The following is a 69,078-nucleotide window of genomic DNA, read 5'->3' on the forward strand; positions in this document are numbered from 1 at the left end:
GGAGGCAGAGGTTGCAGTGAGCTGAGATCATGCCACTGCACTCTAGCCTGGGCGACAGAGCGAGACTCCATCTCAAAAAAAAAAAAAAAAAAAGAATTCTGTACAGACATATAGTTATAATTAAGCATTAGGGCATTAGGCTGGGCCTGGTGGCTCAAGCCTGTAATCTTAACACTTTGGGAGGCCGAGGCAGGTGGATCACCTGAGGTCAGGAGTTCGAGACCACCCTGACCAACATGGTGAAACCCCGTCTTTACTAAAAATACAAAAAATTAGCTGGGCGTGGTGGTGCATGCCTGTAATCCCAGCTACTAAGCAGGCTGATGCAGGAGAATCGCTTGAACCTGGGAGGTGGAGGTTACAGTGAGTCAAGACTGCACCACTGCACTCCAGCCTGGGCAAAAAGAGCGAAACTCCATCTCAGAAAAATAAAAAAAATTAAAATTAAAATGAAGCATCAATCTGGCTGCACTCTGACCTGCTTCCTCGTAACAGAAAAGCACATTGCACTAGACACTGACCATTTGCACCACATAGATACGATCTCTGACGTTAGAAGCAAAATACTTCTGTTTAAGAATTGCTTAAGCAGGCCAGGCTCATTCCTGTAATGCCAACATTTTGGGAGGCCCTGGCAGGAGGATTGCTTAAACCCAGCTGTATGAGACCAGCTTGGGCAACATAGCCAGACCTGATCTCTACAAAAAATTTAAAAATTAGCCAGGCATGGTGGTGTACGCCTGTAGTCTCAGCTACTCAAGAGGCTGAGGTGGGAGGATCACCTGAACCCAGGAGGTCACAGCTGCAGCGAGCTGTGATTGTACCACTGCACTCCAGCCAGAGCAACAGAGCAAGACTCCGTCTCTAAAAAACAATAACAGGGCCGGGCGTGGTGGCCTGCAGCCATAATCCTAGCATTTTGGGAGGCCGAGGTGGGTGGATCGGATCACCTGAGGTCAGGAGTTGGAGACCAGCCTGGCCAACATGGGAAAACCCCGTCTCTACTTAAAATACAAAAATTAGCTGGGCATGGTGGCGGGCACCTGTAATCCCAGCTACTTGGGAGTCGCTTGAAACCGGGAGACAAAGGTTGCAGTAAGCCGAGATGGCGCCATTGTGCTCCAGCCTGGGTGACAGAGCAAGACTCTGACTCCAGAAAAAAAAAAAAAAAAAACGCCAGGGATGGTAGCTCACGCCTGTAATCCCAGCACTTTGGGAAGCTGAGGCAGGCAGATCACCTGAGGTCAGGAGTTCGAGACCAGCCTGGCCAACACGGTGAAACCCCCGCCCCCAACCAAAAATACAAAAATTAGCCGGGCGTGGTGGCAGGTGCCTGTAATCCCAGCTACTCCGGAGGCTGAGGCAGGAGAATCGCTTGAACCTGGGAGGCGGAGGTTGCAATGAGCTGAGATCATGCCGCTACCCTCCAGCCTGGGCGACAGAATGAAACTCTGTCTGAAACATACAAATCAACAAAAAAAGTTTTGGAGTGTGGTGCCTGTTGACTGGTTGAAGAGTGCAGGGTGAAGTTCTGGGATGGGGGAGGGAGAAGCTATGTTCTCATGCTCATCCCGCTCCTCTGTGGGGGCCTTCAAACTAGCTGGTGTCAGCTATTCTGCTGGAATTCAAGATCTACTCAAGCAATTCTCTTTTTTCTTTCTTTCTTTCCCAGGCTGGAGTGCAGTGGCGCAATCTTGGCTCACTGCAACCCCCGCCTCCCGGGTTCAAGAGATTCTCCTGCCTCAGCCTCCTCAGTAGCTGGGATTACAGGCATTTGCCACCATGCCTGGCTAATTTTTGTGTTTTTAGTAGAGGCGGGGTTTCATCATGTTGGCCAGACTGGTCTCAAACTCCTGACCTCAGGTGATCCACCCACCTCGGCTTCCCAAAGCGCTGGGATTATAGGCGTGAGTCACCGCGCCCAGCCGCAAGACACAGGGTCTTGCTCTGTTGCCCAGGCTGGAGTGCAGTGGGTGCAGTCTCGGTTCAGAGCAGGCTCAACTTCCCAGGCTCAAGTGATCCTCCCACCTCAGCCTCCCGAGCAACTGGGACAACAGGTGTGTGCCACCGTGCCTGGCTAATTTTTTATTTTTTATAGAAATGGTGGTCTCACTTTGTTGCCCAGGCTGGTCTTGGAGTCCCAGGCTCAAGCGATTGTCCTGCCTCGGCCTCCCAAAGTGCTGGCATTGCAGACATGAGCCACGGCACCCAGCAAGGTAGTTTGCTTGTGTAAAACAAAAACTCCAAAGTATTCGGAATGCAAATACCTTTTGTCTCAAACCTTCTAGACCTTGAGTTTCCAAGTCAACCAAACAACTCAAAAGCCAAGAACAAGGAGGAAATCTTGGCTTCCTCCCTTCCTGTCTGCTGTGACATCTGTGTCCTCCCTGAGAGGTCAAGGGAAACTGCTCCCTGCTGGCCGGGCTGGAGTGGCCAGGGCACAGCCAAAGGGAAGGACCCAGGGTGACCACACTCCAGGGAATTCCCTCCAACCCCACCCACGGGGGTTTCAAACAGGGAGAAATGGGCCACACCTGGTAGCTCACGCCTGTAATTCCAGCACTTTGGGAGGCTGAGGTGGGCGGATCACAAGGTCAGGAGTTCAAGACCCGCCTGGCCAAGATGGTGACACCCCATCTCTACTAAAAATACAAAAAAAATTACCCGGGCCTGGTGGCACACACCTGTAGTCCCAGCTACTCAGGAGGCTGAGGCAGAAGAATTGCTTGAACCTGGGAGGCCAAGGGTGCAGTGAGCTGAGATCATGCCACTGCACCCCAGCCTGGGCGATAGAGCGAGACTCCATCTCGAAAAAAAAAAAAAAGCAGGGGGAAACAGAATGGACCAGTGTCTGTGGCTCACCCCTGTAACCCCAGCACTTTAGGAGACTGAGGCAGGAGAATCGCTTGAGCCCAGGAGTTCAAAACCAGCCTGGGCAACACAGCAAGACCTTGTCTCTACAAAATACAAAAATGAGCTGGGTGTGCTGGGTGGCAGGCACCTGTGGTCCCACCTATTTGGAAGGCTGAGATGGGAGGACTGCTTGAGCCCAGGAGGTTGGGACTGCAGGGAGCCAAGATTGTGCCACTGCTCTCCAGCCTGAACAAGAGTGAGATCCTGTCTCAAAAAAAAAAAAAGACTCAGGCCTGTAATCCCAACACTTTGGCAGAACGAGGTGGGCAGATCCCCTGAAGTCAGGAGTTCGAGACCAGCCTGGCCAACAGGATGAAACCCCGTCTCTACTAAAAATACAAAAATTAGCCGAGCGTGGTGGCACGTGCCTGTAATACCAGCCACTCAGGAGGCTGAGGCAGGAGAATCGCTTGAACCCGGGAGGTGGAGGTTGCAATGAGCTGAGGTTGCACCATTGCACTCCTGCCTGGGCAACAGACTGAGACTCCATCTCAAAAAAAAAGAGTAGAAATGGAATGACTACTGAAAATGCTTCCGATTTCTACATGTACCCTGGAGGAATTTCTCTTTCCTAAGAGCCTCCAATCAGTGCTGTCCACTGGGACTTTCCCTGATGACAGAATGTTCTAGATCTTCACTGTCCAGTACGGTGACCCCCAGATGCCAGTGACGACTGAGCGCCTGACATGCGGGCAGTGTGCCCGAGGAATGGAATTTTAAATTGTATTTCATTTTAATTAATTTTAACTTAAATAGCCACATGTGCTTAGTGGATACCCTGTGAGACAACCCTGTGAGTCTTGGATAAAGCAACGTGCCCAGCTAAAAGTCTACAATCAGAGGGAGGGGAAAAAGCAAAGCCCATATTAGGAGGCTGGACCATAAATAAAACACACTTTAATTATGGGGCTGGGTGCAGTGGCTCACGCCTGTAATCCCAGCACTTTAAGAGGCCGAGGCGAGTGGATTACTTGAGGTCAGGAGTTTGACACCATCCTGGCCAACATGGTGAAACCCCATCTCTACTAAAAATACAAAATTAGCTGGAGGTGGTGGTGGGTGCCTGTCATCCAAGCTACTCAGGAGGCTGAGGCAGGAGAATCGCTTGAACCCAGGAGGCAGAGGTTGCAGTGAGCCAAGATCGTGCCATTGCACTCCAGCCTGGGCGACAGAGCAAGACTCTGTCACAAAAAAATAATAATAATAGCCAGGCGCGGTGGCTCACACCTGTAATCCCAGCACTTTGGGAGGCCAAGGCAGGCGGATCACAAGATCAGGAGTTTGAGACCAACCCAGCCAATATAGTGAAACTCCATCTCTACTAAAAATACAAAAATTAGCTGGGTGTGGTGGCAGGCGCCTGTAGTCCCAGCTACTTGGGAGGCTGAGGCAGGAGAATCGCTTGAACCCGGCAGGTGGAGGTTGCAGTGAGCTGAGATCGCACCACTGCACTCCAGCCTGAGGGACAGAGAGAGACTCTGTCTCAAAAAAAAAAAAAAATTTTTTTTAAATAATAATAATTATGGGACAGTGGAGGGTTCGTGGGTGGAACCTTTTCTGCAGCTCTTTCATGACAGCCCCTCCCTTTGTCCTCCATGGATCAGCTGCAAATCCCAAGTCATGTGTGCACATCACCACCTTTGGGGGCTACTTGTCCCAGCATTGAAACCCTCAGTTCCCCGCAGCCAGAGAGCACAGAACAGAAAACAGGGAAGAGTTTTTCTGGCTGGGTTTGGATCTGAAGTCAGCAGACCTATCGGGCGTTTGTGTCACATGGGGAGGTCAGAGGATGGGAGGCGTCTCTGTAGGAGAATCCTGACAGCATTCTCTGCATTTAGAACACGCAGGGTTTAGAGCTATCGTGGGAGGCTCCCACCACAGGAGCCACTGACGTTACAAGATTAGCTGCAATCCAAACCACATTTGGAGAAAAATAAAATAAGAAAGGGAGATACAAGCCTGGTGGCGGCACAGTGGCTCATGCCTGTAATCCCTAGTACTTTGGGAGGTGGAGGTGGGAGGATCACTTGGGGTCAGGAGTTCAAGACCAGCTGGGGCAACGTACTGAGACTCCCCTCCCCCTCGCCCTGTGTTTAAAAAAAAAAAAAGAGGAAAGAAAGGGAAATATAGAGAAGGGAAGGGAGGGTTGGGAGGTCTCTTCAATTAGATCCTTCCTTCCTTCCTTCCTTCTTTCCTTCCCTCCCTCCCTTCCTTTTTTTTTTGAGACGGAGTTTCACTCTTGTTGCCCAGGCTAGAGTGCAATGGCACGATCCTGGCTCACTGCAACCTCCACCTCCCGGGTTCAAGCGATTCTCCTGCGTCAGCCTCCCAAGTAGCTGGGATCACAGGCGTCTGCCACCACACTCAGCTGACTTTTGTGTTTTTAGTAGAGATGGGGTTTTGCCATGTTGGCCAGGCTGGTCATGAACTTTTTTTTTCTTTTGAGGCAGAGTACTCTGTCGCCCAGGGTGGAGTGCAATGGCGCCATCTCGGCTCATTGCAACCTCTGCCTCCCAGGTTCAAGTAGCTGAGATTACAGATGTGCCTCACCGTGCCGGGCTGATTTTTGTATTTTTAGTTGAGGTAGGGTTTCACCATGTTGGCCAGGCTGGTCTGGAACTCCTGACCTCAAGTGATCTCCTGCTTCAGCCTCTCAAAGTGCTGGGATTACAGGCATGAGCCACCACGCCTGGCCTGATGTGGTGATTTTTTTTTTTTTTCTGAGACAGAGTCTTGCTGTGTCACCCTGGCTGGAGTGCAGTGGCACGATCTCGACCCACTGCAACCTCCGCCTCCCAGGTTCAAGTGATTCTTCTGCCTCAGCCTCCAGAGTAGCTGGGACTACAGATGCCCACCACCATGCCTGGCTAATTTTTGTATTTTAGTAGAGCTGGGGTTTTCTTTTCTTTTTTTTTTTTTTGAGACAGAGTCTTGTTCTGTCACCCAGGCTGGAGTGCAGTGGCGCAATCTTGGCTCACTGCAAGCTCCGCCTCCCGGGTTCACGCCATTCTCCTGCCTCAGCCTCCTCAGTAGCTGGGATTACAGGGGCCCACCACCATACCTGGCTAATTTTTTTGTATTTTTTATTACGGATGGGGTTTCCCTCTGTTAGCCAGGATGGTCTCGATCTCCTGACCTCGTGATCCACCCGCCTCGGCCTCCCAAAGTGCTGGGATTACAGGTGTGACCCGGCCGAGCTGGGGTTTCACCATGTTGGCCAGGCTGGTCTCGAACTCCTGACCTCAGGTGATCCACCCACCTCTGCCTCCCAAAGTGCTGGGATTACAGGCATGCACCACCGCGCCTGGCCCAATATGGTGATTTCTAAGTAGGGAGCTGAGGGAGTAAGGAGCCAGCCGGTGGCTGTCTGAGGGAGACTGTCCCTGGCAGAGCAAACTGCTAATGCCAGTACCAGGTCCTGGGCCAAACAGAAAGAAACGGGCTCTCACTCCAGAACTGCAGCCTGACCACTATATATATAATATATATATATTATATATATATATTTTGAGATGGGGTCTTGCTCTGTTGCTCAGACTGGAGTGCAGTGACACGATCATAGCTCACTCCAGCTTCAACCTCCTGGGCTTATGCCATCCTCCTGCCTCAGCCTCCCCAGTAGCTGAGACTACAGGTGCATGACCACCACACTTGGCTAATTTTTAAATTTTTTGAAGAGACGGGGTGTCACTGTGTTGCCCAGGCTGGTCTCCAACTCCTGGCCTCAAGCAATCCTCCCACCTCAGCCTTCGAAAGTGCTGGGATCACAGGCGTGAGCCAAGGTGCCTTGGCCTCATATTTTGAATAGGCCAAAACAAAACTCCGGAATCCTCTTACCCCTATCCCCACGACCCCACATAGCAGGTTTCTCTCCCTCTGTAGCAACCCACTTACCTCTCAGAAATCATCCCAGGCCTGTTCGGAGTGCACGTAGCCCCGTTAGCCTCCCTGTCTGTTCCTGTAACCAGCCCAGCTGTGCCTGAGAGGTTCCACTATTCCCTCCGTCTGGAATACCCACCACTCTCTCCCACCCCGGGCTTGGATCCGGCAATACTGTATCAGCCTCAGGGCCTCTGCTGTCCCGCTTTCTGCTCTCAGAGCCTTTGTCACTGGGCTGGAAGAGCAGTTGGGAAAATTCGGTGATAAATGCATAGCCCGGGGCTAGGACCATCAAGGAGAACCAGTAAGTTGGCTCCAGAAAGAGGACTTGAAGCTTCGTTTGCACTGCACGTTATTTAATATTGAGGAAAATGTAATTAGCCCGTATCTAAGAATTGGGGTGAGAGCGCTAAAGATTGACCCCACCCACCTCCCACTCCTCACCTCCAGCCATAAGCCACTTCCGGACAAGGCTAAAAATGCGTAAAACAATGCAACTACTCGCCACCTATCCCTCCCCAAGTTCCAGCCTCTGAGCTTCAAGCCCCACGCCCTCCTAAATATCCCCGCCCCTGCTGGGACCCCACATTGCCTATAGCTCTGCAATTCCGCCCTTCCCGGCAGCGGGACCGAAAGGGTTAAGCGGAGGCTCCCGGCTCGCCGAGTGACAGCCTGGCCGGCGGCCGGGGAGAGCCGACCAATCAGGGAGGGCGTACGCGACCCACGTGCGTGAACGGCCTCGCGATTGGCCAGCGCCGCCAGAGGCCTGCCCCCCCCTCCCCCCCGAGCCCGAACCCACGTGCAGCTACTGCGCCTTCATTGATCTGCTTCGCGGTCCAGGTGGCGGCTGGGTGGGGCCTGGGCGGGACGGGGCGGGGACAAGGCGGGACGAGGCGGGGCCCGATGGGTCAAATCGCCTCCGGTCGGGGAAGGAGGGGTTTCCTCTTGGCCTGAACTTGGCTGACCTCCGCAGCTTCCGCCCGGTGAGGGACGTGAGTTGCCAGGCGTGTTCCTGGGGGTTGAGGGGACTCCAGGATTCCCGGCCGGGGAAGGGGCTGCAGGGACGTGGAAGAGAAGGACTGAGGCAAGGAAGCAGCTGGGTGCTGCAGCAGGGATGGAGGTGTAGAGAGGTCGTTTCTTCTGTCTGATGAATTCCGCCTAATGCACTTGGCTAACTCCTATTCGTCCTTCAATAACCCTTTTCTAGTGATCTCCCTGCGCTTTAGGAAATTGTCTCAAAACTAAGGTTGAGCTTTGGCGACCTTCCCTGGGCTCCCCCGTCCCTGACTGCCCCCAGCAGGGAGTGTGTGTGCACCATCCACCCCAACCTCCTAGGGTGAGGCCTGGGAGGCAGGGCTCAGTTCTTTCTGGGTCCTCGCCCCCATGAATCTGGGCAGCTGGAGGCATTGATAAAGTGAGGACAGGACCTAGTGAACGCATGGGGGAACCACAGGACTGGGTTCCTAGAGAGTTATCAAACTGGGAGGTGCAGGTGGGGTAACGGGTGGCTTCCCTCCCTGGCACTGCCTTATTTTCTGTCCCTCAAGACCTGCCGTCTCCTTGTTGTTTTAGACTCTGGCTAAAGTCTTGGAGGCTACTGCCTGAAGATGACCTCTAGGGACCAGCCCAGCCCCAAGGGCCCCCCAAAAAGCACTTCGGTGAGGAGGGCATGTGGTGGGATCAGCCCTCAAGGGAAACCCGGGCCCAGTGCGGTTCAGCCCCTTTCTCATCCTGTATCCACCTGTGACCTGGGCTGGCCCCGTCCAGGCCTCGCAGCTGAAGACAATACTGGTCACTGCTACACTCAAGACAGGTGCCAAGGAGCCGTTTTTTAAAAAAAATTAAGTGTAGGCTGGACATTGTGGCTCACAACTGTAATCTCAACATTTTGGGAGGCCAAGGCAGGAGGACCACTTGAGCCCAGCAGTTTGAAACCAGCCTGGACAACGTAGTGAGACCCTGTCTCTATAAAAAATAAAACTAGAAGAATCAGCTGGGCCTAGTGACGTGGGCCTGTAGTTGCAGCTACTCGGGAGGCTAAGGCAGAGGGTTCGCTTGAGCCCAAGGAGTTTGAGGCTGCAGTGAACTATGATGGTACCACTGCACTCCATCCTTGGTGACAGTGAGATCCCATCAAAAAAAAAATGTAGCTTCTAATCACATATGTGATAAAAACACAGGAACACATCATGTATTCGGTTAATGTTTTACAAGCAGTCCCCGCTCCCTGCACTTTGCATCCCAGAGATGACCATTTGTCAATTTAGGCTCTCGGGGCTGAGCAGACTTTTTTTTTTTGTAAAGGGGTCAGATGAGGGATATTTTGTTTTGAGACTTTATTTTATGACTTTATTATTTTTGAGATGGAGTCTCACAGTGTCACCTCGGCTGGAGTGCGATGGCGCAATCTCGGCTCACTGCAACCTCCACCTCCCGGGTTCAAGTGATTCTCTTGCCTCACCTCCCGAGTAGCTGGGACTACAGGCACCTGCCACCATGACCACCACATTTTTCTTGTATTTTTAGTACAGACGGGGTTTCACCATGTTGGCCAGGCTGGTCTCGAGCTCCTGACCTCGTGATCTGCCTGCTTCAGCCTCCCAAAGTGCTGGGATTATAGGCATAAGCCACTGCACCTGGCCAAGAGACTTTATTTTATTGAGTCTTGCTATTGTTGCCCAGGCTGGTGTGCAGTGGCACGATCTCGGCTCACTGCAACCTCTGCCTCCCAGGTTCAAGTGATTCTCCTGCCTCAGCCTCCCGAGCAGCTGGGATTACAGGTGCGCACCACCACGCCCAACTAATTTTTGTATTTTTAGTACAGACAGTGTTTTGCTGAGTTGCCCAGGGTTGTCTCAAACTCCTGACCTCAGGTGATCTGCTCACCTCGGCCTCCCAAAGTGCTGGGATTACAGGCATGAGCCACCTTGCCCGGCCTTTTATTTTAAAAAATATATTGTGCTTCTGTTTTCATCACAAGAATGTGGTGAATATTTTAGACTTTAGGCCAAAGTGCAAAATGGAAGATGCTCTTTACTGAAATAAGAGAGGCCGGGCGCGGTGGTTCACGCCTGTAATTCCAGCACTTCAGGAGGTCGAGGCGGGTAGATCATGAGGTCAGGATGAGACCAGCCTAGCCAAGATGGTGAAACCCCATCTCTACTAAAAATACAAAAATTAGCCGGGCGTGGTGGGGGGGCGCATGTAATCCCAGCTACTCGGGAGGCTGAGGCAGGAGGATCGCTTGAACCCGGGAGGCAGAGTTTGCAGTGAGCTGAGATCGTGCCACTGCACTCCAGCCTGGGCGACAGAGCAAGACTCGGTTTCCAAAAAAAGCAAAAACTTCAATTACTTTTGCACCAACCTAATACCTATGCCGCGGTTGAAATGGAGACCAGGGGTCTTGGGTGTTGGAGCATTGTAAGTTTTATGTAACCTTGCTTTGACCTTTCCAGCCTCGTCCTGGGATCTCGAACTCTGAGAGCTCTCCAACGCTGAATTATCAGGGCATTCTAAATCGGCTCAAGCAGTTCCCCAGGTGAGAGTAATTCCAGGGGCTGGAGGTCTCACGGTGGGAAGGAGCCCCACCTGGCCTCTCTTCCTGGGGTCCTAGTGAGTGGTCTAGAAGCTGCTGGCCCAAGAGACAGGCTCAGGAACAGGAAGCCATGTGGATACCCAGCATGGAGAACCCGGCAATACCCATTCCAGCTTTTGATTAAACAAAATTACAAACAAATATTAAAATTTTGATTTTTCTGTTTGACATGGATTTGTTGGCATTCAGTTTTATTGTTGAAAAATACTGCAATGGCTGGGTATGGTGGCTCGCACCTGTAATCCCAGCACTTTGGGAGGCAGAGGCGGGTGGATTGCTTGAGGTCAGGAGTTCGAGATCAGCCTGGCTAACATGGTGAAACTGCATCTCTACAAAAAATACAAAAATCAGCCAGGCTTGGTGGCAGGTGCCTGTAATCCCAGCTACTCGGGAAACTGAGGCAGGAGAATCTCTTGAACCCAGGAGGCGGAGGGTTGCAGTGAGTTGGGATTGCACCATTGCACTCCAGCCTAAGGCTACAGAGTGAGACTCCGTCTTAAAAAAAAAAAAAAAAAAAATACTGCATGGGCTGGATGCAGTGGCTTGCACCTGTAATCCCAGCACTTTGGGAGGCAGAGGCAGGAGGATCGCTTGAGCCCGGAGTTCAGTACCAACCTTGGCAACATAGCGAGATGTCATCTCTTAAAAAATAAACAAAAAAAAATCTAGCTGAGTGTGGTGGTGCACACCTGTAGTCCCAGCTACTCAGGAGACTGAGGCAGGAGGATCATCTGAGCCCAGGAATTGGAGGCTGCAGTGAGCCATGATTTGTACCACTGCACCCTAGCCCAGGCAACAGGGTGAGATTTTGTTTCAAAAAAAAAAAATATTGAAGAAAGTGGTGGGGTGCGGTGGCTCACACCTGTAATCCCAGCACTTTGGGAGGCCAAAGTGGGCGGATCACCTGGATTCAGGAGTTTGAGACCAGCCTGGCCACCATGGTGAAACACTGTCTCTATTAAAAATACAAAAAATTAGCTGGGCGTGGTGGCTCATGCCTGTAATCCCAGCTACTTGGGAGGCTGAGGCAGGAGAATCTCTTGAACCCAGGAGGCGGAGGTTGCAGTGCCACTTGCACTCCAGCCTGGGTGACAAGAGTGAGACTCTCTCAAAAAAAAAAAAAAAAAAAAAAAAAGAATATACTACATTAAAATCTTACTGAACTTCTTGACACTGCCTTAAATTTGGCTTTGAGAGCCAGTGCCTTCAGCTTCATTGAGACCCTCCCTAGGGGTTGAGGGTGGGGCTTGCTCTGGGGAAGGGGTCCTGAAGCCACAGGTCTTCCAGCCTGTCCTCCTTCCCCCTCAGGTTTTCTCCTCATTTTGCTACGGAGTTGGAGAGCATTTACTACTCGGTGAGCCAGACCCAGGCAGCCCCAACCAAGGAGGGCCCCACTGGGACAAGCCGAGGCCGTGGTTTCCCAGCCCTGCCTCCTGAGTGCCCTAGAGAGGTTCTTTTCCGCCAAGCACTGTGCCTCACGCCTGTAATCCCAGCACTTTGGGAAGGCGAGGCAGGTGGATCACCTGAGGTCAGGAGTTTGAGACCAGCCTGGTCAACATAGTAGAGACCCTGTCTCTACTAAAAATACAAAAATTAGCCAGGCATGGTGGCGGGTGCCTGTAATCCCAGCTACTCGGGAGGCTGAGGCAGGAGAATCGCTTGAGCCCAGGAGGCAGAGGTTACAGTGAACTGAGATCACACTGTACTCCAGCCCGGGGAACAGAGCAAAACTCCCTCTCAGAAAAAAACGTAAGGACCATACATCAGTGTAGTATGAAAGTAAAAGAGAAAACAAGGTGAAAACAAAAATTTTTTAAGGTGGGGGCGGGTGGGGGGAGTAGGGACCAGAGAGGTAGAGCAGCTTGCCCAGGGTCACACAGCATTCACACCCGGACCACCTCCCAATGGGATCTCTGTTTTCCCTTTGCAGCTGCACAAGATCCAGCAGGATGTGGCAGAACACCACAAGCAGGTGGGTGACCAGGAGCTCAGGGGTGCGGCTGTCCCTCCATGAAAGGCATGAGAAAGGACAGAGGGGGGGCCGGGCACAGTGGCTCACACCTGTAATCCCAGCACTTTGGGAGGCCGAGGTGGGCGGATCACTTGAGGTCAGGAGTTCGAGACCAGCCTGGTCAACATGGTGAAACCCCATGTCTACTAAAAATAAAAAAAAATTAGCCAGGTGTGGTGGCGGGAGACTGTAGTCCCAGCTACTTGGGAGGCTGAGGCAGGAGAATCGCTTGAACCCGGGAGGCGGAGATTGCAGTGAGGCAAGATTGTGGAACTGCACTCCAGCCTGGGCGACAGCGAGACTCTGTCTCAAAAAAAGCAGGGGATGGTGAAGACAGAGGACGAGGGGCAGGTCATGCAGAGCCTTGTGGGTGGTGGGAAGGACTTGGGCTTTAACCCCAAGGGAGGTGGGAGCCATGGAGGACTGCTGGCGGAGGAGGGACATGCCCTGACTTGGAATCCCCCGTGATATTAGCAGAGGCCCCATATCTTGGGGAGCATCTCCTGTCCTGTCTCTGAGCTGTTTCCAAGAGAGGGTCAGTCCTGCTGCTTCCGTTCCCTGGGCCCCTGGGCAACCTAGATGACCCTTTGCCGGTCAGTTGCTTTGGATAGAGAGAGTCTGTGATGGGGCAGGCACCCGGCTGTGTTCCTCTGCGTGTCTGAGTGTTCAATGAGGGGCCATATGACATGGAGCGAGGGGAGCTCTGCATGGGAGGGGGCGCCCAGGCTCCCACCTGCCAGCCCAGGGCGCCTGGCCCAAGCTGAAGTACGCCTTCCAGCCCTGCCTGTCCTCCCGCCACCTGGCCTTTTCTCCCAGGCGCTGGCAGGATTTTCCGCCTGTGCCAGATGTAACTGGCAGGGGCCCAGGGCCGTGTCTGCAACTTAGCAAGGCCTGGGAGGAGGGGGGCAGCGAAGGGAACAGGGTGAGGGGGGCCAGGAAGCAACCAAAACATGGTTATTCATTCAACAGATATTTATCCATCACCTCCTTGCCAAATACTGTTGTAGAAGCCAGGAAAATAGCAAAGAACAACGCAGAGCTTCCCACCCTTGGGGCGAGTGGAGCCTGGTAGATGGAGTGTTAGGGGATGAGGGCTGGGCAAGGCGGGGGTGGAAGAGAGCAGCCCCAAGGGGATTGGGGAGGCCAGAGTGGGTGAGGGTTGCAATTCAGGGTGGTCGGGGAAGGCATGCGAGAAAGTGACATCTGAGCAGAGGCTTAAAGGACATCAAAGAGGAAGTGTGGCTGTCTGGGATGGGAGGGATATTTCAGGCAGAGGGCATAGCCAGTGCGAAGGTCCTGAGGCAGGACGGTGCCTGTTGTGTTGGTCCTGAAGGCACTACGAGGAGGCCCGCATGGCTGGAGCAGAGTGAGGGGAGGGAGGGGGCAGGGCAGGCCACGCAGGGTCCTGCGAGCTTCAGAAAGACTTGGGCTCGAACCCCGAGGGAGGGAGGTGGGAGCCATGAAGGGCTGTGGACAGAGGGCGGGCTCTGGCTACTGTGGAGAGGACAGAGAAGGAGGGATGAGGGCAGAAGCCCAGGAACCAGTTAGGACAGTCCAGGTGTGGAATGTTGGTTGCTTAGTGATGAGAAGTAATTGAATAATTGTGGATGTGTTTTGGGAGGAACCTGACCGCAGCTGCTGAGCATCAGGATACGCAGGGGGTGAGGGCCCCAAAGCAAAGGAGCCACTTGGGTTGGAGCCAGACCCAGGAGGGTCCCTGCCCAGCCCCCACTGCAGGAGGCCCCAGGATCCCTGGTAGCCCAGCCTGGCCTGTGGTCCTGGGCAGTCCGCTTCCCCCACCCCTTGCTTCCAGTTCCGGGCTTTCCCAGCCGCCTCGCTGTGCTTTCAAAATCCCCATCAGCACAGCCCCCTCCTCTGCCAGCCCGCCTGCCACTCTCCCCCGGGAGGGCCTGCTAGCAGGCAGAAGGGAGCCACACTTTTCATGCTGAGCGCATTAAAGTGCCGGTAAATTGCGCATTAACGAGGCGGGGTGAATTGGAGAGGGCTCCCCTGGGCTTTGCTGCTGCTGGGCGGGCTCAGCTGGGAAATCCATCACTGGCTGCCCCAGGAGGCAGCCTGGAGTCCCCCCGCGGGGCTCCGATGGAGGGTCTCCCCTCCCAGCCCCTCCCTCCGCCGTCCTGCTAAGGAAACAGACAGGTAGCCTTTTTGTAGAAAAAAACTTAGAGATAGGATCACTCGCCTTGCTTTCTTTTTTTGTTGTTTTGACGGATCATGCTCCGTCTCCCAGTCTGGAGTGCAGTGGCAGGATCTCAGCTCACTGCAACCTCCATCTCCTGGGTTCAAGCGATTCTCCTGCCTCAGCCTCCCAAGTAGCTGGGATTACAGGTGTGTGCCACCATGCCTGGCTAACTTTTTATATTTTTAGTTAGAGACAGGGTTTTGCCATGTTGGCCGGGCTGGTCTGGAACTTCTGACCTCAGGTGATCCGACCGCCTCAGCCTCAAAGTGCTAGAATTACAGGTGTGAGCCATCGCACCTGGCCAATTTCTTTATACTTTGAACATGGCTACTAGACATTCCATATGAAAGACTATATGTATGATTCCAATTATACTTGTACTAGATGGTATTGATCTAGATTTTATTCTGTTTACTGGGAAACTACATTTCAATTTGGGATTGGCAGTGGTCAGACGGCTTGATTTTTGTTGCCGTTTGTTCGTTTTAAATAAAACACCAGACTGGGTGTGGTGGCTCATGCCTGTAATCCCAGCACTTTGGGAGGCTGAGGCAGGCAGATCACCTGAGGTCAGGAGTTCGAGACCAGCCTGGCCAACATGGAGAAACCCCATCTCTACTAAAAATACAAAATTAGCCAGGTATGGTGGCGGGTGCCTGTAATCCCAGCTACTTGGGAGCCTGAGGCAGGAGAATCGCTTGAACCTGGGAGGCGGAGAAAATTAGCTGGAGGTGGTAGTGGGTACCTGTCATCCAAGCTACTCAGGAGGCTGAGGCAGGAGAATTGCTTGAATCCAGGAGGCAGAGGTTACAGTGAGCAGAGATGGCGCCATTGCACTCCAGCCTGGGTGACAGAGCAAGACTGTCTCAAAAGAGAAAAAAAAAATTACCACTGACTTGTTTCTATCAATTCTTCCCAGCAGGTAACCCTCAGTTTCTTAGTATCTTTCCAAAGTTTAAGTGAATTAAAATGTCTTCCTCACCTAGGGAGACATAGGTATGCTGTTTTGCTGCTTGAAGCCTTTTTTTTTTTTTTTTTTTTAAGACAGAGTCTCGCTCTGTCACCCAGGCTGGAGTGCAGTGGCACAATCTCGGCTCACCGTAAGGTCTGCTTCCCGGGTTCACACCATTCTTCTGCCTCAGCCTCCCAAGTAGCTGGGACTACAGGCGCCTGCCACCACGCCCGGCTAATTTTTTTTTTTTTTTGTATTTTTAGTAGAGATGGAGTTTCACCATGTTAGCCAGGATGGTCTCGATTTCTCGACCTCGTGATCCGTCCGCCTCGGCCTCCTAAAGTGCTGGGATTACGGGCGTGAGCCACCGTGCCCGGCCTGCCTGAAGTCATTTGAAGCAAAGGGTGGTGGTGGTCAGGTTTTCTTTTTGAAATATCCCAAAAAGAGTAGCTGGGGCCAGGTGTGGTGGCTCACACCTGTAATCCCAGCACTTTGGGAGGCCAAGGCAGGAGAATCATCTGAGGTCAAGAGTTTAAGACCAGCCTGGCCGACATGGTGAAACTCTGTCTCCACTAAAAATACAAAAATCAGTCGGTGTAGTGGCACACACCTCTAATCCCAGCTACTTGGGAGGCTGAGGCAGGAGAATCGCTTGAACCCGGGAGGCGGAGGTTGCAGTGAGCCGAGATCGCGTCACTGCACTCCAGCCTGGACCACAGAGTGAGACTCTGTCTCAAAAAAAAAAAAAAAAAAAAAAAAAAATGATGTATGCCAGGTATGGTAGGCTGGATGCGGTGGCTAACACCTGTTATCCCAGCACTTTGGGAGGCAGAGGTGGGAGGATCGCTTGAGGCCAGGAATTCAAGACCAGCCTGGCCAACATAATGAGACTCCCATTTCTACAAAAGTGTTTAAATTAGCTGAGCATGGTGGTGCACACCTGTAACCCCAGCTACTCAGGAGGCTGAGATGGGAGGATCACTTGAGCCTGGGAGGTTGAGGGTGCAGTGAGCTGTAATCGCACCACTGCACTCCACCCTGGGTGTCAGAGTGAGATCTTATCTCCAAAAAAGTAGATGAAGGCTGGGGGTGGTGGCTTATGCCTATAATCCCAGCACTTTGGGAGGCTGAGGTGGGCAGATCACCTGAGGTCAGGAGTTCGAGACCAGCCTGGCCAACATGGTGAAACCCCATCTTTACTAAAAATACAAAAATTAGCTGGGTGTGGCGGTGGGCACCTGTAATCCCAGCTACTCAGGAGGCTGAGGCAGGAGAATCGCTTGAACCTGGGAGGCGGAGGTTGCAGTGAGCCAAGATTGTGCCACTGCACTCCAGCCTGGGCGACAGAATGACACTCTTGTCTCAAAAAAACAAGTAGATGCTAGACCTCCTTCTACAGGTGGGGATAATCATGCTGTAGGATGGCAAACCCTTAACTGCAACAATGTTTAACTGTTTTCGTGCCAACCTCCCTCTAGATAGGAAACTTCTTACAGATTGTGGAGAGCTGCAGCCAACTCCAGGGTTTCCAGTCTGAGGAGGTGGGTTTCTGGGTCTTCAAGGAGGGGAGGGGACAGGTTTGGGTGAAGGCTCATCCTCAAAGCTCTCACTGCCTCGTTCCTGCCGGGCCAGGTCTCACCTGCTGAAGCAGCCAGCCCTGGGACGCCCCGGCAGGCGGAGGACAAGACCCGGCAGGAGTCGAGCTTTGAGGACATGATGGCCACCAGGTCCTCTGACTGGCTCCGGCGGCCTTTGGGGGAGGACAATCAGCCAGAGACCCAGTTGTTCTGGGACAAGGAGCCTTGGTTTTGGCACGACACTCTGACCGAGCAACTCTGGCGGATTTTTGCCGGCGTCCACGATGAGAAGGCAAAGCCCAGAGACAGACGTGAGTGTCCCCGAGGGTGAGGGGGAAGGGGCGGCCACAGGCTGCATCTCAGGGGCCGTGCAGTGAACCCTGCTGTTCTCTCTCTGTCCCCCTCCTCCTCTCCGTTGTCATGGTGACAGAGCAGGCACCAGGCCTGGTGAGTAAACAACCTCAGCTCTACCCAGAGGGGTGGGCTTCCGGGCAGGAGGTTGGGCTCCCCTAGGTCAGGGCACTGGGGTTCCTGTGGGATTTGTCTTCCTTCCGTCCTGCCCCTCGGGTCCCCTGGGGGGGGACTTGGGTGATCCAGGAGGCTATACTGGAGTAGCCCAGGACCCACAGCCCAGGGTTTCCAGGACCCTATACCCTGACTCTCTCTCTGCAACTCTGCCTGGACTCACAGACGGGATCCCAGGCAGCTGACAAGCCCCGTGCACGCTGCCCAGGAATCCCTGAGGTCGTCTGGTCCTAACAGGCAGGTCAGCAGGCCTGATGAGACTTTTCCATTTTCCAGGGGCAGGAAAGCAAGGCACCAGGATCCTGTGACCCAGGAACAGACCCATGTCCCGAAGATGCCTCCAGTAAACCCAGCGGGCAGGGGCTGACCGACTCCAGGAGGGATGGGGTGGGGGGCATCCTGCGCTTAGGAGCCAATGCAAGCCAGTTAGTCCCTCTTGTCTCCCCGCTAGCCCCCAGGCCACCTGAGACCTCCTCCAGCCCCCCTGAGGGTTCCCAAGACAAGAACACAAGTTGGGGTGTGGTCCAGGTGAGACCCAGGCCTGAGCTGGTAGCCCAGTGTGAAGGCTGCTCAGGTGGGGTAGAGGAGGGGGGCACAGATGTGCGGGGAGGCTGGGGGCAGCTGTGATCTCCCTGCCTGCAGGAGCCTCCTGGAAGAGCCTCTCCGTTTCTACAGTCCATGTAAGTGTCGGCACTGTTTGCTTTTGGGCGGGGTGAGGGGCAGCGGGAATTCCTTCCCGTCTATACCTCTGTTCCCGACACATAGAAGGGAACAGAGGTGTAAGACTTTCTTCTCCTTTTCCCATCGCTACTCTGCCATCCTCTCCAACAGCAGCTGCAGAGTCTGGGTAGAAAAGTGCAGTGTTAGGCCGGGCGCGGTGGCTCACGCCTGTAATCCCAGCACTTTGGGAGGCCGAGGTGGGCGGATCACGAGGTCAGGAGATTGAGACCATCCTGGCTAACACAGTGAAACCCCGTCTCTACTAAAAATACAAAAAAAAATTAGCCAGGTGTGGTGGCGGGTGCCTGTAGTCCCAGCTACTTGGGAGGCTGAAGCAGGAGAATGGTGTAAACCCGGGAGGTGGAGGCTGCAGTGAGCTGAGATCGCGCCATTGCACTCCAGCCTGGGCGACAGAGCAAGACTCTGTCTCAAAAAAAAACAAAAACAAAAACAAAAAAAGTGCAGTGTTAGGTTCACAGGATCGCCGCCCCAACACTGGGCTCAAGGCATTTGGGGAAGACATTTTCATGGAAGGGGGTGGGGTGTAGCTGTGTTAGAACTGGATGCAGATTGTCCCAGCCTTGTGGAGTGACGCTGGGAGAACCCAGATGGGGCAAAGAAAGCTTTTCTGGGGAAGGGGCATAATAGCTAGGACCCTAAAGGATGAATAGGAGTTCTTCCTCCTGGGGCAAAGCAGTCTAGGAAGGAGGCAGAAGTATATGGAGGGCTGTGGCAAAGGGACAGTACTGGAAGGAATGTGAGCAGGACATTTGGGGAGTCTGAGGGTAAAACAAGGCCTGAGAGGGGGACTCAAAAATCTGAAAATGAAGCCCCTCTAGGCCTTGATGTGTGGCTCCCACTGGGCAAAGGGGCCCACAGGCAGGTCAGTTACCCCGAGGCCTCCCCTCCCAAGATCCTGGGACCCTGAGGACTTTGAAGATGCATGGAAGAGGCCAGATGCCTTGCCCGGGCAGTCTAAGAGACTCGCCATCCCGTGCAAACTGGAGAAGATGCGGATTTTGGCACATGGGGAGCTCGTGCTTGCCACGGCCATCAGCAGCTTCACGCGGCACGTGTTCACCTGTGGCAGAAGAGGCATCAAGGTGTGGAGCCTGACTGGCCAGGTGGCTGAGGACAGGTTCCCTGAGAGCCACCTGCCTGTACAGGTGAGGACGGCCTTGGTTTCCAGGGGTGCAGGGCTTCTGGGAACAGGGGGTTTGAGGTTTGAGTCTGGGAGAGCCCAGATGGTGGAGAGAGGGCTTCCAGGGAAAAGGGGCGTAATAGCTAGGAACCTAAAGGATGAATAGGAGTGCGCTGTCATGAGGCAAAGCAGTCCAGGCAGAATGCCACAGGGGGGCGACAGCTCACAGTGACTTTGCCCATCCCAGACCCCTGGGGCCTTCCTGCGCACCTGCCTGCTGTCCTCAAACAGCAGGAGCCTGCTCACCGGTGGCTACAACCTGGCCAGCGTGAGCGTGTGGGACCTGGCGGCGCCCTCCCTGCATGTGAAGGAGCAGTTGCCCTGTGAGGGTCTCAACTGCCAGGCCCTGGACGCCAACCTGGATGCCAACCTGGCCTTCGCCAGCTTCACCAATGGTGTGGTCAGGATCTGGGACCTGCGGGATCAGAGTGTGGTCAGGTGCGTTTGGGGGGTGGGAAGGGGAAGCATCCTGTTGCCAGCCTCCTGTGGCCACCTCTGCCCACCTTACTGCCACCACCTCTGCCCGCCTTCCTGCCACCTCCTGAACCTGGGATATAGCTCTCTCCCAGCCAAAACCCCTTGCCCCCTTGAACTTGCATTTGAGAAAGTTGGAGGTGCGGACTTGAATCTTGGCTGGACAGCGTTCCTTGCAGCCCAGGGCATTTTACTTTTTGTCTGCCTCAGTTTCCCCACCTGGACACAGGATGTGACAGCCCCAAACTCAAAGGATTGTTAGAAGGGCAAATTTGTTGTAAAAATATAAAACAGCAGGCCAGGCGTGGTGCCTGAAACATGTAAACCCAGCACTTTGGGAGGTCAAGACGGGACAAATGCTTGAGCCCAGGAATTCGAGATTAACCTGGGTAACATAATGAGACCCCATCTCTATTTAAAAATAGGTATATATAAATTGGCCTGGCGCAGTGGCTCACGCCTGTACTCCCAGCAGTTAGGGAGGCCGAGGCAGGCAGATCACGAGGTCAGGAGATCAAGACCATTCTAGCTAACGCGGTGAAACCCTGTCTTTACTAAAAATACAAAAAAATTAGCCAGGCGTGGTGGTGGGTACCTGTAGTCCCAGCTACTCGGGAGGCTGAGGCAGGAGAATCGCTTGAACCCGGGAGGCGGAGCTTGCGGTGAGCCAAGATCTGTGCCACTGCGCTCCAGCCTGGGCGACAGAGCAAGAGTCCGTCTCAAAAAAGAAAAAAAATACACACACACACACACACACACACACACAAATACACATATATAAAAAACAGTCTGGGTGCAGTGTCTCACACCTGTAATCCCAGCACTTTGGGAGGCCGAGGCGGGTGGATCACTTGAGGCCTGGAGCTCAAGGCCAGCCTGGCCAACATGGCGAAACCCCCTCTCTACTAAAAAATATGAAAATTAGCCGGCGTGGTGGCACATGCCTGTAATCTCAGCTACTCCGGAGGCTGAGGCAGGAGAATCGCTTGAGAAGCAGAGTTTGCGGTGAGCCAAGATGGTGCCACTGCACTCCAGCCTGGGCCACAGAGTGAGACTCTGACTCAAAAAAAATGTTTACATATATATATATAAATTAAATATATGCAAATAGGCTGGGCATGGTGGCTCATGTCTGTAATCCCAGCACTTTGGGAGACTGAGGTGGATGAATCACCTGAGGTCAGGAGTTTGAGACCAGCCTGGCCAATATGGTGAAACTTCATCTCTACTAAAGATGCAAAAATTAGCCAGGTGTGGTGGCACGCACCTGTAATCCCAGCCACCTGGGAGGCTGAGGCACTAAAGGCACTTGAATCCAGGAGGCAGAGGTTGCAGTGAGCTGATATCACGCTGCTGTACTCCAGCCTGGGCAACAAAACGAGACTCCATCTCAAAAAAAAAAAATATATATATATATATATATATATGTATATATATACACACACATACAGACACACACATACACATATATACATACGTGCATGCTGGGCGCAGTGGCTCACGCCTGTAATCCCAGCACTTTGGGAGGCCGAGGCAGGCAGATCACCTGAGGTCGGGAGTTTGAGACCAGGCTAACATGGAGATACCCCATCTCTACTAAAAATACAAAATTAGTCAGGCGTGGTGGCCCATGCCTGTAATCTCAGCTACTTGGGAGGCTAAGGCAGGAGAATCGCTTGAACCCAGGAGGCAGAGGTTGCAGTGAGCTGAGATCGTGCTGCTGCACTCCAGCCTGGGCAACAAAACGAGACTCCATCTCAAAAAAAAAAATATATATATATATATATATACACACACACACACACACACACATATATATACACATATGTATATTATATATATAACATATAAAATATCAGCGTATGTTTGCAGGAAGCAATGGCTGATGTAAAATATAGCACACCACCCGCCCAGCACTATTCCCCTTCCCTGCTTGAAGGGATTCCTGTAGACCCTCCTCAGCTCGGGTGGACTCAGGGTGGAAGAGGCAAGGGGAGGCCTGGGTGAGACCAAGGGGAGGCCCAGGTGGACGGAGAAGGGAGGCTGAGGGCTGGGAGGGGCCGGCACTAGATCCTGTGTCTGTTTTCTGCCAACTTTGACACTTTGCAGGCAGAGATTTTTGGGTGGTGGCACTGTCCCTTTCATGCCCAAATGTAGTGACTGGTGTTTCCGGGGGCCAAAACCTCAGAGTCTTGGCCTGACTGCCTTCCAATGTCCCTTCTGGCCAGGGACCTCAAGGGTTATCCTGATGGAGTCAAGAGTATCGTGGTCAAGGGCTACCACATCTGGACTGGGGGTCTGGATGCCTGTCTGCGGTGCTGGGACCAGAGGACCATCATGAAACCTCTGGAGTACCAATTCAAGTCTCAGGTGCGGAGGCCGGGATGGGGTCTGCTTGGCCAGGCATCCTCTGGTCCTCAGATTAAAAAATGAGGTTGAGGCCGGGCTCTGTGGCTCACGCCTATAATCCTAGCACTTTGGGAGGCCAAGGTGGGTGGATCACCTGAGGTCAGGAGTTTCACACCAGCCTGGCCAACATAGTGAAACTCCATCTCTATTAAAAATACAAAAACTAGGGCTGGGCGTGGAGGCTCACGCCTGTAATCCCAGCACTTTGGGAGGCCGAGGCGGGCAAATCACCTGAGGTTGGGAGTTCAAGATGAGCCTGACCAACATGGTGAAACCCTGTCTCTACTAAAAATACAAAATTGGCCAGGCATGGTGGCGCATGCCTATAATCCCAGCTAGTCGGGAGGCTGAGGCAGGAGAATCACTTAAACCTGGGAGGTGGAGGTTGTGGTGAGCCGAGATCGTGCCATTGCACTCCAGGCTGGGCAATAAGAGCGAAACTCTGTCTCAAAAACAAATGAGGTTGGCCAGGCACAGTGGCTTATGCCTGCAATCCCAGTACTTTGGGAGGCAGAGGTGGGAGGAACACTTGAGCCCAGGAGTTTGAGGCCAGCCTGGGCAACATAGTAAGAGCCTGTTTCTGCAAAATATAAAATAAAAATTAGCTGAGCATGGGGGCACGCACCTGGGGTCACAGCTAGTTGGGATGCAGAGGTGAGAGAATGGTTTGAGCCTGGGGAGGTTGAGCCCACAGTGAGCTGTGATCATGCCACTGACTGTAGTCCAGCCTGGGTGACAGAGTGAGACCCTGTCTCAAACAAAAAACAAAAAACGGGGTGGGGAGGATGAACTCTGGGAAGGAAAAAAGGTAGTGGTTCTAAGTCTCACTGATGCTCCAAACACCGAGATCATTAGAAATATTCTTTGCAGGCCGGGCGCAGTGGCTCACGCCTGTAATCCCAGCCCTTTGGGAGGCCAAGGCGGGCGGATCATTTGAGATCAGAAGTTCAAGACCAGCCTGACCAACATGGTGAAACCCTGTCTCTACTAAACAAAATACAGAATAATTAGCCAGGCGTAGTGGCGCATGCCTGTAGTCCCAGCTACTCAGGAGGCTGAGGCAGGAGAATTGCTTAAACCCCAGGAGGCGGAGGTTGTAGTAAGCTGAGATCGTACCATTGTACTCCAGCCTGGCAACAGCACGAAACTCCGTCTCAAAATAAACACGCTATATCAGGTGCAAAATAGGGAAGACTCTCCATTTTACACACCAACAAACAGGCACAAATACGAAGTTGCTTGTCCCAGGGCTGCACAGCTAGGAAGGGGGTCAGTCACCCGGCCTCCAGGATAGGTCCCCAGGCTCCTGCCTGCTTCCTGGGCCAGGCTAAGACCTAACCAGGTTCCTCCCTCCCCACACTGCCCGTTACCCAGATAATGAGCCTGTCCCACAGCCCCCAGGAGGACTGGGTGCTGCTGGGCATGGCCAATGGCCAGCAGTGGCTGCAGAGCACCAGCGGGAGCCAGAGGCACATGGTGGGGCAGAAAGACAGCGTCATCTTGAGCGTCAAGTTCTCCCCCTTTGGTAAGCGGCTGGTGGAAGGTGGGGGGACTCCCCTGCAGCCCCCAGCCTCCCACAAAACCCCACCTAATGCCAGCTCCCCACCCAACCCTCTAGGACACCTCAGAACCCTTCTGTAGCAGAAACCAGTTTTGGGGATGCTCTTGCAGGGGGATGAGGGAGGGGAGAGGGGGTGGGTGTCTGGGCCCTTCCTCCCCGCTGCCCCACCGGCGTGGTCCGCCCCCGCCCTTCCCCTTTCAGCTGCTGGTGTCCCCATGAGCCAACACCCTCATTTCTCCCAGGCCAGTGGTGGGCAACCGTTGGAATGGACGACTTCCTTGGCGTCTACAGCATGCCGGCAGGGACAAAGGTGTTCCAGGTACTGCCGTGGGCTGGGGGCAAGACCCAGGGGTGGCCCCAGAGGGACCAGCCTGGGCAACACAGCAAGACCCTGTCTCCACAAAATACTTAAAAATTAGCCAGGTGTGGTGGCTGATGGCTTTAATCCCAGCATTTTGGGAGGCTGAGGCAGGAAGATCTCTTAAGCTTAGGAGTTCGAGACCAGCCTGGCCAACATAGTGAGACCCCATCTCTACAAAAAAGTAATTAGCTGAGCCGGGCACTGTGGCTCACGCCTGTAATCCCAGCACTTTGGGAGGCCGAGACGGGCAGATCACGAGGTCAGGAGATCAAGACCATCCTGGCTAACACGGTGAAACCCTGTTTCTACTAAAAATACAAAAAATTAGCCGGGCGTGGTGGTGGGCGCCTGTCAGGAGAATGGCGTGAGCCTGGGAGGCGGAGCCTGCAGTGAGCCGAGATGGCGCCACTGCACTCCAGCCTGGGTGACAGAGACTCCATCTCAAAAAGAAAACAAAAAAATTTAAAAAAATTTTTAAATTAAAAATAATAATTAGCTGAGTGTGGTGGTGCACACCTGTGGTCCCAGCTACTTGGGAGGCTGAGGCAGGAGGATTGCTTGAGTCCAGGATGTCAAGGCTGCAGTGAGCTGAGATTGTACCACTGCACTCCAGTCTGGGCAACAGAGCAAGACCCTGTCTTTCTTTGAAGAGACGATGCTTCATGCTTAAGCTGACAGGTGGAGACCAGCGGTGTGTGAGCCCTACCCCAGCTCACTGCCCACTGCCCCCCCTCCAGGTGCCCGAGATGTCCCCAGTCACATGCTGTGACGTCTCTTCCAACAACCGCCTCGTTGTCACAGGCTCCGGGGAGCACGCCTCCGTGTACCAGATCACCTACTGAGGGGCCTCGCTGCTGTCATCCAACTCCGGCTCCTCTTTTCATCCCTTTTTTTTTTGTTCCCCCGACCAGGGGGGTCATGGTGGAGGGAAGCAGGAAGGCTCTTCTATGGCATCGCACGATCCAGTCTGTGCTGTACAGACTGGTCGCCGTCACGTGTAATAAAGCACCCGGGAAAGGCAGAGAGTGGACGCGTCCTGTTCTCTGAAGGGAAAGGGGCCTTCCCATCCTGTCCCTGCTCAACTTGTGGAAATCTGGAAGGACTTCGTCCAGCCTGGTGGCTCTAAGCCTTTTTTTTTCCCGAGGCAGGGTCTCACTCTGTTATGCAGGCTGGAGTGCAGTGGTGCCATCACGACTCACTGCAGCCTCTCCAACTACTGGGCTCAAGCCATCCTCCTGCCTCAGCCTCTTGAGTAGTTGAGACTACAGATGTGCACCACCACACTCGGCTAGTTTAATTTTTTTGTAGATGCTGGGTGTGGTGGCTCACACCTGTAATTCCAGCACTTTGAGGTCAGGGGTTTGAGACCAACATGGTGAAACCCCATCCCTACTAGAAATACAAAAATTAGCTGGGCATGGTGGCATGTGCCTGTAATCCCAGCTACTAAGGAGGCAGAGGCAGGAGAATCGCTTGAACCCGGGAGGCAGAGGTTGCAGTGAGCCAAGATCATGCCACTGTACTCCAGCCTGGCAACGGAGCAAGACTCCATCTCAAATTAATAGAAAAAACAAAATTTTGTGTAGAGACGGGATCTTGCTCTGTTGCCCAGGCTGGTCTCAAACTCCTGATTTTACGCGATCCTCCCACTTCGGCCTCTGAAAGTGCTGGGATTACAGGCGTGAGCCATCGTGCCCGGCCTCAAACTCCTGATTTAAGCGATCCTCCTACCTCGGCCTCCCAAAGTGCTGGGATTACAAGCGTGAGCCACCATGCCTGGCCCTCTGAGCTGTTTCCATCCTCGTTCTCTGGGAATCTAGTCACAGCCACAGACTTCGCTGTTGGGGTAGCAGATCTCCACCTCCGCCGCCCGGAGCAGCTCCAATCTCGTCCGATGTTTCTGGTGTGATTCCAGGAGCGGTGTGAGTGGTCGTGTCCTAGACATGTCCCATTTGACCAGCGAGTCTCCAGTAGGGTGATTCTGCCCCCAGGGGACTCTAGGTGATGTCTGGAGGCATTTCTGGTTGTCACGACTTGTGGGGTCCCCCTGGCATGGAGTGGGTGGGGGCAGGGACACTACTCACCACTGTGCGGTGCCCAGGAGGGCCCCACCCCAGAGGATGGTCCAGTCCCGATGTCCACAGTGCTAAGGTTGAAACAAATTTCCAATAGCTTCACTGGTCGGCCTTCTTCCCACACAAACTAGGGCTCTGGAAACGCCATTTGCCCACCTTCCCTTTTCCAAGCTAGGAAGGGGCCCAGATGTCAACGGGCCTAGGCTCCTTAACCCAGAGAATTATCCCCTTTCCTGCGGTGTCTCCAGAAACGTCCACCAGGGCGTGCCTTCTGTTCTCAGCAGCAACCTTCCCATCTCCTTCTAGAACGTTCCCAGCGGCATCTACTCCGTCCAACCTATGCTGCCTTAAATTTTTTTCTAGAGATGGAGTCTCACTATTGCCCAGGCTGGTCTCAAACTCCCTGGGTTCAAGCAATCCGCCCGCCTCAGCCTCCCAAAGTGTTTGGATAACAGGCGTGAGCCCAGCACTCGTCCTAACCCATGTTGTACGTGGTAGCCCACTTGAGCTTCCAGAACACAGGTCTGATTGCCCCCCCACTCTCCCTGCTGCCCGATCCCCGCTTCCCGCTGAAGCCTCATCTGCAGGCCTCGTTCTCCAGAACCTGGCTGTCTTCTGGGTAACCACCAGGCCAAGCTCCCCTTGCCTCTGAGATGTCACATCCGCTGTTCTCCTCTTTCCAGAACAGTCTTCTCAGTCCTCTGGGGGCTGTTTCTCATCCCTTAGTGCTCAGCGTACCCCTCCCCTCCACTGGGCAGGGACGTTTGCTCAGCCCTTTGCCGTGTGCGGGGCTCTTAGAAATCCTTGCAATCTAGCCAGGTGCAGTGGCTCATGCCTGTAATCCCAGCACTTTGGGAGGCCGAGGTGGGCCAATCACCTGAGGTTAGGAGTTTGAGACCAGCCTGGCCAACATGGAGAAACCTTGTCTCTACTAAAAATACAAAAATTAGCTGGGTGTGGTGGTATTCCTGTAATCCCAGCTACTCGGGAGGCTGAGGGAGAAGAATTGCTTGAGCCAGGAGGTGGCGGTTGCAGTAAGCTGAGATCGTACCACTGTACTCCAGCCTGGGCGACAGAGTGAGACTGTCTCAAAAAAATTTCTACCTGGAGGCCTGAGTGACTACCTGGAGTAGAGCCCTGTATACCATGTGGTTATGAGCAAGGAATAAATGCATTAACCCTGAGACTCGGGGGGCTACTTGTTACACAACAGCATCTAAACTATCCTGCCCAACACAACTCCTGTGTCTCGGAGTGGCTCTCACACACCAGGCAGACACCTCTGAATATCCTGCAGAATGAATTCTCGTTACGTATGACCCCATCCCCAGGACATGGTTGCCTCCCAGTAACCGTGCCCAAGAGGAACAATAATCACCGGTTCCCCAGCCCGAGAGAGATGCGGATGTGATAAATACATTTTATTTCCACCGAGGTCCCCTGCCTGTCGGCCCCCACATGCAGCAGGGGAAGGTGTGAAGCCGCTGGCCAGAGAGCAGATGGGATGAACAGTTCCTAGGCAGGGCTAGGAGGCGGCTGCTAGGATGTCTGTCCCAGCTGCTGCTTCCCCTAGGAGTCTGGACTTCGGGTACAGGAAGCGGGGTCATGTCTCAGTAGACTACCTCATACACGGTGGCCTTCTTGTCCCCCGAGCCTGTCACGATGTATTTGTTATTTCTGGAGATGTCACAACTCAGGACTGAGGACGACTCCTTGGACTGCCAAGGGAAGGAGAGAAAAGGGCATGGTGAGGCATGGTCCCCACAGATGGGTGTGTGGGCAAGGCTGGGGCGGAGTCGGGAACAGGAGGTCAGGACTCGCCTCCTGAGCGACGCGTTTCGTTTTTTTGAGATGGAGTTTTGTTCTTGTCGTCCAGGCTAAAGTGCAGTGGCGCAATCTCGGCTCACTGCAACCTCCACCTCCCGGGTTCAAGACATTCTCCTGCCTCAGCCTCCCAAGTAGCTGGAATTATAGGCACCCGCCACCACGCCTGGCCAATTTGTGTGTGCATGTGTGTGTGTGTATATATATATATATATATAATTTTTGTGTGTGTGTGTGAGACAGGGTCTCTGTCACCCAGGCTGGAGTGCAATGGCATGATCTCAGCTCACTGCAACCTCCGCCTCCCAGGTTCAGGCAATCCTTCTATCTCAAACTCCTAAGCAGCTGGGATTGCAGGTACATGCCACCACACCTGGCTAATTTTTGTATTTTTGGAAGAGGCAGGGTTTCACCATGTTGGCCAGGTTGGGCTTGAACTCCTGACCTCAGGTGATCCGCCTGCCTTGGTCTCCCAAAGTGTTGAGACTACAGGCGTGAGCCACTGCACCCAGCCTCATTTTTGTATTTTTAGTAGAGACTGGGTTTCCCCATGTTGGCCAGGCTGGTCTCAAACTCCTGACCTCAGGTGATCCACTACCTAGGCCTCCCAAAGTGCTGGGATTACAAGCGTGAGCCACCGCGCCCGGCCGAGCGACTTGTTTTCTAGAGACAGGTGCTTTGGAGCTAAGTCGGATGGGCAGAACAGGGCCTCCATTCCCTCAATACCAAGAGAGATGGAACTGAAGTGCTGCCCTTTCTGGAAGCTCAGAGTGGGTATGCACCAGGCATGATGTCACACAGCACAGCAGAGGGCCAAGGCAATGGCCTAGACCAGGGATCGGCAAACTTCACAAAGGACCTGGTAAACATTTTAGGCTTTGCCTAAAGTCTAAATAAGTCTATGTCACATATTCTGGGATTTTTTCTTACAACCCTTTGAAAATATAAAAAACTGGGCCAGGCACAGTGGCTCGGCACTTTGGGAGGCCGAGGCAGGCAGATCACCTGAGGTCAGGAGTTCCAGACCAGACTGGCCAACATGGGGAATCCCCGTCTCTACTAAAAATACAAAACTTAGCCAGGCGTGGTGGCGGGCACATGTAATGGCAGCTACTTGGGAAGCTGCGGGAGGAGAATCGCTTGAACCCAGGAGGTGGAGGCTGCAGTGAGCTGAGATCGTGCCACTGCACTCCAGGATGGGTGACAGAGCAGGACTCCATGTCAAAAAACAACACTGTACCAACCAGGACGGGCATATTAAAAAGACAGCCAATAACAAGTGTTGGTGAGGATGCAGAGAATTTTAAAATCTGAATCACTGCTGATGGGGATATAAAATTTGAAAAACAGGCCGGGTGTGGTGGCTCACGCCTGTAATCCCAGCACTTTGGGAGGCCAAGGCGGGTGGATGAGGTCAGGAGATCAAGACCATCCTGGCTAATACAGTGAAACTCCGTCTCTATTAAAAATACAAAACATTAGCCAGGTGTGGTGGCAGGTGCCTGGAGTCCCAGCTACTCGGGAGGCTGAGGCAGGAGAATGGTGTGAACCCAGGAGGCGGAGCTTGCAATAAGCTGAGATAGTGCCACTGCACTCCAGCCTGGGTGACAGAGCAAGACTGTCTCAAAAAAAAAAAAAAAGAAAACAGCTGGGCACGGTGGCTCACGCCTGTAATCCCAACACTTTGGGAGGCCAAGGGCAGATCACCTGAGGTCAGGAGTTTGAGACCAGCCTAGACAACATGGTGAAACCCCATCTCTACTGAAAATACAAAAATTACCCAGGCATGGTGGTACATGCCTGTAATCCCAGCTACTCGGGAGGCTGAGGCAGGAGAATCGATTGAACCCGGGAGGTGGAGCTTGCAGTGAGCTGAGATGGCACCACTGTACTCCAGCCTGGGAGACAGAGCAAGACTCTGTCTCCAAAAAAAAAAAAATGAGTAAGATGGCAAATTTTATTTTTATTTATTTATTTATTTTTGAGGCAGCGTCTCGCTCTGTCGCCCAGGCTGGAGTGCAGTGGCGCGATCTCGGCTCACTGCAAGCTCCGCCTCCTGGGTTCACGCCATTCTCCTGCCTCAGCCTCCCGAGTAGCTGGGACCACAGGCGCCCGCCACCATGCCTGGCTAATCTTTTTGTATTTTTCTTTAGTAGAGACGGGGTTTCACCACGTTAGCCAGGAGGGTCTCGATCTCCTGACCTCGTGATCCGCCCGCCTTGGCCTCCCAAAGTGCTGGGATTACAGGCATGAGCCACCGTGCCCGGCCGGCAAATTTTAAATTTTATAATGTTATATGCATTTTACTGCAACTAAATTTTAGAAAAACCAACAGGCTACGGGCAGATGAGGTGAGGCCTCCGGCTGAAATTCCAACCTCTGCTTTAGTACCTGGGTCGGGGGGAGGCTTGCGGGACCCTGAGGAGAGGTCAGGGTGGCAGGGGGGCCTGGGGGATGGGGACAGGGGCAATCTCTCTGCCTGACCCTGGCATACCCGGGCACATGGCCCTGCCAGGGTGGGGGCTTCAGACTGCCGAGTACCTGGAAGATGCTGGCTCCGTACGGCGTCCTCCAGGCGTTGAGCAGGTTGTCCTTCCCGGTGCTCACGAACCACCGTCCTTGGGGAAGGAGAGCAGCAGCGTTCAAAGAGGGGGCACTAAAGAGAGACCCAGGCTGCAGGGGGAGGTGGGGGAGGTGGGGGAGGTGGGGCAGGCTGGGTCTGGGTCCGGTCTCTCCCTTTTCCTTTTTTTTTTTTTCCCCCAGAAAGGGTCTTGCTCTGTCACCCAGGGTGGAGTGCAGTGGTACAATCATAGCTCACTGCAGCCTCGACCACCTGGGCTCAAGCGCTTCTCCCACCCAGCCTCCCAAGCAGCTGGGACCACAGGTGTGTACCACCAAGCCCAGCTAACATTTTTATTTTTTGCCAGGGGCAGTGGCTCACACCTGTAACCCCAGCACTTTGGGAGGCCGAGGCGGCAGGGTCACTTGAGGTCAGGAGTTTGAGACCAGCCTGACTAACATGGTGAAACCCCTTCTCTACTAAAAATACAAAAATCAGCTGGGCATTGTAGCAGGCACCTGTAACTCCAGCTACTTGGGAGGCACCTGTACCTCCAGCTACTTGGGAGGCTGAGGGTTGAGAATCGCTTGAACCCAGGACGCAGAGGTTGCAGTGAGCCGAGATTGTGCCACTGCACTCCAACCTGGGCAACACAGTGAGACTCCGTCTCAAAAAATTATTTTTTGTAGAGTTGGGATCTCACTATGCTGCCCAGGCTGGTCTTAAACTCCTGGCCTCAAGCGATCCTCCCACCGTGGTCTCCCAAAGTGCTGGGATTACAGGTGTGAGCCACTGTGCCCAGCCCAAGTTTGTTTTTTTTTTTTTTTTGGTATAAGATATCCCATGTACTATTTAGGATATACTTACACTAATGAATGAATTTTTTTTTAAAGAGACAGGGTCTCACTGCATTGCCCAGGCTGGAGGGCAGTGATATGATCATAGCTCCCTACAGCCTCAAAGTCCTGGGCTCAAGCAATCCTCCTGCCTCAGCCTCCCTAGTAGCTGGGAGTAGAGATGCGACCCACCAGCTGTTTAATTTTTTTGTAGAGAAGGTCTTGCTATGTTGCCCAGGCTGGTCTTGAACTCCTGGTCTTGGGCGATCCTTCTGCCTTAGCTTCCCAAGTAGCTGAAACTACACGCATCAGCTACTGTGCCTGGCTTAAATTTCTTTTTTCTTTTTCTTGTTTTTTTTTTCCTTTTTTTTAGATAGAATTTCACTCTTGTCTCCCAGGGTGGAATGCAGTGGCATGATCTTGGCTCACTGCAACCTCCACCTCCCGGGTTCAAGCAATTCTCCTGCCTCAACCTCCCAAGTAGCCGGGATTACAGGTGCTCACCACCATGCCTGGCTAATTTTTATGCTTTTAATAGAGTCAGGGTTTCATCATGTTGGCCAGGCTGGTCTCAAACTCCTGACCTCAGGTGATCTGCCTGCCTTGGCCTCCCAAAGTGTTGGGATAACAGGCGTGAACTACTGCACCCAGCCTTAAATTTGAATCTCAGATAAGTCATCAATAATTTTTAGGACAGGTATATCCCAAATATTTCATTATTTGGTTTTTAGTATAACTGTATCCCACACTTTTGGGATATACTTGTACTAACGATTTGCTTTTGAGTATCTAAAACTTAGTATATAAATAACACTTTAGTATATAAATAACATTATTTGTTATTTATCTAAGATTCAGATTGGACAGGCACCCTGGGTTTTGTTGGGGTTTTGAGGGCGTGCCACCCCACCCCGGAAGACACACCGCAGGAGGCGAACTTCAGGGACAGCACGCAGCTCTCGTGGAGGTGCAGCTGGTATTTCTCCGGCTTGCGGACGTGCAGGATCTCCACGTTGCTACTCTCCATTCCGACCGCCAGCCAGTCCTGGTTAGGGCAGTGGCCCAGGGAGAAAATCTGGGGGTAAAGAGGGAAGAGATGGGGTCACAAGCCCCCCTTTGTTTTGTGTTGAGACGGAGTCTCACTCCGTCACCCAGGCTGGAGCGCAGTGGCACAATCATGGCTCACTGCAGCCTTCACCTCCAGGGCCCAAGAGATCCTCCTGCCTCAGCCCCAGAAGCTGAGACTACAGGCATGCACCATCACGCTGGATAATTTTTTTTTTTTTTTTTTTTTTTGAGACGGAGTCTCACTGTGTCACCCAGGCAGGAGTGCAATGTCGCAGTCTCAGCTCACTGCAGCCTCTGCCTCCCAGGTTCAAGGGATTCTCCTGCCTCAGCCTCCCAAGTAGCTGGGATTACAGGTGCCTGCTAGCACGCCCAGGTAATTTTTGTATTTTTAGGAAAGACGGAGTTTCACCATGTTGGCCAGGCTGGTCTCAAACTGCTAACCTCAAGTGATCTGCCTGCCTCGGCCTCCCAAAGTGCTGGGATTACAGGTGTGAGCCACCATGTCCAGCCTACAAGCCCCTTTGGATATTGGGGGGTGCCCAGCACCATCAGGGGTTGGGGGGTAGAGTCCAACATTCTCCCTCTTCGGCCCCCCCAGAGAAAGGCAGCTGGCCTAGGACTGGGAACACAGCAGACAACTGCATGTCGAATCATTAATATTAATCAGAATTACACAGAACCCTAGGGCCGCACATCCATTATCTGCTCTGAGCGCACAACAGCACAGGGAGGAGGGAGAGAGGAGGGAGGAGGGACAGAGAAGGGAACAGCCAGGCAAGGACAATCACTCCCCTTAAGCAGATGGTAGAAGCTGAGGCAGTGTCCCCTCAAGGTCACAGAGCAAGACTATGAAAGATCAGGCCTTGGCCGGGCTCTGTGGCTCAGGCCTGTAATCCCAACACTGTGGGAGGCCGAGGCGGGCAGATCATCTGAGGTCAGGAGTTCATGACCAGCCTGGCCAACATGGCGAAAACCCATCTCGACTAAAAATGCAAAAATTAGCCGGGCGTGGTTGCAGGCACCTATAATCCCAGCTACTCGGGAGGCTGAGGCAGGAGAATCGCTTGAACTTGGGAGGTGAAGTTGCAGTGACCTGAGATTGCACCACTGCACTCCAGCCTGGGCGACAGAGCAAGACTCTGTCTCAAAAACAAAAACAAAAAGACAGACCAGGCCTGGGAGACAGAACTTCTCACTCTTGGCTTGGAATGTTCCTTTTTGAGACAGGGTCTTGCTCTGTCGCCCAGGCTGGAGTGCAGTGGTCCCATCATGACCCACTGCAGCCTCAACCTCTTCCCATGCTCGAGTGATCCTCCCGCCTCAGCCTCACAAGTAGCTTGGATTACAAGCATGTGCCACCACACCTGGCTAATTTTGTATTTTTAGTAGAGATGGAGTTTCTCCATGTTGGTCAGGCTGGTCTCGAACTCCTGACCTCAAGTGATCCACCCACCTCGGCCTCCCAAAGTGCTGGGATGACAGGCATGAGCCACTGCGCCCAGCCTCGGTTTGATTTTTAAAAGATTCAGGGTCCTCCACCCCATTTTAGGAACAAACAGGAATCAGGCTCTGTTCCACCCTAAACCTCTTGGAGTCTCACTAACAAGATGCCTGTGGAAATAACCACACATTTGCAGAAGAGAAGACTGGAGGGCTTCAAATGTCCTTTCTTGGCCATGCCGAAGCGTTTCTGTGTAAAGACGCATTGGGGGGCACCCAGTGAGCTAGGAGATATTCACCATGGGATCCCTAGAAATGTTCTTAGCCCACCTAAGCTTCGGGGCCATGGGATGGAGAGCTGTGTCCACCTGCACTCCTGAAAGAGAAGAGCAGGTTGGACATAAAGAGCTTGGGAGGGCAAGCGTGGTGGCTCAGGCCTGTAATTCCCATACTGGGAAGCCGAGGCAGGTGGATCACTTGAGGCCAGGAGTCCAACACCAACCTGGACAACACAGTGAAACCCTGTCTCTACCAACAAATACAAAAATTAGCCGAGCATGGTGGTGCATGCCTGTAGTCCCAGCTACTCAGGTGGCTGAGACACGAGAATCATTTGAACCTGGGAGGTACAGGTTGCAGTGAGCTGAGATCACACCACAGCAATTCTGTCTCAAAAAAAAAAAGATCACACCACAGCAACTCTGTCTCAAAAAAAAAAAGGAGCTTGGGAGTTAGGAGTTAGCTCCTCTTAGGTTTCAAGGAGTAGGGGCAACTGAGATGGGTCTTGAGGGATGAATAGGAGTTTGCCAATTACAGAAAAAAAAGAAAGGCATTTCAGCCACAGGGAACAAATGTGCAGAGGCCTCAGAGCTGTCCCAGAGTATGGTGTGCATGGAAACCCTGAATGACACAACAAGGAGCTCACAGCTGCCCCCAAAGCAGTGAGAGGCAGGATCTGGGGTCACGGTGCCTGAAGATTCACTCTCTTTGCTCAGCCCTGAGGAGCCCCCAGCTCTGTCCAGCCTGTTCATCATGTCCTTCAGCTTAGGCTCCACCTTCAATGGGGATCTCTCCATGCCCAGCTCCTCCTACATCAACCTCCACTCTGTTCTCCTGGCCAGTAGCTCCCCCATGGTGAGTCCTCAGTGGAGAAGTGTGTGTCCCGCGCTCTCGGCAGGGTCCAGAGATTAAAGGCTAGAAGAACCACCCAGCTACACGAGGAAAGGCACATATAAGGGTATGGCTGGACAAAAGCAAGTGGGGAAGATGATCTGGGGGTCTCAGTAGCCCCACAGCTTCCTATGAATCAGCTCTTTTGTGTTCTCCTATGTCTTTAGAGAGTTAAAGGGGAAGCCTGTGGATGTGTCTGGAAGACAAGAAAGATGGACACCACAGCAGATGGGAGTCCTGTCCTGCCTCTGGAAGCGGGCACCTCACAAGGAGAGGTAGGGACGCTGGATTCCTGGAGCTTCCATCCCCCTCCCGCCAGAACCGAACAGCACCTGCGAGCTGAAGTCATGCTGCTGCAGCTGGCGGCCCTCCCGCAGGTCCCAGCAGCGCACCGTGTTGTCCAGGCCCCCTGTCCAGAGCCGAGTGCCGTAATCGGAAATATCAATGCAGCTGGCGCCGTCCGTATGGCCCTGGAACTGCCTGGAGGGAGAAGGGCCCAGGCGTCCATCCTGGAATTCGAGCTGCCCCAGCACCGTCCCAGGTCACACTCTGCACCGAGAGCAGCCGGGGGCTTGCCCAAGGTCCCAGCGCACCTGCCACCCACCTGACCATAGTCTGATTCTGCAGGTCCCAGACCACAATGTTGCCATCGCTGCAGCAGGAGAAGCAAACCTTGGCGTCGGGGCTGACGGCCAGGGCGTAGCAGGCTGGGGCTGAGGAGGTCAGCTCGGCCTTGATACGGGGGGTGGGCGCCGCCAGGTCCCAAATGGACAAGGTGCTGGCCTCACCGCCCACGATCAGACTCCGGCCATCCGGCAGCAACTTGCAGGAGCGAATGTAGTTGTCTCGGTTCTGGGGTCGGGGAGAGAAGCAGGGGCTGGGGGTTGGTCCCAGGTGAGGTCTCTAGGAGCCCAGCTCAATGTGGGGGTCTCTGGAGCCCAATGTAGCCTCATCCTGATTAGCCTGCAAGCCCTACCCTGATTGGCTGGTGAGCCCCGCCCCTTTGACCTGCAAACACGGCCCCATCTGACTATATAAGCTCCATCCTTTACCTATAAGCCCCACCCATGGTTGGCCTGCAAACCCTGTCCTGATTGTCTTGCAAGTCCAATTCTGATTGGCCAATGAGCCCCACCCCTTTGGCCTGCAAGCCTTGTCCCATGTGACTATGAGCTCCGCCCTTCACCTATAAGCCCCGCCCTTCACCTACAAGCCCCGCCCTTCACCTGTAGCCCCACCCACGGCCAGCCTGCAAACACCGCCCCATTTGAACATAAGCTCCACCCCTCACCTGAGTCCCGCCCACTGTCCCACCCCGCCCTCACCAGGCAGTCGAGCTGGGCCACGGGCGTCTTGGCCCCAGGCTGGCCCACGTCCCACACCTTCACACAACCCTTGCCGCCCGTGTACACGTGTTGCGTGGAGCCACTGATGGTGACCGCGCAGACCACCTCGCCGTGTGCCAGCGTGTGCAGCTGCCGGGCGTGCCGCGGGATGCCCGCGCCTACCAGTGCATCCGAGGGGAAGGGCACCGGCTGCATCTGCCCATCCGCAGACACGTGGAAGGAGTAGGCCCTGGAGAGAAAGCCGGGGCATGACCCAGCCCTGGGCACCACGCCCCCGCACCCGCACCTGGGAGGGCAGGGAGATGCCTTTGTCCTGCCTGGCACCCTCTGATGTGTTTTTTATTTTTTGTTTTGTTTTTTGGGAGGGAGTCTCGCCGTGTCGCCCAGGCTGGAGTGCAGTGGCCCGATCTCGGCTCACTGCAACCTCTGCCTCCTGGGTTCAAGCGATTCTCTTGCCTCAGCCTCCCAAGTAGCTGGGATTGCAGGCACGCGCCACCATGCCTGGCTAAATTTTTTGTATTTTTAGTAGAGACGGGGTTTCACCATGTTGGCCAAGCTGGTTTTGAACTCCTAACCTCAAGTGATCTACCCGCTTCGGCCTCCCAAAGTGCTAGGATTACAGGCGTGAGCCACCATGCTCAGCCTGATACGTTTTTTTGGTTTGTTTTTTGAGATGGAGTCCCACTCTGTCATCGAGGCTGGAGGGCAGTGGCACGATCTGGGCTCGCTGCAAACTCTGCTTCCCGGGTTCAAGCAATGCTCCTGCCTCAGCCTCCCAAGGAGCTGGGATTACAGGTGCAGGCCACCACGCCTGGCTAATTTTTTTGTATTTTTAGTAGAGATGGGGTTTCACCATGTTGGTCAGGCTGGTCTGAAACTCCTGACCTCAAATGATCTGCCCACCTCGGCCTCCCAAAATGCGGGGATTACAGGTGTGAGCCACCAGGCCCGGTCTCTGATGCATTTTTTTAAAGTAATTTTCTCTGTTATTATTTTGTAGAGATGAGGTCTTGCTATGTTGCCCAGGCTGGTCTCAAACTCCTGGCTTCAAGTGATCCTCCCGCCTTGGCCTCCCAAAGCACTGGGATTACAGGAGTGAGCCATGGTGCTCGGCCTCTGATTCATTTAGGAAAAAGGCAGGACAACATGGTCAAAGGTGATATGGGACAGTCAGCAGGTGGCACAAATACACAGGGAGTCTAGGTCGTGGTGTGGCGCATGGTAAACAAGCACTTAATAAATGTTCGTTCAACCGAGGACCCACAAAGACACCTTGAGTGTTCCAGACCAGCTAGAGGGTGCTGTCCTAGGAGCCCCGGCCACCTGTGACCAGTTAAAACACTTAAATGAACTGAAATTAAATAAACATTTTCAGGCTGGCACGGTGGCTCACACCTGGAATCCCAGCACCTTGAGAGGCCGAGATGGGTGGATCATTTGAGGTCAGGAGTTCAAAACCAGCCTGGCCAACATGGTGAAACCCTGTCTCTACTAAAAATACAAAAATTAGCCGGCGGTGCTGTGTGCCTGTAATCCCAGCTACTCAGGAGGCTGGGGCAGGAGAATCGCTTGAACCCAGGAGGTGGAGGTTGCAATGAGCCGAGATCTCACCACTGTACTCCAGCCTGGGGGACAGAGCGAAACTCAGTCTCAGAAAACAAAACAAAACAAAAATGTGCAGCTCCTCAGTTGCACTGGTCACATTTCAACTACTGAAAGCCACATCCAGGTGGTGGCGACCGGGTTGGCCAGCAGTGGGTCTAGAACACTTCCATCCCTGCAGAAAGTTCTGTGGACATTGGGGCCAGATCTCCCCTGGGGGGTCAGAGTCTACTTCTATGGAGAGCCAGTGGAACTCTGAGTAGCTTACACAAGAGACTTTCTTTTTTTCTTTTTTTCTGACTGAGTCTTGCTCTACCGCCTAGGCTGGAGTGCAATGGTGCAGTCTCAGCTCACTGCAACCTCCACCTCCCGGGTTCAAGTGATTCTCCTGCCTCAGCCTCCTGAGTAGCTGGGATTATAGGTGCCCGCCACCACATCCAGCTAATTTTTATATTTTTAGCAGAGACAGGGTTTTGCCATGTTGGCCAGGCTGGTCTTAAACTCCTGACCTCAAGTGATCCACCTGCCTCAGCCTTCCAAAGTGCTGGGATTACAGGAGTGAACCACTGTGCCCGGCCCACACAAGAGACTTTCTAGAAGGGAAGCAGGGAGACCCCAACCACACAAGGTAAGACCTCAAAGGAGGCGGGGTGCTGGCCCGGGTCCCCAGCCAGGGAGCCCCACCCTGGTACTCACGGCTTTCCCCCAGGGATGCTGGGTAGGGAGGAAGAGACAGATGACCCTCGGAGATGGGGATGAGACTCAAATGCCATCTGTCAGAATGCCAGGGGGGTGTCAGTGAGGCAGGTGACTCCAACCCACCTCTGTGCTGCCCCACGCCCAGCTGCCATGCCCCTCTCTGTTTATCAGCCCCTCCCCAAGGAAGCAGAGATGCCTTCTCTCTGCCTGTCACACTACAGATGAGAGGGCTGAGGTTTTCACTTGAGTGCACAGACCCCAAAATCTCTGTCCAGGAAATCCTAGAACTCCAGGGTTCCAAGGATCCTGAAGGGTTCTCCATCCAATGCCCAGATTGGCTCTAGGACAGGGGTCTCCAAACTCCAGCCCCTGGGTACAAATCTGGTCCACTGCCCGTTTTTGTAAACAGTGCCCCGAGGCTAAGGCCCTACTGCTTCTCTTCATGCAGCTTAATCACCGTTGCATTTTTCCACAATCACAAGTCCTGCTTTGTATTAAGCTTGTGGGACTACTGAGACCCCCTGATCGTCTTCCCATGCACACTTGCTGAGCCAGGGTTCCCTTCCCTTTCTGTACTCCCTTGTCTCTCCTTGTGTAGTTGGTTTCTCCTCCCGGCCCCCAGCCCCTGGGCCCTGCTGACACCTCCTGTGCCCCCACCCAAGGACTCACCACGGGGGAGCGTCCGTACACCACAGAGCTGCTGACCTGGGGGGACAGGTGGAGGCTGACGTAGGAGCTGGGCACGGAGAGGTCTCCGTTGAGGGTGCTGTGGGAGCCCAGGCTGAAGGACGTGGTGAAGGGACTGGACAGAGTCAGGGGGCTCCTCAGGGCTGAGACGGAAGAGTCGGGGACAGGTTTTGAAGCCCTGGACCCAGATCCCGCCTCCCACTGCCTTGGGAGCTCCCTGGCCTTTCATTCAGAGTTTCCATGTGCTGGTCCCACATTGGCTATAGCCTTGGACACCTCCAGACCTCTGCACTATCGTTCCTCCGGTGGATATGACTTTTTTTTTTTTTTTTTTTTGAGATGGAATCTTGCTCTGTCGCCAGGCTGGAGTTTAGTGGCGCGATCTCGGCTCACTGAAACCTCTGCCTCCTGGGTTCAAGCAATTCTGCTGCCTCAACCTCCTGAGTAGCTGGGACTATGGCCATTCTCTTTCTTTTAATTGGCAAACTCCTATCCATCCTTCAAAACCCAGGTCCGCCAAGCGCGGCGGCTCACGCCTGTAATCCCAGCACTTTGGGAGGCCGAGGTGGGCGGATCACCTGAGGTCAGGAGTTCAAGACCAGCCTGACCAACATGGTGAAACCTGGTCTCTACTAAAAATACAAAAATTAGCCGGGCGTGGTGGCGCATGCCTGTAATTTCAGCTACTCAGGAGGCTGAGGCAGGAGAATTGCTTGAACCCGGGAGCGGGAGGTTGCAGTGAGCTGAGATCGTGCCATTGCACTCCAGCCTGGGCAACAAGAGTGAAACTACGTCTCAAAAAAAAGAAAAAAACAAAAAAAACCCAGGCCCAATGTCCATTAACATCTCAGAAACATCCTTGAGCCTCCCCATTGCCAACCTCCAGCCTTGCCCATCTTGGGTACCTGGCTTGGTACCAGCCCTGACTATACAGGGCTGTGAGTTTTGGGGTCTGGGTCTCGTCCCTTTTTGCCACCTGGGAGTTCCTTGAGGGCAGGTTCCAAGGCCAGCTTCTTTCAGGGGCCCCAGAACCAGCCCAGGGCCTGACCATAAGGCAGAAAAGATGAGCACTGTCATTTCCCAGATTACTAATGGGGAAACTGAGGCTCAGAGAGGTTGGGTCAGTTGCCCAAGGTCACCCAGCTGGTGAATGCCCAAGCCTGGTCTGAAACCCAAGTCTGTCTGGCCCCGAAGATCGTCTTTCCAGTGAACTAGGCTGAAACCCCCGACTAAGCCACTTACACTCTCCAGGCCTCAGTTTCCCTACCCGCTGAGCTGAGACAATGAGGAACTGCCCAGAGGGAGGCAGCGTCTAACTTGAAGTCACAGAAAGGACCAAGGCAATGAACACCAAGCCTGGAATCCCAGCCTTCTGCCTCTCCAGCCCCTTTTCCTAGATCTCCCCAGAGACGAGGCCTGCTCCGGACAGGCACCAACAGGCAAGGTGCTCACCGATACTGTCCGTGGAAGGCGCTGGCTTGGCAGCGAGCTGGCAGAGGTGACTGGCTGAGCTGGGCCCGGGGGTGGACGCGTCCTGGGGCGGGGAGGAGTCACAGGACTTGGAGGCAGGAGTGCTGGCGGGAAGGTCATTCTGCAGAGAAAGGGCAAGACTGAAGGCCACCAGGCACCTGGTGTCTTGTGGCCCAACGATCTGATCAGAAACTGGGGGCGGGGGGGGTGCCAGTCGCGGTGTCTCACACCTGTAATGCCAGCACTTTGGGAGGCCCAGTAGGGCGGATCACCTGAGGTCAGGAGTTCGAGACCAGCCTGGCCAACATGGTAAAACCCCATCTCTACTAAAAATACAAAAAAAAGATTAGCCGGGGGTAGTGGCGTGTGCCTGTGATCCCAGCTACTCAGGAGGCTAAGGCAGGAGAATTGCTTGAACCCGGGAGGCAGAGGTTGCAGTGAGCCGAGATCACGCCATTGCACTCTAGCCTGGGCAACAAGAGCAAAACTCCACCAAAAAAAAAAAAAAAAAAAAAAAAAAAAAGGCAATAAAGTTACAAAGTTATAGGCTGTCGAGATTTGCAATTCTTTTTTTTAAAATACAGGGTCTTGCTCTCAAAACTAACATGATCATACAGGCGCTGTGGCTCACGCCTGTAATCCCAGCACTTTGGGAGGCCAAGGTGGGCGGATCACCTGAGATCAGGAGATCTAGACCATCCTGGCTAAAACAGTGAAACCTCGTCTCTACTAAAAATACAAAAAATTAGCCAGGCGTGGTGGCACGTGCCTATAGTCCCAGCTACCCACTACCCAGGAGGCTGAGGCAGGAGAATCTCTTGAACCCGGGAGGCAGTGGTTGCAGTGAGCCGAGATTGCGCCACCGCACTCCACCCTGGGTGACAGAGCGACACTCCATCTCCAAAACGAAAAACAAACAAACAAACAAAAGGCGCGATCATAGCTAACTGCAGCCTCAATCTCCCAAGCTCGAGTGATCCTCCCGACTTAGCCTCCCAAGTAGCTGGCACTACAGGCACACGCCTCCATTCCCGGCTTTTTAAATTTTTCGTAGAGACAAGGTCTCACTATGTTGCCCAGGCTGGTCTCCAACTCCTGCTCTTGAGTGATCGTCCTTCCTTGGCCTCCCAAAGCCATGGGATGACAAGGATGAGCCACAGCACCCAGCCACTGTTGAGATTCTTGAATGACAAGGAATTAGAAACTCCAGGATGGGCTCGTGGAGAGGCAGACCCCACAGCGGCATATTCCCAGGTGAAGGAAGAGCGCCTAGCACACACTGCAATCCTCCTTGTGCCCCCACGGAGAGGGAGGTGTCACCCAGAGCTGTCCCTCCCCAAGGGGAGCTCTGAGGAAAGCAGCAGCTGGACCTCCATCTAGGGGCAGGCTCTGTTATCTCGGCTTCATGTCATCGCCTCCCCTGCCTCCCAAGAAACTTCGCATCCTTGTCTTGCATCTGTCTCGGCTTCCCATGACACCATCGCACAAACGGTGACAGCCGCGCAGCACCGGCACCCGTGAGAGAGTGGATGGGACAACTGTGGGGTCAGGGAGGACCCCTGAGGGCTTCTCCGATACAACGGAGCTGCCCCATCCCCTTGTAAGGTTTTTCCCGCAGTGGGAGGAGGGCACTTAAGATGGAATGGGAGCCCCAACCTCTGGCGGTTGCCATGGTAACCTGCCAGGAGGGGAGGCCTTGAAACCGGGAGGGGAGGCCTAGAAACCGACATACTCTCCCCTGGTAAATGCAGGGGAGGGGTCTGGAGAAGATTTGGGGTGAGGGGAACCGCAAAAGGAGCTGAATTTCGAATGCCCTGGGGGTGCTTTTAGATGGCTCACATGCCTGGCATTAAACTCCAGGAGGTCCAGCTGGAAAGTTGTTCCTATATTAATTATCTTTCCTTCCGGGGACAACATCTCAGCTTGGGGCCGGTGTGTCTCTAAGCCTCTCTGGAAGGGCTCAACACATGCAGGCCTGGGTCCAGCCTAGCTGGCTGGGCTTTCACTATGTTTATTTCCATGGGATTTCCTATTGATTGCAAGAGAGAGACCTGCTTTCCATGTAAGGTAGTGAATTGCCTTTTAAAATTTATCTACAAAGCTTCTTTACAAAGTTGCCTTTTAATATTTACTGAGGTTCAACAAAGTCAGTCCAAGCAGGAGGTTAAAAAAAAAAGCACAAGGAAAGGGTGGACAATGCCAGCCCGGCTGATTTCTCATCACTGCCCTCTGTGTCATGGGGTAGTGTCTGTTTCCAGGCCCCCAGGATGAATAAAGTGAGTTTCAAGGCCCTCCCCTCCTCCTTACCAGGATGAGCTCCTTGGCTCTAGGGAGCGGTGAGCCAAGGCTAGAGGCCAAGGAGGCCGGACTGTCCACCAGGTCCCGACGGGCAGGAACGCAGATGGGTACCTTTCCGCAGGGGGTGGTAGCCGGGCTGGGGGGCTCTGAGGGTTGGTCCTGGGTTCAAGGAGGTGATGTTGAGTGGAGTTGAAATGAGAGGGAAAGAAGAGTCCCTCTCTATCCTCCTCCCGACTCCCACCCCAATCTCTAGAATGGGTACCCACGACCCACCATGGGAAGATTATGAAACCTCCTGCTGCCTCAGTTTATTCATCTGTAGAATGTATTTATTTGTTATTTTTTTTGAGTCTCGCTCTGTCACCCAGACTGGAGTACAGTGGCCCACTGCAACCTCCGCCTCCTGGGTTCCAGCGAGCACATCCAGCTAATTTTTTGTATTTTTAGTAGAGACAAGGTTTCACCATGTTGGTCAGGCTGGTCTCAAACTCCTGACCTCAAGTGATCCATCTGCCTCGGCCTCCCAAAGTGCTGGGATTACAGGTGTGAGCCACCATGCCCAGCCTGTAAAATGGGTTTAATGATAGGCTCTACTCCATAAGCACCCATAGCGAGGACTATATAAGGGCTTGGTTTTATTTTCCCATTGAACAGATGGGGAAAAGTGAGGCCAGGGAAGGGGGTGTCGCTGCCCACAAATCACTCAGTGAGCCCGGGCTTAAAGTCACTCCGTGTGTAATGGAGAGGAGGTCAGCCAGAGGTGTCCCGGAGTCGCCGACGCTTCCTGGCCCCATCCCAGCTGTCCCAAAGAGGGGGGAACCAGGATCCCCACTACCTCTGGGTCCTCCCATTCCAGAAAACCCACCCCTTGCTCTGTGCCCAGAGTAGGGGAAGAGGCTGGACCCCTGGACTCACCTCATCCACCACCAGATTGTAGTCACTCTTGTCTTCGTCGCTTTCCTGGGGGGAGATGGGGGAGAGAGCTCATTGTGGTCATGCCCCTGCCTCCACACCCCCTATCCGCTCCTCAGGAGTTGCGGGAATGAGCCCAGCCAGCCCTGAGGCATGACTGGGATTCTCAGACCACTGCGCCCGTTTGCTCAGAGCAGAAGAGAAGGCTGCACATGCTCGCATCCGGGAAGGACGGGGGGAGGCAGGGCAGATGGGCACCTTGTGGAGAGGACTTTGAAGGATGTGGACTACATGAGTGCCCTGTGTGACTCCTGGCCCTCTCAGGCCTCAGTTTACCCCTCTGCATGGTGAGGGGAGAGCCAGAGACCAGCAATCATCCTCACCGCCTTCCTCAATCTCACCCCACAAAGCCAAGCAGTCTCTCAGGCATGTCTGTCTCACCCATCTCTCCGGCCATTTCCATCCACTATCCTACAGCCCTAGGACAGACCTCATCCCCTCCCAATCCCTTCCTGGGGCTCCTGGCCTCCAGCCTTGCCCCTCCAGGCAACCCTCCAAGCTGGCCCCAGACAGATTTTCCTAAGACCTATCCCCACCTCTGCTCTGCAACCCTCTATGGCTCCCCGTTGCCTTGGAAGAAAGACCAAGCTCCAACTCTATTCGCTGATGCAAACGACACTATCCTGGGTACTGTGGCAGGAAGCGGGGTGGGATGGGACACCACTGACATGTTGGGCTTGAGGGCAACCTCTGGTTGGGCTGGAAACGAAAGTAAGAAAAAAGGTTGCAGCCTGGAAGACAAAATCTGCCCAGTGGGTGGGTCCTCCTAGACTCCCTTCCCATGCCCAGTTTTCTTCTTTAAATGAAAATTTGTTGCGTCTGGGAGTGGTGGCTCATGCCTGTAATCCTGGCACTTTGGGAGACCAAGGCAGGTGGATCGCCTGTGGTCAGGAGTTTGATACCAGCTCAGCCAACACGGTGAAACCCGATCTCTACTAAAAATACAAAAATTAGCCAGGTGTGGTGGCATGTGCCTGTAGTCCCAGCTACTGGGTAGGCTGAGGCAGGAGAATCGCTTGAACCCGGGAGGCGGAGGCTGCAGTGAGCCGAGATCATGCCATTGCACTCTAGACTGGGCAACAGAACGAGACTCCGCCTCAATAAATAAACAAATAAAATTCATTGCCAAAAAAAAGCTATTAGGTAAAAAGGAAGATTTAAGGCTTCTCTGAGAAACAGCAATATTGGCCCACAGTGAGCCTGCTAGTCTCCGGGGATCAAGTTGCAGCTGCCCCTGTAGGTGGGAGAAGGGGCTCCCCAGCTGGCCACAGCTCCATTCCCCACATTCGGCCTGGCCCCTGGGATGCTAGAGTTGGAAACTACAAGTGTGCAGCTGTCTGGCAATGAGACGAGGTCCCAGCCTCTAGGAGGTGGTCAGGGAGGGCTTCCTGTAGGAGATGGCACTTTGTTTCTTGATGGAAAAACGGGTTTCTAAAACATGTATGTTCTAGGGAAAGAAAACAGCTGGAGCAAAAGCTAGAGGGTGGGAAAATGGCTGTATGGCCAAGAGGCCACAGAGACTCCAAGCAACTGGAGTTAAGCCTTGCATTACAGGATCTCCTCTGATTGGTCAGTACTCTGAGTAGTAGGGAGCTATGGAAGGCTCCAGAGTGAGAGAATCATGGCCAGAGCTGGGCTCTGGAAGGCTCTGAGGGGCCAGGCTGGTCTGGGCATGCATGCCCACCCCAGTCCTGCACCTGTCCCCACTCACATAAGGTCCTGACAGCTCCTTCTCATCTGCTCTCTGCTTCCCACCACCACCAGGGCCACTCGGTCGCTCCTCCTCCACGAGACTCTCAGGGGGCGAGGGAGATGCACTCTGCGGAGAGACAAAGGCCGGGGGGAGAAAAGGTCAGGGCCCTGGGCTCCTAGATTGCATTGTGATCCAGCCGAGACTGAGGGTCCCCCACCATTATTAGGGTCTGGACCTCAAGCTTCCCATCTGGGAAATGGGAGCTTCCAAGGGCTGACTCAGTGCTAAGGTTTTGTTTTGTTTTGTTTTTGACGGAGTCTTGCTCTGTTGCCCAGGCTGGAGTGCAGTGGAGCCATCTCGGCCCACTGAGACCCCCGCCTCCCGGGTTCAAGCGATTCTCCTACCTCAGCCTCCCCAGTAGCTGGGATTACAGGCACCCACCACCACGCCCAGCTAATTTTTGTATTTTTAGTAGAGACAGGGTTTCGCCGTGTTGGCCAGGCCTGTCTCCAACTCCTGACCTCAGGTGATCCACCTACCTTGGCCTCCCAAAGTGCTGGGATTACAGGCATGAGCCACCGCAACCACCAGCGCCTTACTTCTTCTGCAAACTCTCTGACATCTATAATTATTTCAAAATTAAACCATTTTGGCCGGGTGCAGTGGCTCACGCCTATAATCCCAGCACTTTGGGATGCCGAGGCGGGCGGATCACAAGGTCAGGAGATCGAGACCATCCTGGCTAACACGGTGAAACCTCGTCTCTACTAAAAATACAAAAAAAAAGAAAAAAAAATTAGCCGGACATGGTGGCAGGCGCTTGTAGTCCCAGCTACTTGGGAGACTGAGGCAGGAGAATCACTTGAACCCAGGAGGTGGAGCTTGCAGTGAGTCGAGATCGCACCACTGCACTCCAGCCTGGGCGACAGGGCGAGACTCAGTCTCAAAAAAAAAATTAACCCATTTTTTGAAAAACTTACAGACACAGCTCACATGACATTTCTGTTGGGGAGCACCCACAGATATTGCTGAATGGATGATGGCTACACGAACGGAAGTGAGGATGGGAAGAAGGGTCCAAGGTCATGCATTCATTTATTTAATTACCCGAAAAAAGCTGGAGGTTGAAATTTTTTTTTCTTTTGAGATGGAGTCTCGCTCTGTCGCCCAGGCCGGAGTGCAGTGGCGCAATCTCGGCTCACTGCAACCTCCGCCTCCCGGGTTCACGCCATTCTTCTGCCTCAGCCTCCCGAGTAGCTGGGATTACAGGCATGTGCCACCACGCCCAGCTAATTTTGTATTTTTAGTAGAGACATGGTTTCGCCATGTTGGCCAGGCTGGTCTCGAACTCCTGACCTCAAGTGATCCACCCGCCTTGGCCTCCCAAAGTGCTGGGATTATAGGTGTGAGCCACTACGCCCGGCCATGATAGAAAATTTTAAACACTACAGCCTTGTGGGCATCTCCCACACAGAAAGGCTTCAGGAAACCTGGCTATGGATCCTGTTTTTTTGTTGTTGTCGTTGCTGTTGTTTTTTGAGACAGAGTCTCACACTGTCGCACAGGCTGGAGTGCGGTGGTGCAATTTCGGCTCACTGCAACCTCTGTCTCCCAGGTCCAAGTGATTCTCCTGCCTTGGCCTCCGAGTAGCTGGGATTACAGGCACCCGCCGCCACATTCGCCTAATTTTTGAATTTTTAGTAGAGACAGGGTTTTGCCATATTGGCCAGGCTGGTTTTGAACTCCTGGCCTCAAGTGATCTGCCCACCTTGGCCTCCCAAAGTGCTGGGATTACAGGCCCGCACCTGGCCTGGTTTTTTTTTTTTTTTTGAGATGGAGTCTCGCTGTGTCGCCCAGTCTGGAGTGCAGTGGTGTGATCTCGGCTCAATGCAAGCTCCGCCTCCCGGGTTCACGCCATTCTCCTGCCTCAGCCTCCCGAGTAGCTGGGACTACAGGCGCCTGCCGCCACGCCCGGCTAATTTTTTTTTTTTGTATTTTTAGTAGAGATGGGGTTTCACTGTGTTAACCAGGATGGTCTCGATCTCCTGACCTTGTGATCCACCTGCCTCGGCCTCTCAAAGTGCTGGGATTACAGGCATGAGCCACTGCGCCCGGCTCTTTCTTTCTTTTTTTTTGAGACAGGGTCTTACTGTGTCACCCGGGCTGGAGTGCAGTGGCACGATCACAGCTCCCTGCAGCCTTGGCTTTCTGGGCTCAAGTGATCCTCCCACCTCAGCCTCCCAAATAACTGACACAACAGGCATGGACCACCACACCCAGCTAACTTTTTGTATTTTTCTGTAGAGACGGAGTTTTGCCATGTTGCTCAGGCTGTTCTCAAACTCCTGGCCTCAAATGATTCTCCTACCTCTGCCTACCAAAGTGCTGGGATCACAGGCATGAGCCACCACGCTCCGCCTAGGTCTCATTCTGAGGCCCCATCAGCTCAGAACCAGCATCGGCCTCCCAAGAATATAGAGAGAGTCCCAGGGTGCCACTCACTTACCCTGCTCGGGGCTCTCTCCACTGGCAAATTGGGAATGAGATAAAGAGAAAGAAGGAGAAAGAATGAGGCGTTTGTATCCATGGCGCCAGAGTACAGCCCTCCACAGTTTATAAAGCCCCCCGCCCCCACCACCCCACTCAGAGTCTCTCTATCCTTCCAACACCCTTGCAAGTGGTGGATTATCCCTCTACTGCGTTCAGATCAATGCCCAGAGAGGGATAGTGACTTGCCTCAAGACACACAGCCCACTGGGGGTGATGTTGAACCCCAGGGCCTTGCAGCCGCTCACATTCATCCCCTCACACTTTAAGAGTTGGGGTCTTGCTCTGTTGTCCAGGCTGGAGTACAGTGGCCCAGTCACAGTTCACTGCAGCCTCAACCTCCTGGGCTCAAGTGACTGTCCCATCTCAGCCTCCCGAATAGCTGGGACTCCAGGTGCATGCCACCATGCTTGGCATTTATTTATTTATTTATTTATTTATTTATTTATTTATTTATTTATGAATGAGACGGAGTCTCGCTCAGTCACCCAGGCTGGACTCGGCTCACTGCAACCTCTGCCTCCCAGGTTCAAGCAATTCTCTTGCCTCAGCCTCCCGAGTAGCTGAGATTACAGGCACCCACCACCATGCCCACCTAATTTTTGTATTTTTAGTAGAGACAAGTTTTCGCCACGTTGACCAGGCTGGTCTCAAACTCCTGACCTCAGGTGATCTGCCCACCTCCGTCTCCCAGAGTGCTGGGATTACAGGCGTGAACCACCGTGCCCGACTATTTATTTTTATTTATTTATTTATTTATTTATTTTAATTTTTTGAGACGGAGTCTCACTCTCTCACTCAGGCTAGAGTACGGTGGCATAATCTTCGCTCACTGCAACCTCCGCCTCCCAGGTTCAAGCAATTCTCCTGCCTCAGCCTCCCGAGTCGCTGAGATTACAGGCACCCGCCACCACTCCCGCCTAATTTTTTTTTGTATTTTTAGTAGAGATGAGGTTTTCCCATGTTGGCCAGGCTGCTCTCGAACTCCTGGCCTCAGGTGATCCAGCCACCTCAGCCTCCCAAAGTGCTGGGATTACAGACATAAGCCACCATGCCCGGCCTATGCTTGGCTAATTTTTAAATTTTTCATAGAGATGGCATCTTGCTATGTTGCTTGGGCTGGCTTCTAACTCCCGGCCTCAAGTGATCCTCCCACCTCAGCCTCCTAAGTAGCTGAGAATACAGGTGTGCACCACCACACCCAGCAAATTTTTAAATTTTTGTAGAGACGGGGTCTCGCTCTGTTGCCCAGGCTGGTCATGAAGTCCTGGGCTCAAGCGATCCTCCCACCTCAGCCTCCCAAATTGTTGGGATTATAGGCATGAGCCACTTCATCCCCTCACGCTCATGTGTTCGCTGCCCTGGCCCTCCAGTCCTCCTCCCCAGCCCCGTCCCCCCAGCCAATGCCACCCCGCGCTGCCCACTCACCTCTGGACCCCTCGGCCTCCACGCCCGCACGGTCCTCCTTGACAGCCGCGGCCAGCTGAGCCTGGGCGGCCAGGGCTCCAGACAGGGCAAGCAGCCCTGTAGCACTGCCACCCACCAGCCCGGCTGGGCGGGGGGTGAGGGGTACAGGGGGTGCGTGGTGGGACAGCGGCTGGAGCTGCTGCTGCTAGAAAGGAGGCAGGATGGGCCGGGGCGGGGGGCGGCAGGAGCCCAGCGGTCCCCAGCCCAAGAGGTAGACACAGGGGATGGGACCTAAGCACAGCATATGCCCCTAGGGTTCCCAGGACCGCCGGAGCCGAGGCCCACACACCACCCCCAGCTTTAACACCTCCTGGGTGGGTGCCAGGGACCTGGGAGTGGGCGTCTCCCCATGGCAGGGCAGGGGCTAGACTCACCCCGATGAGGCTGTTCAGCTCCCCCACGGTGACCTGCTTGGCACGCTCTACGGCCTGGAGCACCTGCTGCTGATGCTGGCGGGTGGGAGGGACCAGGTAGAGGGTACACTGAGCCCCTGCTCACGCTAACGGTGCCCTTGGGGGCCTGACCTCTCCCCGCCACCTTTCATCTTTGCCCCGGTACTCCCATTTCTCTTTTATCTTTTTCTCCCTCACTCTCTCCCTTTCCTTTTGGAATTCTGAAATAAGCACAGAGAAAGAAACCAAACCTAAGTGCAGGTAGAATAATTACAAATCAGGCCGGGCGTGGTGGCTCACGCCTGGAATCCCAGCACTTTGGGAGGCTGAGGTAGGCAGATCACCTGAGGCCAGGAGTTCGAGACCAGCCTGGCCAACATGGTGAAACACCTGTAATCCCAGCTACTCAGGAGGCTGAGGCAGGAGAATCGCTTGAACCCGGGAGGTGGAGGTTGCAGGGAGCTGAGATCGTGCCAATGCATTCCAGCCTGGGTGACAGAGCGAGACTCCGTCTCAAGAAAAAAAGAAAATTACAAATCACAGTCTCTCCTTTGGGGCATCGAAGACATTTGGGGCTGGATCGTTCTCTGGGGCGGGGCCGTTCCGGGCACTGCAAGGAGCTGAGCAGTATCCCTGACCTCCACCCACTCCATGCCAGGGGCACCCCCAGTTGTGACAACCACAGACGTCTCCTGGTGGTAAAACTACCCCCAAGGAAAAAAAAAAAACACTGTGATAAATCAGCACCATGGACCCTCCTCCTAGGTTAAGTAACAGAAAGTACCAGACTCCAGGAGCCCCCTACACTCCCTGCCATCAGAACACCCTCCCTTCTCCACCTTCATGACAATAATTTCTTTGTTTTTCTGTATAATTCTGCCTCCTACGATCGCCTTCCTAAACCTGCGTGGATTTGTCCGTTTTCAACTACGTTGTGGGCTCATTCTCTGTGTTCTCTTTGGCGTCTGGCCTCTCTCAGCAAACATTTTAAGCTTCTTCCATGATGTGGTGGGTGGCGGCAGCATATTCAGCTTTCAGAGCTGTGGGACTCTGCTGTGAGAAAATGTTATATCTGGGCCGGCCGCGGCGGCTCATGCCTGTAATCACAGCACTTTGGGAGGCCAAGATGGGCGGATCACTTGGGGTCAGGAGTTCAAGACCAGCCTGGCCAACATGGTGAAACCCTATCTCTACCAAAAATACAAAAAAAATTAGCCAGACGTGGCGGCGGGTGCCTATAATACCAGCTACTCGTGAGGCTGACACAGAGAATCACTTGAACCCAAGAGGCAGAGGTTGCAGTGAGCCAAGATTGCGCCACTGTACTACAGCCTGGGCGACTGAGTGAGACTCAGTCTCAAAAAAAAAAAAAAAAAAGGGGGGGGGGCCGGGCATGATGACTCACACCTGTAATCCCAGCACTTTGGGAGGCTGAGGCAGGTGGATCACAAGATCAGGAGTTCGAGACCAACCTGACCAAGATGGTGAAACCCCATCTCTACTAAAAGTACAAAAATTAGTCAGGCATGGTGGCACGCACCTGTAATCCCAGCTACTCGGGAGGCTGGGGCAGGAGAAACACTTGAACCTGGGAGTTAGAGGTTGCAGTGAGCCAAGATCGTGCCATGCACTCTAGCCTGGGCAACAGAGCAAGACTCTGTCTCAAAAAAAAAGAAATAAATAAAATGTTGTATTTTTGCTGTTCCACACAGAAGCCACTGGCCATGTGTGTGGCCATCAGGCATTTGACATGTGGCTGGTGCAACTGATGAACAGAATGCTTAATTTTATTAAATTTAAGTGAATATAAATTTAAATATAAAATAAATTTAATAGGCTTATTTTCATTTTTACTTTTTTGAGACGTAGTCTCACTCTGTTGCCCAGGCTGGAGTACAATGGCATGCTCTTGGCTCACTGCAACCTCCACCTCCCAGGTTCAAACAATTCTCCTGCCTCAGCCTCCCAAGTAGCTCAGATTACAGGCACGCACCACCACGTCCAACTAATTTTCATACTTTTAGTAGAGATGGGGTTTCACCATGTTGACCAGGCTGGTCTTGAACTCCTGATCTCAAGTGATTTGCCCCCCTCAGCCTCCCAAAGTGCTGGTATTACAGGTGTGAGCCACAGTGCATGGCCTAAATATAAATATAAAATTAATTTAATAGATTTCAGGTCGGGTGCAGTGGCTCATGCCTGTAATCCCAGTACTTTAGGATGCCAGAGTGGGAAGATTACGTGAGTCCAAGAGTTTGAGACCAGCCTGGGCAACATGGTGAGAATTCCCTCTCTGTTACATTATATATATATATGTACTTATGTAAGCCGGAGTCTCGCTCTGTCGCCCAAGCTGGAATGCAGTGGCGTGATCTCAGCTCACTCTAACCTCTGCCTCCCAGGTTCAAGCAATTCTCCTGCCTCAGCCTCCCGAGTAGCTGGGATTACAGGTACGTGCCACCAAGACCAGCTAATTTTTGTAAAAAATAATTTTTTTTAGGCCAGGTGCAGTGGCTCACACCTGTAATCCCAGCACTTTGGGAGTCCAAGCCAGATGGATCACCTGAGGTCAGGAGTTCGAGACCAGCCTGGCCAACATAGTGAAACCCTCTCTCTACAAAAATACAAAAATTAGCCGGCATGATGATGGGCGCCTGTAATCCCAACTACTCGGGAGGCTGAGGCGGAAGAATTGCTTGAACCCGGGAGGCAGAGATTGCAGTGAGCCGAGATCGTGCCATTGCACTCCAGCCTGGGCGACAGAGCAAGACTCTGTCTCAAAAAAAAAAAAAAAAAAAAAAAAAAATTTTAGGAAAAAAATAATAGATTTAAATATTATTAATAGTTAACATAAATGTAAATGATCACACGGGGCTGGTGACTGCCGTGTAGGATAGCGGAACAGTAGTATATTCCACTGTATGCACTCTGAGGCTGCTTGTGTATACACGCTCCTGAAGACAGACATCTGGGCTGTCTCCACCAAGGAGGTATCAGGATGCGGATACAGAGCTCCCATGGTGGTGCACCTGTGTGTGGGTGTGTGTAGGATGGGTTGGAAGACTTTCTAGAAAGGGCCAGAGAGTGAAAATATTTTCCCTCTGCAGGCCAGAGGTCTCTGTTGCAACTACCAAACTCTGTCACTGCAGTGGGAAAGCTGCTGGAAATGATATGTACATGAGTGGGCGTGGCTGTATCAATAAAACTATTTGCAAAAACAAGTGGAGGGCTGGAGCTGGCCCTCGAGCTGCAGTTTGCTAATTCCTGGAAATGTGTGCCTTTACTCATTCCTTTCAACAATCATTTTACCTAAACTTCTTTTTTTTGAGACAGAATCTCGCTCTGTTGCCCAAGCTGGAGTGCAATGGCACGATCTCGGCTCACTGCAACTTCCACCTCCCGGGTTCAAGCCATTCTCCTGCCTCAGCCTCCCGAGTAGCTGGGACTAGCCCAGCTAATTTTTGTATTTTTAGTAGAAATGAGGTTTCACCATACTGGCCAGGTTGGTCTCAAACTCCTGACCTCATGATCCGCACACCTTGGCCTCCCAAAGTGCTGGGATTACAGGCGTGAGCCACTGCGCTCGGCCTACCTAAACTTGTAGCTCTTGCCTTTCTCTGGACCACCTTGTCCCCACCTTCCGCTGCAGATACTCTTTATGTTCTGTGTCTACACAGGACCTCTCCCCACCCCAAGCTTCCAGAAATCTCAAACTCAGTGGAATGTGAACCAAACTGAGCATCTCCCTTCTGGGTTTGGTCCTCAAGGCATTAAGGTCCTCCCAGTTTATCCACTCTGAAGTAGAACTATCTTTCATGTCTCTCTGAAGAGAGAACGTACCACACAGAAACAGGGACAGTGCAGGCTGGGTACAGTGGCTCACACTGTAAACCCAACACTCGGAGGCTGACACGGGCGGATTGCTTGAGTCCGGGGGTTCGAGACCAGCCCGGGCAACATAGGGAGACCCGTCTCTACTAAAAATACAAAAATTAGCTGGGCATGGTGGTGCACGCCTGTAATCCCAGCTACTCAGGAGGCTGAGGCATGAGAATTGCTTGAACCCAGGAGGTGGAGGTTGCAGTGGGCCAAGATCATGCCACTGCACTCCAGCCTGGGCAAGAGAGCAAGAATCCATCTCACAAAAAAAAGAAAGAAAGAAAGAAAGAAAGAAAGAAAGAAATAAACAGTGCAAAGGTACTTTTTTTTTTTTTTTTTTTTTTTTTTTTTGAGACAGAGTCTAACTCTGTCACCCAGGCTGGAGTGCAGTGGCACAATCTCTGCTCACTGCAACCTCCGCCTCCTGAGTTCAAGCAATTCTCATGCCTCAGCCTCCCGAGTAGCTGGGATTACAGGCACACACCACCACGCCCGGTTAATTCTTTTTTTTTTTTAAGTTTTAGCACAGGGTTTCACCATGTTGGACAGGCTGGTCTCGAACTCCTGACCTCTGGTGATCCACCTGCCTCGGCCTCCCAAAATGCTGGGATTACAGGCATGAGCCACCGCACCTGGCCGAATTATAGGCCATTTTAACCATTTGTAAGTGCACAGCTCAGCAGCATAAAGCACATACACGGTTGTGCAGCCATCCCCAGCACCATCTCCAGAATTTTCCCATCTTCCCAAACTGAATTTCTGTCCCCATGAAACACTCACTCCCTGTCCCCTCCCCAACCCCTGGCACCCCCCATTCTGCTTTCTGTCTCAGTGAACCTGACGACCGTGGCACCTCCTAGGAGTGGATCACCCAGTGTTTGTCCCTCACTGATTTCTTCTAGCAAGACGGCAGGGTTAACTTTCATCGGGTGCTGAGTAAGCGCACCCATCATCAGCACCCTGGGTGTATGAGCTCATCTCAACTTCACACCTACGCTACTGAAAAAACAGAGAGACAAGTGTCCTGCCTGAGGCCACACAGCCAGGATTCAGACCCAGGCAGCCAACTTGCAGGGCTTGAGGGGGTCAGCTCTATGCCTTGCTTCCGATCAAAGGGGAAAAAAGCCCCCAGTCCTCACCCTCAGCCAACACCTCCCTCCATCCCTGCAGCCCCTGTCCCATCGGGATGCCTGGCCTCAGGGCTGCAGGACTGCTGCAGTGGAAAAACGGTCTCTATCCGTGCTGCAGGCTACGCAGCAGAATCAGTGCCTGGGGCGTCCTCGCCCAGACCTACCCCCTCCCGTCTTCTTCCGGCTCCCTTCCCCTCCTCCCCCCACCCCCAGGCACACTCACCTCCTGGGTCAGGAAAGGGATAATCTGAGCGCAGATACCGCTCAGACGCTTCACAATCTCCGCCTGGCAGGAAGCAAGGAGAGGAAGCTTGGAGCGGGGTAGAGATTTGCAACCCAGCTCTGGACTCCCAGGCGGACCAGGTGCTTGCAAAGCTGAAGGGTTGGGGAGGTGGCGCCCGCAGGTGCACAGAAGGAACTCAGGCCAGCATGGCATGGGCCGAGGTGGGATTCAGAGCCCCGCCAGGCTGCGTGCTCAGCTGAGCGAGGCCCAGGGTGGCCTGGAGCTGGGAAGACCAGGGCTGAGGTCCTACGAGTCACAGATACACCACCCGCCAGACGCACACCCGCCAGGAATTTGCAGGAGGCAGGCGCTCAGAGGTGCTGGGCTCAGCTGAAACAAAGGAAAGGGGCCTCCGCCAGGAGTCCCAGATTCCAGCCCCGGCTGGGCCCACGTCTGTCCCAGGTGAGGCCCCTCTCTTGGTCTCCTCCGCTTCCCAGGACTGATCTACCAGCTGGGGATGCCTTCAGGTGGAGATCTCAGCACGCCACACTCAATGGAAGGATTTCATCTGGAGAGGGTCTGGGCCCAGGTGCCCCAAAGAGGCTGAGCAGAGGAGAAGGCGTGTGGGTGGGGAAGGGGGCGGGCATACAATGGCCGCGGGCTTTGCCTCTGCCTGAGTTACAGGTGTGCTGTGTGTCTGGCGAAGTCTGTGTCTCCTCTTCCCACCAGGAGGGTGGGACTGGGATCCTAGGGTGTCCCGCACCCCATAAGCGGGGTCTATTGCATGGACCCATGGGACCGCGCCATGCTTCAGCAGACAAGCCCCCTCCCGCCCACATCAGAACCAACAGAACGCTCACACATGCAGGAAAGCATGCCAGGGTGGGCAACTCCAGGCACCCCACACTCCCAGCCCACCCCCTTCTCCTTCCCAGCCACCGGGAAGTCCCAATACAAGGTTCTGCTCATTGATTCTAATATTCTGATAGAATCTAGGAGCCCATGAAGCTCAGAAGCTTGGGACCCTTCTCATCCCTTTAGAAACCACTGGCCAGTCTCAGGATCTCAGGATTAAGCATGGACCAATAAAGTCAATTTTAGAATCTTTGGGTCTATTGGCCGGGCAAGATGGCTCACTCCTGTAATCCCAGCACTTTGGGAGGCCGAGGCAGGTGGGTCACCTGAGGTCAGGAGTTCAAGACCAGCCTGGCCAACATGGAGAAACCCCGTCTCTACTAAAAATACAAAAAATTAGCCAGGCATGGTAGCAGGCGCCTGTAATCCCAGCTCCTCGGGAGGCTGAGGCAGAAGAAGCGCTTGAACTCAGGAGGTGGAGGTTGCAGTGAGCCAAGATCGGGTCATTGCACTCCAGCCTGGGCAACAAAAGTGAAACTCTGTCTCTAAATTAAAAAAAAAAAAAAAAAAAATCTTTGGGTCTATCTCAGAACCTTGAGATCAGAAGTTCAGGAATAGACTCAGAACCTTTTAACCCATCTCAGCACATAGATACGATAATCTCAGAACCCTGAGGTCAGTCTCAGAACCTTGAGGTGAGTCTCACAACCTTGAAGTCAATCTCAGAACCCTGAGGTCTACCTCTGAACCTTGAGGTCAATCTCAGAACCCTGAAGTCAATCTCAGAACCTGAGGTCTATCTCTGACCCTTGAGGTCTATCTCTGAACCCTGAGGTCTATCTCAGAACCCTGAGGTCTATCTCAGGACCCTGAGGTCTATCTCAGAACCCTGAGGTCTATCTCAGGACCTTGAGGTCTATCTCAGAACCCTGAGGTCAATTTCAGAAATTTGAGGTCTATCTCAGAACCCTGAGGTCTACCTCAGAACCTTGAGGTCAATCTCAGAACCCTGAAGTCAATCTCAGAACCCTGAGGTCTGTCTCTGAATCCTGAGGTCTATCTCTGAACCCTGAGATCACAAGTTCAGGAACAGCCTCAGAACCTTTTAACACATCTCAGTACACAGACAGGACAATCTCAGAACCCTGAGGTCTATCTCAGAACCTTGAGGTCTATCTCAGAACCCTGAGGTCAATTTCAGAAATTTGAGGTCTATCTCAGAACCCTGAGGTCTACCTCAGAACCTTGAGGTCTATCTCAGAACCTTGAGGTCTATCTCAGAACCCTGAGGTCAATTTCAGAAATTTGAGGTCTATCTCAGAACCCTGAGGTCTACCTCAGAACCTTGAGGTCTATCTCAGAACCTTGAGGTCTATCTCAGAACCCTGAGGTCAATTTCAGAAATTTGAGGTCTATCTCAGAACCCTGAGGTCTACCTCAGAACCTTGAGGTCTATCTCAGAACACTGAGGTCAATCTCAGAACCCTGAGGTCTATCTCTGAACCCTGAGGTCAATCTCAGAACCCTGAGGTCTATTTCAGAACCCTGAGGTCTGTCTCAGAACCTTGGATCACACTGAGAAGCTCCAGAAGAGGCTCAGAGCCTTATGACACTGGCATCAATTCAATCTCAAAGCCCTGAAGACAGCCACAGAGTTTTGAGGTCTATTTTGGAGTAGTGGGGTCACAGTCTGAACCATGGCATCAAATTCAGGGCCTGGAGAACAATCTCGGAACCTTCCAGCCAATCACTCTGAGACCAATCTCAGAAGCTTCAAAGCAGCAGCAGAACCTGGGGTCCATCTCAAAACTTCAGACTCTCTGGGTTGAAAGGGACCTCTAAGAGTGGCCATCCAGCTCCCTCCTAGGACAGAAGTCACTTCCACAGCCTCCCTGGCCTGGCTGCCCTGCCTCTGCGACGTGCCCTCCTTGATGGGGATGCCTGGTGGCCCCTGCCCACAGCCTGCCTCTCTGCTGGATGCTCCAACTGCTAGATACTGTCTTCAGAAGGTGGGACTCATTTTCCTTCCATGAGGCTGAAATCTGTCTTCCTGGTCCCAGATGGGCCCTCTGTGACCTCTGCGGAGATTTCAGGATGAGACCCGTGTTCCCTAGGTCTGCTCTGGCCCCGGCTGCCCACACTGGGTCCTTCTCAGGGCTTCCAGACCCCCACCCTCCCTCCTGAACACGCTTAACCCCAACCCAGTTACCTGCTTATGCATTTCAATGTTGAGCCCGTAAGACATCTCATAATACTGCAAAGGAAAGACCAACTAAGAATGTCTAGGGTGGAGATGGGTGCCCTCCTCCAGACAGGTGATGCCAGGGTCTTCCAAGAGTCCCCAGGTTCAGGGGATCACAGCAGAAAGCAGAGCCCCCCCAGCTCCACGGGGTCCCAGAGGAGAAGCCCAGAGGAGGAAACGGGGGCTCTGCCTGGAAGGGCCCCCTCTATTCTCCCCAGAGAGGCAGGGCAGGTAGGAAGTGTCCAGAGGCCCTGGCCCGACAGAGACTCCCATTAGGCGAGGGGTCCTCCCTGTCTCCCTGTTCCCAGAGCTGGGAGGACCCCCCTAGAGAGCCTGAAATCCCAACCCGCCCAATGTACAGACAGGGAAGAAGAGGCTCGGAGTGGGGCAGGGACCTACCCCAGAGTCCACCGTGACTCAAAGCCCTGCCTGCCTCTCCCCTCACCCTGGCATCATAAGTGCGCTCACCATGACATAATGTCGCTGCATTTCCGTCTTCTCGCTGGCCAGCTTCTCACATTCGAGCTTGAGGCTGAAAAGGAGAGGGCAAGGGGCTCCCACCCGCCCCATGTGGGCCGGCTTCCAAAGTGAAGGGCTGGATCTCCTCCTCCCGACTTCCTTACAGACCTCCCCCCACCTCCTGTCCCAGTCCCTCCCCGCCCCTTCCTGGGCTCCAAATGCCCCAGCTCTGACTGTCCCCAGACCCCTCCGCACCTGCGCTTCCACCTGGAGGCCTTTCTCGCGCACCACCCCCCGACAGGGAGCCCCTCCTCCCCGCCCTACACCTCGGGGGCCTCGCCCTGCCCCGGCGCCCAGGTGAACTCCCGCGGCCCCTGGGGCCCCCCCTCACCTGTGGTACTGAGCCTGGAGAAACTGGAATTCTTCTTTGATGCGGTCGCAGATCTCCAAGATCGAGAACTTGAAGGGTTGGCCGGACTGGAGCGGGGTCTGGGGGGGTTTGGGGGAAACGTCAGGGTCTGAGTTCCCGGACACTGGGGGCCCCCTCCCCGCAGTCCCCACTCACCGGGTGCCTTCCCTGGGGGTACATCCTGCCGATCCGAAAAGCCCCCCAAGCGCCACCAGAGCTTGATGATATGGAGGCGGCAAGAGTGGGGGAGGCTGAAGTGGGGTGGTGGGAAGGCTGCCCGAAGAAAGAGGGAGGAGGGAGAGGCGGCGCGGGGCAAGGGACCCTGGAGTCCCTGGCGCGCCCCCAAGCGCGCGCGCCCGGGGTCGTGGGAGCCCCTCCCCGGGCTGGGGCGCGCGGGGTGCGCGGGGCGAGCGGGGCGGGCGGGGGCAGCGGCTGGGGCGGGAGCGCGGTGAGGGTGGCCGCAGCAGCCGGCGCAGAAGGTCGGGCGCGCCGCGGCCGGGTTTCGGCGGCGGCGGCGGCGCGGGCGGCGGGCCCCGCGCGGAGCCGCCTCCCTCCGGCGGGGCTCGGCCGGGAGCCGCGGGCTGAGCCGCCTTAAGGTGGCGCCGCCGCCCCCACGCGCCCGCGGCCCGCCCCGCGCCCACCCCCGCGCGCGCCGCCCCTCCCCGCGCCCGCGCCACCCCGGCCCCCGGGCACTCGCCCCCTTCTTTCAGGCCCTGGGCCGTTGGGGAAACTGAGGCCGGGTGGGGAGGCGCCCAGTGCCTTAAAACAGGGTCCCCACCCCCTCCCGGAGGGGCGGGAGAAGAAAAACCAGTGAAGAAATTCACACCGTGTTACCCACCGTGGGGGGAGAGGGGGCTTGCGGGGAGCGGGGGCCGGTCTGGAGTCGGAAATGGCTTTTCTGAGCAAGTGACATTGGGCTGAGATTGAAGGGTCAGGAGGACGCAGCCTTGCCAAGCGCTGGCAGGGAACCCTGCCAGAAAGGGAATCTCACAGCGAACACCGCTTCCCAGGTCATGCCGGGCCCTCGCCCTCTGGGGGCCTCAGTAGTCTCTGCAAAAGGTCAGGGGTGGTGCGCTATCTTTAGAGTTTAATTTTTTGGAGAGATAGGGTCTCGCTATGTTGCCCAGGCTGGAGTACAGTGGGGCAATCATGGCTCACTGCAGCCTCGAACTCCTGGGTTCAAGCGATCCTTCCGCCTCAGCTTCTCCAGTAGCTGGGACTACAGGTGTGCACTACCACGCCCTGCTAATTTTTTAATTTTTTGCAGAGATGACAGGGGGCGTCTCACTATGTTGCCCAGGCTGGTCTTGAACTCCTGGACTCAATCCTCTCTCTTCAGCCTTCCAAAGTGCTGGGATTACGGGCAGGAGCCACCGCACTAGGTACTACACTTAAATGAGATGGTGCATGAACGCTCTCAGCCTTTCCCTACACAGAGCAAACTTCCACAGATAGGAATTGTGTTCCTACTGCCATCACCAGTGGACTGGGCCGTCTCCCCTCTCAGACTGGGTTTCTTGAAGGCAGGAGCCATGTCCCACTTAGAACTGGAAGAACCACAGCTCTGCCATCAGACTCAAGTTTCTCCCACGGCAAAGGCTCCAGCCCCGACCAGAGACCACAGACATCCAGCCAGCATCCTTCAGGCCCACCCGGGGAGTGGGAAGTTCTTACTCTCTTTGGAGAAACTTCAGGAGAGGTTCGTGAAGTCAATCAACAAACATGTACTAAGTGCATACTGTGGACCACACACTGCTGTAGACACTGGGGCACAGCTGGGAACAAAACAGAGAAAAATCCATGCCCCTTGATCACGCTTGGACCTGTGTCCTTAGGTGATCGAGTACCTAACGGTACCTAAGGGTTAGGGTTACAAAAACCCATTTTGTACCCTTACAAAAGGGCACAAGAGCCCTTATCAATGGGCCAGGGGTGGTGGGTCACGCCTGTAGCCCCAGCACTTTGGGAAGCTGAGGAGGGAGGATGGCTTGAGCCTAGGAGTTCAAGACCAGTGTGGACAACACAGCGACAATACGAAAAAACATTTTTGTATTTTTTGTATCTCTACAAAAAATACAAAAATAATTAGCCAGGCATGGTGGTGCACACCTGTGGTCCCACCTACTTGGGGGGCTGAGGCGGGACATACCTGAGCCCCAGGAGGTCAAGGCTGCAATGAGTCAACATCACATCACTGCACTCCGGCCTGGGTGACAGAGCAGGACCTTGTCTCAAAAAAAAAAAAAAAAAAAAAAAAGCCCTTATCAAATTTAAAGCCATCGTTTTCCAGCCCACAGATATTTATGGAGCACCTATGACGTGTCAGGCATCCTTCCAAGCACCGGGATTATAAGGGTGGATAAGGGAGACAGATCCCTGCCCTCTCTGAGTTTGTGGGATGTGAGTGACAGGCTAGGCAGGTTCACAGCTTGGTAATTATGGGACTATTTGTATAGACAGAGGAAGAGTTTAGAGGGCAGTGATAGAGACGAACAAGAGTGAACCTGCTTATCTGGGGTGTCTGGGAGAGGACTCTTTGGGGAGGGTAGCCTTGGAGATGAGACCTGAACGATGAGGTTGGGCAGCTCTGGGAAGGGAGGAAAAGAGAGAGAGCCTGGGATAAAGATACAATTTGTGTGTGTGTGTCTGGGAGAGGACTCTTGGGGGAGGGTAGCCTTGGAGATGAGACCTGAACGATGAGGTTGGGCAACTCTGGGAAGGGAGGAAAAGAGAGACAGCCTGGGATAAAGATGTGTGTGTGTGTGTGTGTGTGTGTGTGTGTGTGTGTGTGTGTGTGTGTGTGTGTGTGTGTGTGTGTGTGTGTGTGTGTGTGTGTGTGTGTGTGTGTGTGTGTGTGTGTGTGTGTGTGTGTGTGTGTGTGTGTGTGTAGTACTCACTGGCTCCCTATTGCCCTCAAAATAAATCCAAACTTGTCTCTCTTCCCAGAAGGCTCTGCACAAAACTCTTCCCCTTTTCCCCTTCATCATCTTTTTATGTTTTGTTTATTGTTTATAGAGACAAGGTCTCACTGTGTTGCCCAGGCTGGTCTTACATTCCTGGGCTCAATCGATCCTCCTACCTCAACCTCCCAAAGCGCTGAGATTACAGGCATGAGCCACTGCACCCGGCCAGCCAGCTTCATGATCTAACTCCGGTCATTTTCACCCTCACTCACCCTGCCCAAGTCACACTGGCCTCTTCCAACACAGCAGGCACAGTCCAGCCTCAGGGCCACTGCACTTTCTGTTCCCTGCACCTGGAATGCTTTTCCCTTGCTTCTTATCCTTCAAGTCTCAGCTCAAAAGCTACCTCCTCAGAACAGCCCCTCCTAGCCACCCACTTCAACAGCTTCTGCCCACCCCGTTATTTTCACACTCTCCATCCTATTCTCCGTCTCTTCCCGGCTCCTATCACAGTGTGTGGCTTTTTGTTTGTTTTTGCTTTTGTTTTTGAGATGGAGTCTTGCTCTGCTGCCCAGGTTGGAGTGCAGCGGCGCGATCTCGGCTCACTGCTGCAACCTATGCCTCCTGAGTTCACCCGATTCTCCTGCCTCAGCCTCTGGAGTAGCTGGGATTACAGGCTCCCGCCACCATGCCCGGCTAATTTTTTTGTATTATTAGTAGAGACGGATTCACCATGTTGGCCAGGCTGGTCTTGAATTCCTGACCTCAGGTGATCCACCTGCCTCAGCCTCTCAAAGTGCTGGGATTACAGGCGTGAGCTACCATGCCTGGCCTTCGGTTTTTTTGTTTTTCTTTGTTTTGAGACGGAGTCTCGCTCTGTCGCTGGAGTGCAGTGGCGTGATCTCGGCTCACTGCCGCAACCTCCACCTTCTGGGTTCAGGTGATTCTCCTGCCTCAGCCTCCCGAGTGGCTGGGATTACAGGCGCCCACCATCATGCCTGGCTAATTTTTATGTTTTTAGTAGAGACCGGCTTTCGCTATGTTGGCCAGGCTGGTCGCAAACTCCTGACCTCAGATGATCCACCCTCCTTGGCCTCCCAAAGTGCTGCGATTACAGGCTTGAGCCACCGTGCCCAGCCCACAGTGTGTTTTGGATGTGAGTATGTTTACTCGGAGGTTGTTCGCATCCTTGTTTGTCTCGCTCACCACGAAGAACGCTGTGGAGGCACTGAGCCTGTCTAGGTCTCTGCAGGGCCTGGCACACAGTAAGTGCTCAGTAACCAGCCTAAAGCCAGAAACCACCGGCCACACTCCCTGCTCGGAAATTCTCACAAACAGGGAGCGCCATCATTCTACACTGCCAAGAGTCCGTGATTCCAGGTTCTTGGGGGTCTGTGAAGTGCTGATTCCAAACCCTTTCCGGCAGGTGTTTCACTACCCCTGGGAGGCCAACATCTTCCTGCCTGGACCTTGAGCATACATGGTGGCATCTGTCCTCATTGTCTGCAACTGTCCACCCCACATCTTCCTTCTTGTTGGTTGTTGTTGTTTTTGTTTTTGTTTTTTGTTTTTTTTTTTTTTAGACAGAGTCATGCTCTGTCGTCCAGGCTGGAGTGCAGTGGCATGATCTCGGCTCACTGCAACCTCCGCCTCCCAGGTTCAAGCGATTCTCTTGCCTCAGCCTCCTGAGTAGCTGGGATTACAGATCTCAGCTCACTGCAACCTCCGCCTCCCAGGTTCAAGTGATTCTCCTGCCTCAGCTTCTCGAGCAGCTGGGATTACAGACACGCACCAAGCCTGGCTAATTTTTTTTTTAACGGAGTCTCACTCTGTCGCCCAGGCTGGAATGCAGTGGCGCCATCTCAGCTCACTGCAAGCTCTGCCTCCCAGGTTCGCGCCATTCTCCTGCCTCAGCCTCCCAAGTAGCTGGGACTACAGGCGCCCGCCACCATGCCCAGCTAATTTTTTGTATTTTTAGTAAAGACAGGGTTTCACCATGTTAGCCAGGATGGTCTCAATCTCCTGACCTCATGATCCGCCCGCCTCAGCCTCCCAAAGTGCTGGGATTACAGGCGTGAGCCACCATGCCCAGCTAATTTTTGTATTTTTAGTAGAGACATGGTTTCACCATTTTGGCCAGGTTGGTCTCGATCTCCTGGCAGGCGATCCGCCCGCTTCGGCCTCCCAAGTGCTAGGATTACAGGTGTGAGCCACCGCGCCCCTCCAGATCTTCCTTCTTCTGCCAAAGCCCCTGGCTCTGGAAACCCAATGGCTCTTTCTTGACCTCCATCACAATGCTTGCTCAGAGCAGCCTCACCTCCCTCTGCCGGGCTCTCCTGTCCAGGCGGCCCTCTTCCCTCTCTAAGCACAGGCGTGGTGGCTCAAACTTGTAATCCCAGCACTTTGGGAGGCCAAAGAGGCCAGGAGTTTGAGACCAGCCTGGGCAACATAGCGAGACCCGCCCCCCTCCCCCTGTCTCTACAAAAAGTAAAATAATAAACATAGGTCTCTGTCCTTCCTTAGCACAGCCACCTGAACGTCACCTTGACCCACACCTCTGGCTTCCAGGGCTCTGAGACACCGCCTCCCGCTCCAGGCTTCAGTGACCGCCTCATGAGGATGGCTGCAAGCTCTGGCTCCACCTCCGGTTCCTACCCTGAGACCCAGCCCTGTGGGTCCAGCCACCAACTGGGCATCTCCCCTAGAGGTCCCCCACATCTCAGACTCTTACCCCCTGCTCCTATCAGGGTCCCCACACACAGCCCCCCAGATACTCCAAACCAGAGCATCACCCTAGCCCTCTATTCCCAGCACCTGGCCTGCAACCCTCCTCCATTCTCCCCACCCCAGCAGCCCCCACCCTGACCAGGCCTTTGTCCTCTCTCCCATCTGGACCACAGCCACCTCCTCCCTCTGAGCAGCCTTTGTTTCTGGTGATCTTCAACTGGAGCCTGACCCTCCTTCCCTCAAACCCTCCCCTGGCTCCCTATGGCCCTAGGGATAAATTTTCAGCTCTTCAGCCTAGCACTGGAACCTCCGCAACCCTGCCCCAGCCAGCTTCACCTTCCTCCACCACATCACACCACACCCCCAACCCCCTCCAGCCACCCTGGCCAGATTACCTAATTTGTGTCCTTTCTTTCCCACCTCTGAGCCTTTCCCTGCTTGTTATCTCTTCCTGGAATTCCCTCCCCCTCCTTTTATGCCTGGAGAAAGTCCATTTTTTTCAAGGCCCAACCCAAAAACTGTCTCCTGCAAAAGCCATCTCCCCCAGCCTCCTGTCTTCTCCATACGTGCGCGTACACACACACACACACACACACACACACACACACACACACACACACACACACAGGATATAAACTGCTTGGTGTTGGTGGATAAATGGATATTTAGTCTACGACCACCTCCACATGCTGCAAGAGGCTGGAGTCCTAGAGAAGACCCAGCCCCAGGCCTTCCAGGGAGGGGCTCCCAGAGCATCTGGTGGGGACAGAGGTACGGGGACACGTACCCTCCCAGGGTCACATAGGGTCAGTGTCAGAGCAGGAGCGAGCTAAGGATGAAGGCAGCCGGGCGAGGAACAGGGGCACTGCCCGGTGAGTGAGCTGAGGCTTCCTAGAGGAGGGGATCTTCAGATCTCTCTAACAGGCACACTGCACCGGGGAGGGTAAATACAGATTTGTGGATTACCCGAGAAGCCACAAGACCACACACGCACACAGGAACACACCCCATCCCTTGGTGTGTGTGATCCGCCAGGAAGGAGGAGTTTTTGCTCTGGGCAGCAACATCCCCAACTTTGGGAACAGCCGGTGGAATCTGGGGAGACTCAGCTGCCAGCAACTGTGTGCATACTGGGGAACCCTTGGCCGCCTGTGACTCCATAACTCCCCAAAATACCACATCCGGCCAGAGCAGGAAGCAGGGAAGCAACCTGCCAGGCGTGTTCCAACCTGGGCAGAGTCCCTAGCGATTTCATTTGCCACGCGGGACTTCACGGACCACCTCTTTAGGCCTCAGTTTCCCCAGCTGCACCATCAGGGAAGAAGCTGCCAGAGGGGAAAAGGAGCTCAGCCGCCGATCTCCCCCTTCCCACTACAGAGAGGCTCAGCTCCTGGTTCCTGGCTAGGGTTTTATGATGTGGATGTGGGTTTACGAAAAAAAAAAGGGAAAAAGCTGAGAAGCTGCGCTGGGACCCCGGATTGCTCAGACCACCTTAAATCAGCCTGGCCGCCCCAGCTACTGTGGAAATTCCTTTCTCCGCGGTGGTTGGCTGGGGGCGCCAGCCAATCCACTCGCGACGCTCCCACATGGGTCAGTGACGTCACAGAGGAACCTGGCCAATGGGGATTAGGAGACCAGCAACCAATGGCAGGAGGCACTGGGATCAGTAGGGCCAATCGGAAGGCAGCTCGGCGCTCCCGGCGGGGTTTGGCGAGTGTTGCCCCCCTCCCTAGGAGAATCTGAGACCCTAGTGGACGCCCGAGCTCGACCGGATTGGAGGAGGGGGGATAAGTCTCCATTATTATCCAGAAACAGGGGAAAGCGAGTCACCCCGAAGCCTGGCCTATCTCCCCTTAAAAACAGGGGACCCTCGTGCAATATGCTACCAGCTAGCTGGCGGAGCAGAGGTTGCATCTTTCTCCCTATTTCACAGATAGGTAAACTGAGGCAAAGAGTAGTTAAGTCACGCTGGACGCCCGGCGAAGAGCTGAAGCTCTTACCCGAGCCTGGAGGCTCCAGGGACGGTCTCAGTTTTACCCCCAGATGGGGGAGTTGGGCCTATAGGTAGCCGGGGGGGAGGGGGGTGCTGGGCCTTGTGCCTCAGTTTCCCCGAGCGTGCAAGCTGGAGGAGAGCACGGGTTTTCAGAAAAAGACTACGATTCCCAGAAACTCCCGCGCGGCGCCCGCCCAGGCTGTCAATCAAAGTAACGTGGGTACCTCTCCGGCCGGCGCTCTCCCGCCCGCCGCCTCCCTCCCGCCAGCTCCCGCTCCCTCCCTGCCGGCTCCCGGCCCGGCGCGGTATAATTACAGCCCATTGATCCGACCCGGGCCGGGAAAGCGGCTCCCTCGGGGAGGCCAAGCCTTTGGCTTCCGACACCGCCAACCTCTGCCTACCGCCCCCTCCAGCCGAGCTGCTGGGCCACCAGCCAGGCCTGTCCCCTCCCGCTGGCCCCGGGCTCGCGGGTGACCTCTGAGCTTCAGCTCCCCGCCACGCTTGGCGGTGTGCCCCCCGGAAAAATCATACACACATTTCCTTCCACCCAGGAACGTGGGGAGCCATCTCCCTAGAACCTCCAGGGCCTCTCTTTGAGCCTCAGTTTACCCACATGCACAGTGAGATTGCTGGACAAAACTCATTCATGAAACCCATACTCCATGCTGTTCTGCCTGTGAGCAGCCAGGGCTGACCTTGGTGGAAACTCAAGGAGGGGCTTCCAAGTTTGGGAGGAGGGGGAGACAGCCCAGCTCTCTCAGAACCACTGTGGTCAGGGTTGGGGTTAGGGAGGATCAGAGCTGGGGGTGGGAGTCGGGGCAGGCTCAGCCAGGATTTAGCGCCCCCATTGGGAGGTTGGGATAGCTTTCTAGATATTGAGTGATAGTATTTAATAGATGTTGGGGCAGGGTGTGGTGGCTAACGCCTGTAAATCCAGCACTTTAGGAGGCCGAGGCAGGCGGATCACCTGAGGCCAGGAGTTCGAGACCAGCCTGGCCAACATAGTGAAACCCCGTCTTTACTAAAAATACAAAAATTAGCCGGGCATGGTGGCACGCTCCTGTAGTCCCAGCTACTCAGGAGACTGAGGCAGGAGAATTGCTTGAACCTGGGACACGGAGGTTGCAGTGAGCCAAGATCGCGCCACTGCACTCTAGCTTGGACAACAGAGTGAGACTCTGTCTCAAAAACAAAACAAAACAAAAACAAAACAAAAAAGATGTTGTGTTTTGGTATTTAAGCCAGGGTTTTGCAGAACGCATAGGAGTTGCCTCATTTGAGCAGTGCCTTCAGGTCACCCTAACCCTAAGTGGACAGAAGAAAGATGGGGCAGCCTTAAGCCCTTTCCTGTGACAGAGTGAGCCTTGGGCTCTCACCCCTAGCTTCGCCGTGTGGATCTGTGAACATTCCCCAGCTGTGAAGCACAGGGGAGGCAGATACCCCCTAGGGTTAGAGGACCCCTGTGCCTACTTTCACATGGGTCCTGAAGTCACAGTGGGTTCTGACCAGCAGGAGTCAGGGACTGGGAGCCCATGGCAGGAGGCACTAGGATTGGCTGAGGGGCTCAGGAACTCCAGCCTCTCCCTGAGTAAGAACTGGGCGGCTGGGGGAGAAGTCCCAGAGTGCCAACAGCTCAGTGCCAGGCACGTTCACTCTGCTTGGGTTCCCTTTTCTGGAACACAAGGTTGATAATAGAATCTTCAAATAAGGCCTATAAAGTACTTACAATAATGC

General features: G+C 53.9%; 2 protein-coding genes across 12 annotated transcripts; one reads left to right on the forward strand and one right to left on the reverse strand.

Moving 5' to 3' along the window:
* Positions 1–7,686: 7,686 nt before the first annotated feature.
* Positions 7,687–25,510, forward strand: TLE6 (TLE family member 6, subcortical maternal complex member). 6 transcript variants are annotated; one of them, XM_054466059.2, is made up of 17 exons: positions 7,687–7,775; positions 8,365–8,450; positions 10,248–10,330; positions 11,696–11,741; positions 12,318–12,359; positions 17,029–17,091; positions 17,183–17,438; positions 17,558–17,574; positions 17,929–17,995; positions 18,104–18,180; positions 18,295–18,332; positions 19,286–19,538; positions 19,761–20,011; positions 22,276–22,417; positions 23,831–23,981; positions 24,219–24,336; positions 25,116–25,510. In XM_054466059.2, the coding sequence occupies exons 2-17, from the start codon at positions 8,400–8,402 to the stop codon at positions 25,423–25,425; spliced, it is 1,965 nt and encodes a 654-aa protein (XP_054322034.1). In that variant the 5' UTR covers positions 7,687–7,775; positions 8,365–8,399; the 3' UTR covers positions 25,426–25,510. The 6 variants fall into 6 exon arrangements, with proteins under 6 accessions (XP_054322034.1, XP_054322036.1, XP_054322031.1 ...); XM_054466061.1 differs by having other exon boundaries at positions 24,260–24,336; positions 25,116–25,399; XM_054466056.2 differs by having other exon boundaries at positions 17,929–18,180.
* Positions 25,511–27,859: 2,349 nt separating this feature from the next.
* Positions 27,860–60,296, reverse strand: TLE2 (TLE family member 2, transcriptional corepressor). 6 transcript variants are annotated; one of them, XM_054463026.2, is made up of 20 exons: positions 59,878–60,294; positions 59,704–59,801; positions 59,322–59,385; positions 58,821–58,865; positions 55,757–55,819; positions 50,507–50,581; positions 50,094–50,274; positions 48,625–48,644; positions 46,137–46,244; positions 44,369–44,413; positions 43,463–43,612; positions 41,138–41,276; positions 39,668–39,828; positions 38,996–39,072; positions 36,677–36,926; positions 35,956–36,203; positions 35,684–35,831; positions 32,598–32,748; positions 30,819–30,895; positions 27,860–28,171 (listed from the first exon to the last, which is right to left on the reverse strand). In XM_054463026.2, the coding sequence occupies exons 1-20, from the start codon at positions 59,899–59,901 to the stop codon at positions 28,064–28,066; spliced, it is 2,232 nt and encodes a 743-aa protein (XP_054319001.1). In that variant the 5' UTR covers positions 59,902–60,294; the 3' UTR covers positions 27,860–28,063. The 6 variants fall into 6 exon arrangements, with proteins under 6 accessions (XP_054319001.1, XP_054319002.1, XP_054319000.1 ...); XM_054463027.2 differs by having other exon boundaries at positions 39,704–39,828; positions 50,094–50,277; XM_054463025.2 differs by having other exon boundaries at positions 50,094–50,277.
* Between the last annotated feature and the right edge of the window lie 8,782 nt (positions 60,297–69,078).

The sequence above is a fragment of the Pongo pygmaeus genome, chromosome 20, assembly GCF_028885625.2.
Source record: "Pongo pygmaeus isolate AG05252 chromosome 20, NHGRI_mPonPyg2-v2.0_pri, whole genome shotgun sequence".
Lineage (NCBI taxonomy): Eukaryota > Metazoa > Chordata > Mammalia > Primates > Hominidae > Pongo > Pongo pygmaeus.

Bases quoted from the DNA above. Each gene is read 5' to 3' on its own strand.
- TLE6 (XM_054466056.2), top strand. From the start codon at position 8,400: ATGACCTCTAGGGACCAGCCCAGCCCCAAGGGCCCCCCAAAAAGCACT. The intron at 11,742-12,317 runs GTGAGCCAGACC...TTCCCTTTGCAG, and splicing joins TGGAGAGCATTTACTACTCG to CTGCACAAGATCCAGCAGGA. The intron at 18,333-19,285 runs GTAAGTGTCGGC...TCCCCTCCCAAG, and splicing joins TCTCCGTTTCTACAGTCCAT to ATCCTGGGACCCTGAGGACT.
- TLE2 (XM_054463022.2), bottom strand. From the start codon at position 59,901: ATGTACCCCCAGGGAAGGCACCCG. The intron at 41,260-43,564 runs GTACCCATCTGC...CCTTCCCGCCAG, and splicing joins CTACCACCCCCTGCGGAAAG to CACTCCTGCCTCCAAGTCCT. The intron at 35,832-35,955 runs GTGGGTGGCAGG...TTCTCCCTCCAG, and splicing joins CAGAATCAGACTATGGTCAG to GCAGTTCCAGGGCCATACGG.